This window comes from Vicugna pacos, unplaced genomic scaffold (genome assembly GCF_048564905.1).
Source record: "Vicugna pacos unplaced genomic scaffold, VicPac4 scaffold_20, whole genome shotgun sequence".
In the NCBI taxonomy this organism is placed as follows: Eukaryota; Metazoa; Chordata; class Mammalia; order Artiodactyla; family Camelidae; genus Vicugna; species Vicugna pacos.
Window position 1 is genome coordinate 16544610 of NW_027328741.1, and position 72089 is coordinate 16616698.

Consider the following 72089-nt stretch of genomic DNA (forward strand, 5'->3'; position numbering starts at 1 on the left):
AACATAAAATATAGATTTATTTGGAGAAGCTTCAATAAGAAAATTTGAAAAGAGCTTGCCATCATATTTTTTTTCCACTGGACCTGAGGAGACAAATGTAGCCCGTGATGGTGATTTAATGAGGCAATCAGCAGCGTGTCACACCTGACTGATGTGTCCTTTCAAGAGTCTGGCAGGCAACGTGACCACCAAATCTCAGACAAATTTTTCCCAAAGACCCTCTGACTAATCAGCCCCCAGAAAATTCTTTCAGTCAATTGTCTTTTCTTTTGTCCTTGAAACAGTGATTTTTGTTGTTGTTGTTCAGCCCCTCTGTTTTGAATTGAACAGCACGCAATGACCTCAAGATGTTATTTATGATACAGAGCTACAGGTACCTTTGAAAATGTCAAATGTGGAGTCTGGTGGCAAACAGTGATTTCTCCGTGAAGAGCTAGGTAAGAAAATAATAAATGCATTTTTTGCAAAGTGCCCATCTTAATAGCTACCAACCTATCCTAAACACCATGAAGTGTATGATTGTACTGTGTCAGAGTACAGTTACCCCCTCTCCTTAACCCTGACCTCCGTGGGTGTGGACTCGGCGCTGCACACACCAGGTACACACATCAGCTGACTCTCACTGCAATTCAAAGGGGGAATCAGACGATGCAGTCTCAAAGTTAACATGTGGCTTTTCTCATCATCTGTGTATATTGGAATGTTTTTACTCAAAGTTTTACCAAGTTAAAAGACATATGTGCAATTCAACATGTGATTCCTGCACTGCCTCTGAGGGTCCTCCCACATGGGAGAGAGGTCATGTAGACGGTGGTGACTGACAAGGTTCAGAAATGACCTGTGGTTCCTCTAAAGTCTTGCGGCTCAGAGGCCAGTCCATGAATCAGCGATCCGGCCATCATTTGGGAGCTTGTTACAAATGCAGACACTCAGGACCCAAAACTACTGATTCAGAATCTCCTTTTAGTAAGATCGTCAAGTGAATTGCATGAGCATGAAAGCGGGAGACACTAATTTAAAATGTTCCTTTGAAGTGTTTGAATATAGGAAACCAATGGCTGCTTGACTTACCAGCCACACAGCTTATGCTGATCCCTTAACCTTTCTAAGCCTCGGGTTTCATATCGGTTACTCTTGCAACATCATCTGTGCTGACACTGGAATGGAGTTGTAAGATCAAATCATGGCCCACAGGAAGGTGTCTGACCCCTGGAGATAAGGTCATCAAGTATGTCATCATTATTAATTTTTCTAGTAGGGAGCTCTCTTTCCATCAGTTGAGGAATATTGATTTTCCAATACCTTAAGTATTTCCAATACTTAAGTTAAACGTAGTTTTTCTATGAAAGTATAGTAAAGCTTTTTGTCTAATGCTCTTCCATATCTGCTCCATCTTTGCTGCCAGGCACGTGGAAGGATTTTACGTCACTGCCCCCGACGCCTTCTGTTGGGCAAAGTCATGTGACCAGTCTGGCCAGTGGCACTGGGCTACAGTGTCACTTTCAGGTAAGAACATTTATTTATCGATGTAAGACTGTGCAAGTGTCGCTTCTCTCTTCAGTGTGATTCTTTTAAATGGTGGATGTTTGATCAATCTGAGTCCCCGAGTGAGGAGGATGTGGGGGGGTCCCCTGTTGGCATTTGGTGAACATGCATCATGAGTGAGAAATAAACGTGTCTGGCTTTAAGCCCCTGAGATTTTGGAGTAGGTTGTTAATACACCATGAAGAGTCGATTTGACGACAGAAGCATCTACTCTGCAGTGCTCACCTTCAAGACTGCAGGCTGGTTTTAGACATCAGGATATCTTCACAAAATAAATACTCTAGAAAAACAAAAAAGATGTTGTGAAAATGTTTACAAATACTCAATCTGATTCATTTGAACAACCACTTACTCTCTGATTCAGCCTTGCCACATCAATCTACCCTATAGAGCTGACCTAAATCTATCTTCCTTACGACTCCTGAGACTGAGATTTCTGTAGTTCCTCTTTCTGACTGTATAGTCTAGCTCAGAATTGCATACACAGCTCATGAGTTCTTCCATATTTCAAGGAAAACATTGATAATTGATGGCAGTAAGTTTTCTTGAAGAAACAAGACGCATGCTCTTACAAGCATTTTTAACTCAGAAATTTTGCAAGCCTGTAAATAACCCATCAGAGTAAACCAGAAAGATGTAATAAATTTGCAATCATTGGTCCAAATTCTTCAGCTTAATGTCCTAAGTAAACACCCCTAAAATCTGGTCTCGCTCCTTTAATTTTAATTTGTTTCATAGAAGTCCTCAAAAAAAAAAAAAAAAAAAAACCGTTTCTCAAACCAGAACACCTTCCATACTATTCTCCAGCAAGTAAAATACATTAACATGAGGTCTGATTGAGAATGTCTGTCAAGAGTTTACTAAGTAGATTACAGTGCAGGTTTCAAAAACTACCCAGCCCTCGTCCTGAGATACTTGTGGTCCCAGGTATGAAAATACTAGGTGGTTCATCCAGCCTTATTAATGAGAAGTATAAGAAAAGTTAAGAATGGGCAAACCAGCTAGGTTTCTCAGAGATCACAACACTCAGAGAACCTAAAATACCAGGCCAGCATGACTCTGAGGGTGTGAGATTGTGGCTCTGCAGTTGTAACAGTCAAGGGCTAAGAGAAACAGAAATGTTATTAACAACCACGGCAGTAGTGACTATTACACGTTGAGTTCTTACTCTGCGGCAAGTACTGTGAGAAAGCCTTTTCTTGCATTTACTTTTCCCACATCCTTATGAGATAGGTTTTATGATGATTCCTACTTTACGGATGGGGAAACTGAAACTCAGAGAGTTTGTTAAACTTGCCCAAGGTCACGTAGCAAATAGATATTGAAAACTGGACTTTCTGTCTCTAGGACTTACATGCCTAGCACCTTTCTCCAGATTGCTCTAGGCAGAGAGAAAGTTGCAGTCAACCTCTGGAGTAACGGGGGGAAAATCAATAACTGAGGAAGAGTTACACCTCAGCTGTGGTTGCAATTCAGTTTCAAGTGTACACTTGACCTTGAATAGGATCTCTAAAGTGCTTTTCCAGCCGAGATCCGGTGACAGTCACACATTTCACCTTACACTGACACTCTACTGAACAGCAACTGAGTAACTCACTTTCTATATCTGCAATCATTTTATGTGTTTCAAATATTTGCCATTGGCTGAATCTCTGCACACATATGTTTTCTAAAATAAAGAATCCTTTTCTCATGGAAGCAGTAACTTGCTATCCATCTTTGTTATTTGTGATTTTTATGTATTGATTTTTCTCAACAGCCAATCTTCAGGAAAACTGGAGTTCTCATTTTTCTCAGTTGGCTCTAATTATTAAATCTTACAAAAATATTTCTAAGTAGTTCATCAATTATTCAATATTTAGTTCCAATTAGTAAAAAAGTTTTCCACGGTCCAATTTTCAATATTTATACATCTTGGAAGTTGAGAAACTAAAGATGGCACTGAAGGAGTTTGAAAGTGACACTAAGATTAGAACTAAGGAATTCTGAAGGCATTTGGAGTATATTTTATGTTTGTGAGCAGAAAGAATGTTTATTAACATAATTTTACTTGGTATATTTCGTGATATGCCACGATAAATTCAGAAAGTAACTAGTGTATTGAGAAAACATTACTTTGGTTATTAAAGGCTACAATTTACATCTACCAGTTGATACAACTTTGAGTTTTTCCTGTAATTTTTTTGGAGGTGTCAGTTATTCATCTCTAGAACTGCCCTGACAAGTGCATGAAATTTTATACAATGAGATTAGTTACATGAAAGCCCTTAGACGCTAAATTATTATTAAAAAAATGTTTTGCTCTTATTGTGAATGCTGATTTTCCTTTGAATATCTGTTGTTAACTCTACAGGGACTAAAAAATATGTGTAGCCCAGAGTAGTTGTCTTATTAATTAAAAAATAACCAGATTAAGGCCTGTTCACTACTTGCCTATTTTGCCTTTATGAACACAGTATGCGATGCATATACTTTGTCTGTCTCTGCACTTGACTGCAGTCTGTAAGATCTGGTAAGACCCAAAGAGGAAATAGAAAATGTGTGTGCGTATGTGTGTAAGATTAGGTATAAAAAGAGATGATAAGATTACTAACTTTTGACAACCTCAATGTAAATCTTTTCAATGTTACCTAGTGAATATTTATTCAAAGGGAGCTTATTATTACAATTGAATGTATAAAATATAATTATTCATTATATTTTTCTATGATAAATTGTTAGTAAACTGTTGTGAAGTAGCCGAATACAATGAACTTTATAACGTTATGAGTATTCCTTTGATTTTTTTTTAGTATGTGACAATTTTAAGGACTGTAATATTTTGGTGAGAAATGACTATATGCTTTACTATTAGGGTAGCAGTACTTTGAAGTCTCATAATTAGATTCAATTGACTCTTCAGCATCCAAACCATGGGATAAGTTCCAAAACAGAGAAGTATTGTCACTAATTTCATTCACAGAAGCAACTTGAATAGTTTTATTTTCTTTGTGTCCATAGTAAACAAGCTTCTAACCTCAGAGCTATTTCAGAATGTAATTACTTAAAATGCATTTCCATTAATATGGGTTTCATTACTGAGAGTATATGGGGATGACTAGATAAGAGACGGATTTTTTTCAGGTAATTCAGAGTTATAATTAACAATATGCAAAATTAGGATCACCTAATTTTGAAAAAAATGACAGTTTCTTAGCAAAATTTTTCTGCTTTATAAAATGTACTCAGTGTGATTCCCAAACCAAACCACACCCTCTTTGTAATAACATTTAAATTTTTAATTACAAAATTAATTTTCCAGACTAGCAGGCTGAAATCAGATACTACAAAATTTATGTTGCCTTTTTCCCCTGGGTTAGTTATCTAAATAACTCAGCTGTTTGCCATCTTTAGAGATAGGTAGACTGACGGCAAAGCAGAGCCAGAAGGTGATCTCTAAAGGTCCTCTTCTGAAATGGCTTGCTGTATGTTCTCAGGATGTATCATTGTTTTTGAATAATTTAAGTCATACTTTAGTATTTAAAAGTCATTTAAAATCGTTCATTGAATTATAACAAAGTTACAGAAGAGTAAATGAACCATAAGTGAGCAGTTCAATCAGTTGCCACAATGTCAAGTCCCCAGCGTAGCAAACTCACAGGTCAAGGACAGGATGCCGTGTGCCACGGTGCCGGTTTGTGCTCCCTCCCAATTCAAACTTATCTCATCTCCAAACTTCTCATATCTTAGAGTGGTTTTACTGTTTTGTTTTGTTTTTTCAGCTTTTTAATACTTACACAAAAGTGTGCTTTTTTAAAAGGCTTTTTTTTCGCTCATTATTTTCGTGAGATTACTGTGTGATTTACACGTAGCAATTCATTCTTTCTCATTGTTTTGCATCATCATGAAGAGTCTCTGCTTTATCCATCCATCTGATTTTTTGATCCACTTGCTAATCTTTTTATGTGTTTTAATCTTCTATTGGAATTCTATTTCATGTCCTCTGGTTGTGTGTACCTAGGAGTTGAATTGCACAAATATATTAAATCATATGAGATGCTGACAAGCAGCTTCCCAAAGGGATGGAACATAATTTACACTCCCAAGAGTGTCTAGTAATTCCTCCATTACTACAATATTGCCAATACGTGGTCTTAACAGCACCATCTTTTTCGTCTTCTCTTTAGTGGATGGTGTATGCTGGTGGCTTGCAATGGGTTTTGTTGGCATTTCCCAAATGACTAATGAAGCTGACAGTCTTTTCACACTCTTATTGGCTTTCTAGAATCTTCACCTATGAAGTTGCCTGTTTAAGATTCTTGCCCATTTTGCTATTAAATTGTCTCTATTTTCCTAGTTACTTGAAAAATTTCTTAATATATTCTAGATGTGTTTAATTTCAGGTCAAAGTGTTCTCAGCATCTTCTGTAACTTTGTGCCTTGATTTTTCACTTTCTTCATGGTGTCTGTAGTGAAATGAACTTCTTAATTTTAAAATAGTTCAACACAACAATCTTTTCCTTAAGCTTTAGTTGTGCTTTTCATATTTTGCTTATGAAATATTTCCCCATTCCAAGGTAATGCAAGAATCATCTGTATTATCTAGACGTTTCATCCATGTGATATTGATGGTTTTAAGATGGGGTCAGATTTATTTCCATATGTACGTCCAATTTACCTAGCACAAGTTTTTGAAATTCTCAACTTTCTTAACTCCTCTGCTCTGATGTCCTTGTCATAAATCAGGTGTCCATATCATCTGTGGGTCAGTTTATGAACTTCATTCTGTCATATATGAGTCCATTTTCATGACAAACATGGACCTGTATTTCTTGTTTTGTAATATTTTTGTTAGGGTTTGTTATCAATATTTCTGCTGGATCATAAAGTGAGTTGAGAAGTTTCACTCTTTTTCTAATAATATTCAGAAAAGTGTGGGTGTGTGTTTTATTTTTCCTACATTGTTTGCAAGAATTCAGCAATGAAGACAACTAGAACAAGAGTGTTCTTCATGGAAAAGCTTTAAATTTTAGATTCAATTATTTTTACTAAAAATAGAAAACTATATATATGTTCCATTTTTCTTCTTCAATTGTATTTTTCTAGGATATTTTCCTCTAGGATATTTTTATTTCCTTTACTATTTCTTATTTATTGCTATAAAATTATTCACTGGTATTAAAAAGTCTGTCAAAATTTATGAACCATGTAATGCCTATATTGTCTGCAGTAATATCTCCTTTTCATTCCTGATATTAATAATTATGTCTTCCCTCCAATTTTTTTTCTCACCAAATCAATCAAAGTTTATCAATTTTATTGGTCCTTTCAAAGAATGTCTTTCTTTCAATTAATTTATCATGTTTGATCAATTTAATTACTTTTCTCTATTATTTTTACCACTCCCTTTCTTTTCTTCTAATTATGCCTCTGAATGCAGTTAATTTTCCTCTAAGCTTTGATTAAGCTTCATCCTACCAGTTTTGATATGCTGTTTGCATATTATTATGCTGTTGAAAGTATTTTTTGATTTCCATGGTGATTTCTTTTTGACCCACTGGGTTTTCAGAAGTCTGTTGCTTTCTAGTTATTTGTGGATTCTGTATTTGAGAATTTGCATACTCACTAAAATGTATTCATAACCCCAAACTCAATACTCTGATTGATTTACTGGTCATCAGCAGACTTGCACAGATTGCTGAGAAATTTTAGACATGATGCCTATGTCCCATCCAAGGCAGAACCAGGGCGCATGCTGCCCTCTTGTTTCAGGTCTCATATGGAAATGACCAGAGGACAGATCGGGGAGGAAGTGAGGAAGCCCTGGTTCGGGGCCATTGGACCACATTTGAATCCCACCTCTGACACCTGTTAGTGGGGCAGCCCCTGGCAAGTCACTTAACATCTGAACATCCCTTGCAAATAAAGAAAAAAGAATCTACCAGGATAAGTATTTTTGGTATTTAAGAGTATAATTGATGTGAGGGATGGATAAATATGAATATATTCCCTAGAAGCGATGATACAGTATTTATTTATCCAGTGTTCATTTTAAAGAACATGACTCTTGAAAATAAGGAGAATTGATCTGTTTCTTTTTCTTAAATAAATTTCTAGCTTCATTGATTTGTCTCCCAGATTCTTTTAATTTTGTTGTCATTTTATGGCCCCTATGTTTCAATCTTGGTGAATGTCCCAAGCACACAGTTGCGTTGGTGGTGTGTTATGGGCTGAATTATGTCCCCTCACATCTTCACCCCTTCGTGGCTACCTGGTACCCCCTCTCTGGCACTTTACTAGGTGTTCTCAGTAGTGGAGCAACTGCTCAGCTGTTCAGCTGTTGGTCTTTAACTAGCCCACTCTTGCTGGAAGATGAATTCAAGTTAAATTTTTCTTATAATGACATCTAATCTGTCTATACTGTTATAGTTCTACATAATTTGACAAAACAGAACAAGAGAATTGTATTTACTCCCTCTGCATACACCTGAATGTAAATTTACACCGTGAAACTGACTGCTGGGCTATTATTAACTCCAGAACGCTGGGAGAGCTTTTTTTTCTTTTTTTTTGGATCAGCTTAACAGTCAGGGTTGACAAGGTGGGCTGCACCATGGAAATAAACCCCAAATGTAGTGACTTCAAACGAACAATTTTTTTTTTGCCTTCTCAATTATTCACACTTCATGGGTATCTAGTTAGTGGGGGAACTCTGCTGCTGCTTGATTTCATCAAAGACACAGACAGATCTGGAACATTTCTAATCACAGGGAAGAACTGAAAAAGACCTGACAGGTGACGTTCTGGATGTAGCACGCCTTTGCTTGCATGCTGCTGACCAAGTGGCATATTTGGACCTTACTTCAAGGAGGCAGGGACAGTAAACCTCATTATGTGATGAAGAGAGGAAGCAGAACATCTGTGAACAGCACTAATGGCTGGTAAACCAGTTTTCCTGTGACCAATGGCCACCATTTCCTAGGAACTGAAAGACGAAGGGTGGAGAATCTGTTACGTCCTTAATTGTTTTCATAGTCTCTGATGGAATTGTATTCATTTTTTATTGCTGACAAAACAAAGTCCCACCAACTTGATTGCTGAAGACAAAGCAGATTGGCTATTTTCCAGGTCTCTAGGGGAAAATTCACAAGTTTAACCAAGCTAAAATCAAGGTGTCAGCAGGCTGTGTTTCTCTCTGGGAGAACTAAGGGGGAACCCATGTCTTGCTCACTTGAGTTGTTGGCAGAAGTTAAGTTCTCTGTGGCTGTAACACTGAAGCCTCTGGTTTTGCACTGGCTAAAAAGTGAGGGCCACTGTCAGCTGCTAAAGGCTGTCACAGTCCTTGGTTCATGGCCCTTTCTTCATCTCCAAGGCCCGCAAAGGGAAATGGTAGTAGAGATCCCCCATCTCTCTCCCCCTCTCTCATTCTCATGTTATATATATATACACACATACATATAATTTATACGTACACTTTAATTTACAAGTACTGAAATAGAATTTTTTTTCGAAATGCTATTTGTGCTTGATTAATCTCAGTTAGCTGAGTGAGGGCTATCTGGTCCTATGTACAGAGAAATACAACCACAGTCAAGCACTTCATTCTTTTCCTTTGATACTGATGAATCCTGATCCTTTAAAAATAAACTTAACATTTTATAAAGCATGAAATAGAATAGTCTACGTTAGTAAATGAAAGAAAGGGTTTCAATAATGTGCTTTTCCCCCCATGATTCAAGGAGTCTGGCTGAATAATCAACTCAAATATTGAGGAATGGATTCTGTGTAGGGTGGAAATTGTGGCTAGAGTTCTCAGGCATCATGTGGCTTCCAGACAGGTCTCACCCACATTAGTCCATAACATTTCCACAACTGCTCTGTGATGCAGGCAGGGCAGGAATAATTAACCCAGTTTTGCAAGTGAGGAAGTTGAGACTTGGAAGTGGACACACCCACGGTTTTAGAGCTAGCTGTGGCAAAGTAAGAAATCCCTTAATTCAGGTCTCTGTTGTTTTGCTTAAATCTTTTTAGAAGACATTTTCCTGGACATTAAAGGATAACAAATAGGCTGATATTTTCACTCCAAATTCTGTGGCCTTTGTTTCAGAGAATTGTCAGCTGTACAGAAATAGCAGAAGATGGTTCCTCACCTCACATGAAGGGTTAGGGTTAGAGTTAAGGTGATGCATTGGCTGATTGGCACATGGTCAGTTCCAATGCAGAAGATCTCAGAACCCACTGCAGAAAGCTGTGTTCTGCTTTGTGACTTACTAGCTGTACAATTGCGGGTAAACAATCACCACTCTGGAAAATACATGTTATTGATATCTTACCTGATTTATTGTTTCACGACTATCAAAATGTCTATGTGGAAGTGAGTTTCTATAAGCTGAGATAAGATGTAGCGAGAAGCCCTTGCACATGGCATTGCTGAAGCTGATCAGCATTCTCTTTCTATTAAAACAATTAAATCCTTCATCTGAAGATAAATCATCTCGTGGACCATATGACATCACCCTGGTGGATAATCTGCCAATGTTCTGCTAGTTCCAGACGTTTCACACGTCTTCCTCTGATAGAAGGGAACGGTGGGTTATGAGACAGTACCTTCCATGGGTCATTGGTGCACGGCACCATCTCTGAAAGCCTTGTCACCAGGAAGAGGACAAATGCCTGCCCTCCCTCCATGAGTGCAATGGATCCGTGTAAACCCAGCCACGCCACTCCTCACGGCGTGTGTGCATCAGACTCCTCGCACTTAGTTTACGCTTTTAGTGTTCGTTACCTACTGTTAGTCTAACCCCTGTTTTGTGGGTTTTGAAGCTTCATCTCACATGTCATCCATCAGACATCATGAAATCACCATCAGGTATACTGTGTCCAAACTCCAGAAATGGTAACCGTTTTCTTCTTCTCATTTTAATTCATCTCATTTTATTTCATTTCAGAGTAACAGTAAAATTTACAACTCATTCTGATCGAGATCAAGTCACTGCTTGAAACTAATATATTCATGTCCAACTATCATTTTTAAAAAGTTATCCGTGACTGGGACATTGTGCTGTGCACCAGAAATTGACATGTAACTGACTGTACTTCAGTTTAAAATAACTGAATAAAAAACACAAATGTAGTTGGATAAATAAATAAATAAACAAATATTTCTTGGGTCTAATAAAATGCATCAATTTATTTTTAAAAAATTATCCTTTAAGATGAAATTTTGTCTCTTATCCCTGAATTTTCCCAATTTCTGTTCTCTCCTTTTCTAAGAATTCTACTTCCCTCTCTTTTTTAAAGCAAAGTCTTCTGAGATATTTAACAGATAGTTCAAGTACCATAAGAATCCACAAAATTGTTCTCATGATAACAAATGACATTAGAGCATCTAATGTAATATTAATTATTATTTAAATATTGTATTAAATATTTATATTATTTAAATATATTCAAATGCATACGCTGAGTGTTTGCTTAGACATGAAGTCTCCTCTCAAGGAAATCATTTTTTAACTGTAAGAAACATATGTGTAAAATCAAATTCTAGTTTAGCATGTTGAGTATCAATAAGGATTTGTAGAAAACACTGAAAGCACAGAGCAGGTGTAATTAACCCATGCTAGTAAGTAAGAAAATGATTCACAGAAGAGGTGATATTTAGGTTGATTCTCAAAGGATTATTTTAGTGAGATGCAGACCTGAGTAGAGAGTAGGGTGAAAACATGTTGCAGGCAAAAATAATTGTATGATTTATTGTTATCTATTGCTGCATCACAGAGCACAACCTGTTAGGTGGTTTGAAACAGCACACATTTGTTATCTTACAGCATCCCCGTGGCAGGAGTCTGGGCATGCCTAGCTGAGTCCGTCTACCCAGGGTCTCATGTCGCTGCAGTCAAGGTGTTGTCCTGGTCTGCATTCTCATCTGGAGGCACGACTGGGGAAGAACTGGTTTCCAAGCTCATTCAGTGTGTTGGCAGAATTAATATTCTTGTGGCTGGTTGGCTGATGTCCTGATTTGTCACTGGATGGAGCCAGGGGTCTGAAAGCTTCCTTAAGCTCCCTTCTCCATGGGCATTTCAAACGTGGATGTTCGCCTCTACAAAGCCATAAAGGTAGCCACTCACTTTTAAGGGCTTTCATCTGATTAAGCCAGGCCCACCTGAGACAGTCTCCCTTTTTATTAACTCAGAATCAACTTATATGAGACTTTAACTACATCTGCAAAATCCCTTAACCTTTACTATATAATGTAACTTGATCACAGGAGTGATAGCCCCACTTTTGCCAAATGTTATTGATTAGAAACAAATGACAGTTTCCAACCACAATCCAGGGACAGGAGTTATACAAAAGCATGCCCACCAGAGTTTGGGAATTATTGGCAGTACCCTGGGGTCTGACTGCCATAATGAGCAAAGATCAGTGCTCAGAAATGATATAATATTTCACACCTGCAATTACTACATGCAGTAGAGAGAGAATGTAAGAGGTGGAGGAGGGTGAAGATCACAGCCTATGAACTTTGAGTGTCTTGTGAAAGAGTTTGGATTTGGTGCTTCATGGGATAAGAAACCATTGCAGAATATTCACAGAGTAGAGCTTGGGTACAACCAGCCTGGAAGCACTGAGCAAGGCAGAGGACAGACCAATTTGGAAGGAGGGAGACCACTTAGAACATCCTCACAATTAACCAGCCGAAGGAGGATATACAGAAAAAGAGAAACCAGATATACAAATCTATTTAAGAAAAATGATTACCAGGGGCTTTGAAGATGGGAAAGAGGGAAGGGTACGAGGTGACTAATTTTTGTCTGAGCTGGTTATAATCTCTGGAACAGGGGCCTCCCAACCTGAGTTTGAACATTGACAAATTGTCCTATCATTGTGTCAAAAAGTACTTAATACAAATCACTCTGTTGAGAATTTCACATAAATTCAAATATTTACTAGATGCATCATCCAACTCAAGGAATGTATCAGACACAGAATGTAAAAGACTGGATGCGTAAGGCTGTGTGCAGTATCATATCTGATGGACTGTAATGGCGAGATGTCTAGAGTTTATGCTAGCTGTAATTTGGTTTTAAAAGGATAGTAAGTAAAGGCTAGATTCAGATATGAAAATTGGGGGTAATACGGGGATTTTTGAGTGAAGGTTAAAGAACTTGCACTTTGTTTTATAGGCAGTGGAGAAATCGATGGTTTTGAAACTCAAGGGGGACACTACTGAAACAGTGCTTTCTGAAAATTAATTTGCAAATTGATGAGCAAGTTTTAGGTTTGATGGACAATGTCTGGAGACAGGAGAATATTTTAAAGAAAATATTATAATCTAGGGTTGAAGACATATGGATTCGGGCCAGTGGGATTGGAAAATGATTGTCGAGAACCTTCACCCAAACTGCACGAAGTTTGTGGTTGCAGGAAATTGCCACAATGGGTCCTTCTTACTTGGTATCTTCACTTTCTAACCAGCATTTTAAGTGCATCCCCATCATACAGATCAGAACCACCATCAGTACACGTTCCACTTGTCATATGCTTTGGGCTTTACCCTTGTGGTCAAAGAATAACAGTTGATTCCTGTTGTTTCTTAGAAATGCGTACCCTTCTTCACCCAAAGGCTACAGCATCCTGCGTTAGTGGATAATATTTATTTTACTAATAGTACTAAAATTGCTATTGAATGTACATTACCTGTAGATAATATTATGAACACTCAATAAGAGTTATCCCTTTGAATAAACCATTTGGTTATAAACCCAATGACTGGAGAAGAACCTGAGGTGAAATAACTTGCTAAACTCATAACTCTGGTTAGTAGCAGAGTCTGGATTCTAGCCTGCAACATGCGCAGATGTCTACTGCAGAGACACGGTCTTGACCGCTATGGGACTCTCCTTAATTTGACACTGTAAGCAAAACACTCATGCAATGGAAACATTTAATGGGTTCCATTACTTTAATTGGTTCTCTGTATCCTTCCTGTGGGATTCTCATCCCACTAACTCTTTCTGCAGATGAATTATATGGCCTTTCCACCTTAAGTTATTTCCCCCAAGTGGGGAAAAATTAACTATTAATAAAGATGATTTAATATATTTTTTTGCATAGTAAATTGGAAAGGGGAGGAAGGAATCTGTCATCTGAGAAGAAATCTATTCAAAAATATATTTCTGTGTTGACAAGTTTGAAACATAATAATAATCTAATTTTGATTATTATAGTTGTCATGGGCCAAACTCGCATACAGCCCATTCAGTGAAATGCTCCCTGTGTTATAATCTAAAGTCGCTAAGAAGTCACGTATTCAATGATAAATTTCTCCATTGTCTACGTAGCCATGATAGCCTTCCTTTTCCACTTAGAGCATTTTCTCTAAGAGCATGTGAGGACATCAAACCACATCATAAGCAGGCAGCCTCAAAGGTATAGACAGGATGAATCACTTTTAGTTACTCATTCATTCAATCATTTGTCCTTTCCATGAGGATATCTTGAGCGACGGATGTGATGACTATATTGGCAGTGCGGAAGTGAAGACAAGCTAGCCAATTGCTTTTGTCTTCCTCGGGGCTGACTTTGAATTACCTTACTGATTTAGAAGAGGAGGACAGAGAAGGAGGTGACTCCAATCCCTGGAGAGTTTCTTCCCTCATTTGATAAAGGGAGCTGTCAAGAGAGATGGCCGATATCGGGGCTGTGGCAGGAAATCATTTCCTTGTGAGGACTCACCTGGTGCAAAAACTCATTAGGGAGTCTGGGCAGAGGATGAGAAGAAAGTGTGGAAACTCCCTGAAAGGCAGGAAGATGCTGAGTAGATTGATAATTGTCCACTGATTTTCTGTTTGTTCAGTGAAGAATGTTCCCTTACCCCAGTTATCAAGCTAGAACAGACTTAAAACAATATAATACTTGTTATAAAAAAAAAAACAAAGGAAAAGATTTAGACAATGGGAGAATTAAGGTGAAAGAGATGTCTGTTGCCCACATTAACTCAATGACCAAAAAGAGTGAATTAATGTAATTAGCCAAGGTATTTTGACAAGACTGTCAAATGGCTTAATTAAAATGAACTTTTTCTTATGTTTGTAACACTCAAAATGCCTTGTTGAGGTAAATCGAGTTACACTCCTCTCCTCTTCACTTGACAGGTAAGGAACATGAGTTTATTACCATATTTTTTGTGGATGGATAGTAACACTTAACTTTCCTAACAGTTGCTGGTCCATTTAACCTATTTCTTGTTTCAAGAAGGAGATATTTTTATCACTAGTCTCAATAACCCTTATTGGTTTATATCATACATAACCTGGAAAAAATGGAGATTCAAAAACACAAAGAGATTGGCAAATTAACTTTTCAGCTAGAACTAGTCAGTGGGGCATTTTCTGACTTTAGAAGGGTTTGTTTTCCAGCAAGTGTGAAAAGTGCCCTATGCCTTCCTTAAACCACCACGGAACATCTCAGTCCACTCTTGGGAAAAACAAGACTGCCCTAGAATGTAAAGAATTTTAACAGGCTTCTTAGTCACCATCATCTGTGTGAATATTATGAAAAATCCACTGAAATTCATTCACTTATTAAAACTTTTTTTAACTTAAGTATAATTAGTTACAGTGTGTCAATTTCTGGTGCACAGCACAATGCCCCAGTCATGCAAATATATATACATATAGTCATGTTCATATTCTTTTTCATTAAAGGTTATTACAAGATATTGAATATGGTTCCATGCTAGACAGAAGAAATTTGTTTTTATCTATTTTTATATATAATGGTTAACTTTTGCAAATCTCAAACTTCCTAATTTATCCCTTCCCATCCCTAATTCAAAAAGACATATGCACCCCATTGCTCACAGAAACACAAGAACAATAGCCAAGACGTGGAGGCAACCTAAATGTCCATCAACATACGACTGGGTAAGGAAGTCATGGTATATTTATACAATGGAATACTACTCAATGATTAATAAAAATAATAATAATAATAATAATAATAATAATAATAATAATAATGCCATTTGCAGCAATATGGGTGGATCTGGAGGTCATCATTCTAAGTGAAGTCAACCAGAAAGAGGAAGAAAAATACCATATATCACTCATATGTGGAATCTAAATCAAAAAAAGAAAAGAAAAAAGAGGCCACTAATGAACTCATCTACAAAACTACAAAAATGTAGCTACTTATACTGTTTATTACTAAATGAGGCATGTGTAATTAGCCATTCTCTGCATTATTACCTTAAAACCATTCAGTGCGTCCTGTTTCCCCGTGATTCTCCAACAGATCCTGGAGGTCTGGGGACCATAACCTATAATCTGGAAAACATGAATTCTGAATCTGTACTACAAAGGATTTCTGTAAGGAAAAATTGAGACAATTACACAAAATATGTAAACATAGGGCACTGCTTCATCCATCCTTCCATCAGCAGACAATTTATACTAGTCTCCCACCTAGGATTGTACCATCTGAGATTGTTTTAGTGTAGATGTCTGTCTGGGTACTTTGCACATCATTTTACCACCTGTCATTATTGGAAGATATGTTGACTTTTAAATTAATTTCATGTGGTCCAGACCCACAGTTTTGTAGGAGCAATGCTCCTTATCAAATGAAATTGAATATTAAAGGGGCTTTTGTGTACATTTTTAAGTGAGTTTATTGAATAGCATATTGAACTTTTTTTACGTATAATGCACAATCGATTTCTCACCAGTAAACTACATCTCAACACCGAAGCTCTTAGACAGCCCCAGATGTGGACTCTGCCTCAAAACATTAAGATCTGGCATCCTTTTATGCTTATAGTATTGGAAACTTCGTCATGATACACTGTAAACAGATGAAAGATGATCTACCAGTTTTGTGAAAAATACAAACAAAAGGGATAAATATATAAATAACAGAGCAGTCACCTTGGCTCTTCCCTTCAGTCTGGTTGGCAGGAACATGAAATGTTTACACATCTGGCCTTTAGATGCACCTAGAACATTTGTTTAAAATCTAAAGAACCAGTTTAGTCCTCCAGATAGTGAAAGCTATGTGTCTGCTGTATTTTTCTGTCTGGGGAAATTTTGCAAGTCAGTTTTTTCACAACCATCCCAGAGTGAGCACAGTGGGCTGAGTGCCCGAGCACCCCTGTTTCAGTGACTCTGACTCTGAGGAAAGAGGGGAACTCCATACATTTCTGGGCCATTTTTTCTAATACGTCGAGGCTGCCAACTCAGCATGGAGCTTGGTAGTGCAGTAAAGGGTACCATGTGTTTGAAACTGTATTTTTACCATCTCCAGTTTTTAAGATCTTTGTCTTTGGGAGCATTTCATAAGTAGGCACTAAGCAGTTTTTTGGGGTTTTTTTTTCCTTGCCTGCAATGGTTAGATAAAGAGGATTCTAACATTTTTTTAGATCTTAAAGCTGCCTCGATGACATTGCTCTGCATTTTAAGGAGATGCTTGGAAAAATAAAGCACTATAATTTTTAAAGATCCACTAACATTCACTTACCTTCTATAAATGTGCTGTGATAGTTCACGGAAACTGAAAGGTTTCAAAATGACTTCTGAGCATTTCTTGGAAGGGTTCAGAGTAACTTTCATGTTTGAATGAAACCTACTTTCTGAGACGCTGTCTACAGATTCTGGATGTAATTTTCTAAGGTGGAATACTTTGTCCCATTTTTTTGTCTCCATTCTTCCAGCAGTAATTTCGTCTGTGAAGGATGACACACGTCTGTGGACCCACACAATAGGAGATGATGACAATGGGAAACTACCCTCACGGCACAATGTATTGCTCTGCGTCTCCTAAACTCCAAGAATAAAAGACCTTTTTTTCCAGCACTGTATAATTTTCACACATCTTCCTCTTCACTAAATGCCTCATTAGCTTTATCTTAAGTGGGTTTTGTTTACCTAGAAATTTGTATGCTTCGTGAAATAAGATGATTTTTCAAAGTGACAGAAACGCAGCATTCCCACTGTGCTACTTAGAAATCTGTTGCTAAGAGTGTTCTGTTTGAAAATCAGAGCACAAATTGGGTCCTTCCTCTCAGTGCTGTTGGGTTAAAGTCTTCCTCAGACCTCTCTCCGTGTGACATCCCATTAGCTCACCCTGGTTTGGATTAGAGCCAAGCTCCCGTCTCCAACCCCATGATTGATTCTCTGCTTCCCGGTGCACAGCATGTGCCCCTGACCGGCTTCAAGTGTTTGTTTGACCTTCTGTGTCTGTTCCACGACAGCCCTCACTTTGGGAGTGTGCACTGTCTACTTTGTATGCTAGGTGTTAACCAGACGTACAATAGGAAGGCGAGAGGATGGTTCCAATCTTACGTAAAGCTTGTACGCCTGTGGTGACCGTTTTTCTAAACCCAAAATTGAGACAAATTGGTTGACAAATATGAATAAACTTGTGGGCACAGAGGGAGATAATATTTTAAGATAGAACAATCCTGGAAAAAAGCCCACAACACTGAGTTCAGACACAAACAAACCCAAATGCAGACACACACACACACACACATCCTTGGTTCCAAGCACAGCCACCCCATCCTCCTCAGCAGAAATTACCACTGATCGATGGTAATTTTACAAGTTTACTCTGCATAGAGTTATCTATACACTGCGTGCAAATTCCTTTTCAGCCAATTTAATTTACTCACGTTTTTGAACGCATCTCAAAGACACAGTTAAATATTAGATACTTTCCTACAAATTCCATGAGCCCCAATATTTTAATCTTATGTTTATATATAGCATCTTATAAATTTTATAAATATTTTAATTTTATGCTTATATATAGCAATTTATGAATCTTGTAGTCAATAAAAATCTGAAGCCCTTCATTAGTAGGATTTCACACTTATTTTCTGATTTCCAAACACTCAGACTTTGTGTAGATTCCATAGTATTGCATTTTGTCCAATAAGACAGTAGACAAAATACTGTTTTGCACAGGTGATGTATAATCTCACAACACATTAAGTATTAAAAGAATAATTGCTGGCATCACCCTGACATATTTTCTGTAAGAACACACACATACACCCCACACATATACACATGTATATATATATTCTATTTAAAATTGTAGATCAATTTTTGAGTTTTTATACTGCTTTTAAGTAACAAATATTTCCAAGTAGCTTAAAAAGCAGTTGCCACAATCAAGACAAGGATTTCACAGTGTATTTGCCAATAAAAGCATTTCAAATAATTTATGTTCAGTTGTGCAGGGTTTTTAAGGGTCCACGCAGACAGCTGCGAGTTATCTTGGAGAATCTATAACGAAGGTAACTCTTATGAGACTTACTCCCTCCCATATGGAAAAAATATTACAGCCTTGACATTGATGCACGCAATATATTTCTAAGATGACATTTACACAATACCGTTCTTGCCAGTAAAAAGTAACACTCCAAAGAAGAAAGTGTTTCTATAGTATGGTACAATATGCCACAAGAGGTCTAATGTTCCAATTTCTACACTTTTTCTACTCATTCTCTGAACAAGTCAGTATTAACCTGATGGAAATATTTTTTAAATAATCCAGTATGTGTAGCACTAAAATATTCATTTAATCTAAGGAAATTTAAAAGGTGATCAAATGTGATTTGTGTGAAAAATACAGTGCAATGTTTATTACCTTCATGTTTCATTTCACCTTTACGTCTCTGAGCTGTTTGCAACTATGTGCACAATGCTGTGACTCTGACCTCCCAGAAGCACTCTTGGCACCTTCCGCCCTTGCCAGCCCCCGATGCTGAACTAGATGGGTGGCATCTCCAGGCTCTTTTGCTGTCTGGCTTCTGAGGTGTGTTTGGACAATGGGTGACATGGGGTGGAGCTCAGAGGCAGTAGAATGAGGTGGGAAGTGGATCCCAGCTCCCTGCCTACTGGGAGGTGCACCTTTATAGGAGGTTGCTGGGTAGTTCCCTGCTGGAACTGGAACCTCTCCAGTCCCCATAACTGCTGTCTTCCTGGGTCCTGCAGCCAAGGGTAGAGGCAGCTCCCTGCTGTGCAAGCTTTGAGAACACCCATCCCTTACCAGTGTCCCATAGCCTGTCTATGGATCTGTAAAGAGTCCCTTCATTCAATCTGTCTGTTTTTTTAATTAAGTATGGTCAGTTACAATATGTCAATTGCTGGTATGCAGCATAATAGTTCAGTCATACATATCAATACACATATTCTTTTTCATATCAGTTACTACAAGATGTCAAATATAGTTCCCTGTGCTATACAGTAAAAATATGTTGTTTATCTAGTTTATATATAATAGTTAGTATCTGCAAATCTCGACCTCCCAATTTATCCCTTTCTACCCCCTTTGCCCTGGTAACCATAAGTTTATTTTCTATGTCTTTGAGTCTGTTTCTGTTTTATAAATAAGTTCATTTATCTTTTATTTAGATTCCACATATGACTGATAGCATATGGTATTTTTCTTTCTCTTTCTGGCTTACTTAACTTAGAATGACAATCTCCAGGTCCATCCACGTTGCTGCAAATGGCATTATTTTATCATCTTTTATGGCTGAGTAGTATTCCATTGTATAAATATATTACAACTTCTTTACCTAGTCACCTGTCAATGAACATTTAGACTGTTTCCATGCCTTGGCTATTGTATATAGTGCTGCTATGAACATTGGGGTGTTCATATTAAAATTAGAGTTCCCTCCAGATATATGGCCAGGTGTGAGACTGCTGGATCATAGGGTAAGTCTGTTTTTAGTCTTTTGAGGAATCTCCATACTGTCTTCCATAATGGCTGCACCAAACTACATTCCCACCAGCGGTGTAGGAGGGTTCCCTTTTCTCTACACACTTTCCAGCATTTATTGTATGTGGACTTTTTAATGATGACCATTCTGACTGGTGAGGAGTGAGATATTTATACAAAGGAATATTACTCAGCCATAAAATATTAAAAAAATGCATTTGTGGCAACATGGATGGACCTGCAGATCATCATTCTAAGTGAAGTCAGCCAGAAAGAGAAAGAAAAATACCATATGATATCACTTATATGTGGAATCTGAAAAAAAGGGGGGGGAAAGGACACAAATGAACTCATCAAAACAGAAACTGACTCATAGACAAAGTCAACAATGTTTTGATTACTGGGGAAAAAGGGGTGAGTAGGGATAAATTTTGGTGTTTGAGACGTGCAAATGTTAACCACTATATATTAAAATAGATAAAAATCAGATTTCTTCTGTGTAGCACAGGGAACTCTATTCAATATCTTGTAATAACCTTTAATGAAAAAGGATATATGCATGTATATGCATGACTGGGACGTTGTGCTGTACACCATAAATTGACACACTGTAACTGACTGCACTTGAATAAAAAAACTGCATTCACTTTTGAACCACAGAGTTCTTTAGTGTCTTTCATCCTCACGTGTCCACTTTAAAGTGCACCAAACTCCAGAGATTCAGAAAAAAAGAATCTTTATTTCCTTTATGCAAAGTTTCAAATTATATCTTCTCTTCAAACAGAGCCAGAGCTTTCCATAAATGTTTCTAAGTGAGACCAATCTCAGGGTCAGCAAATCAGTATAGTTTAAATCTTCTGGGACAGAAATGGAGAAAAGTTGTTGTCTTCATGGACGTTAACAGGTATATTTTTAGGTTTTTTTTTTAAATATGGCAAGAGTGTATCTATGAAAATACTCTAAATTTATTTTTCTTAGTCCTGTCTGTTGAATTTGGCTTCCTACAAGTTTGATCATTCTTTTCCCTACTTTCTCTTCTCCAAGTTAACTATTTACTGTTTCATTATAATACTAATCAAATCCATTTAAGGCACTGAGTTTCCCTCCAAATCATCCAAAACTCTTCTTAAATCATCCAAAAACCTGATGATCATTCCCTTTATTCCTCTGGGCCACATTCAAGAGACATATTTTCCTAAGAGCAAATTATTATTTGATTCTTTGAAAGTTGGGCTTACTCTATGACTTACTGCTTGGTAAGTTCCTGCTGCAAATATTTAAATTAAATCATCATGGACTGTGGACCCAGCAATAAAGTATACTGTTTAATAATAATTTCCCATTTTAAAACCTGTTATAAAATACATTTATTCCATTTATTTTTGTAATGTTGAGAGGGAGACAAAATGATTGTCCCCGTCTTACATCCATACAAAAATTGAAAGGTTATGAGTGGATTAAACCAAGGCCATCTGATTGCTGAGTGGTAGACAGGGAATCTAAGACTCAGGGCTTCCTTCTCAGAGTCTTCTGGTCTCTGTCTGGTACCAGCCTCTGGTTGGTACCACTGCATCACTTCAAGGTGGTAACTGGGAACAGTATGGTCCGGTCTGTTTAATGCCTGGTGATAACTTTAGTGAACATATAAAGATGTGAAGTAAATAGTACATGGTAGACACAGATGAAATCTAGTGAGGGACATTCAGACATCTGACCCCAAAGTAGAGTTAATCTGAGTTGTTGGCAGCTTTTAGGAGAGACTGTATTTTAGAAATAGTCAGCTACTGAATTTGAACTCTATCTTGCCCCTAATACAATATTTTATTGATGGGGAAACACAGAGCAAAATGTTCATCTAAAGCAATGGGATAAGTGGTCCTAGGATCAGAGACAGGACCCTGGGGTGCTAACTACAAGAGCTCGCAAGGTAGCCCACAGCTAAGTGGTTGACTTAAATGAACTATAGTAGCAGACCTAGAATAAATCCAGTTTATCCTGATTGTCTGAGTCTGTTTAGAGTGTCAACTCGGTGATTATCTCAGATTAAAAACAGTATTGCACTGTAAAGAGAACACAGGTTGGAATGCACACAGACAGGGTCCAAAACCCTGCTCAGTCCCTTTTCATCTGGAGACCTGGAGCAACTTAATGTCACCAAGACTCAGATTTCTTAATGTTGGCGCAGATACAATAACTTTGTATGCAGGCCAGATACCTACCATACATAAGCTCGTTCCTATTTACCATGGGAGTATTTCATGTTAGTTTCTTTCACGTAGAAAGACCATTGTGAAGACAAAACCTCCATCCTGGCTTTGCTGTGAAAAGGCCATTTAGCCTTAAATGAGTCACTGCCTCTCTCTGGGTGTCATCGTTAAAATGAAGTGGCAAACCGACACCACAGGGAATCCCATCTCACACCTGGCAAAAGTGTTCTCCTCGAAAGACAGCAAACAGCAGGTCTTGGTAAGGATGTGGAGAAAAAGGAATCCTCCTGCACTGCTGGTGGGAATGCAAATTGGGGCAGCCACTATGGACAGCAGTATGGAGGTTTCTCAAAACATTAAACACAGAACTACCATATGATCCAACAATTTCACTTTTGGATATTTACCTGAAGGAAACAAAAACACTAACTTGAAAAGATACATACACCCCAATGTTCATAGCAGCATTATTCATGATAGCCAAGATAAGGAAGCAAACTAAATGTCCATCAACAGATGAATGGATAAAGAAGACTTGGTGTATGTATGATAGAATCTTATTTCACCATCAAAAAAGGAATTTTTCCATTTGTGACAACATGGCTGGATCTAGACGGTGTTACACTAAGTGAAATAAGTCAGAGAGGGAACGACATATATCATATGATCCCACTTGTATGTGGAATAGGAAAACAAAACAAAAAAACTGAAAACAGACTTGGGGTACAGACCACAAACTGGTGGTTACCAGAGGAAAGGGGGTTGAGATGGGGGTAAAATTAGTGAAGGAGACCAGACCTCTAGTTACAAAATAAATAAACCACAATGGCATAACATACAGCATAAGGAATATAGTCCATAACATGGTAACAGCTCTGTGCGGGGACAGATGGTTACTGAACGTATCATTTCACAATGTTTGCAAATGTCAAACCACTATGTAATACACCTGAAACTCATATAATATTGTGTGGCAACTATATTTCAATTAAAAAGAGAGAAAAAATGAAATAAAATTACCTTTTAAGACTTTAGATTTAAACAGAAAAATCAAAACAAAACGAAATGGCCTCTTTTTCCAACTAGGCAACTACTCTTCTTTAATGATTTGCTTCTAAGTTGCTAGAATTTAGTTCCATAATCTTTTAGTCTCTTTACACAAACATTTTCAAACACTTGTTCTCAGTGTATCCATAAATAAATGCTCCATAAAATCAGCTATATTCCTAGCTACTAGCTCTCTACGGACTTTTACATCTAAATAGCATAATCTCTTATATCAGCTCAGCTGCGAACTAACCAGACTATTTACAGCCTAAACTATAAGGAAAGATCATTTGGTGTGAGAATAATTTACAGAAGAGTAAGATCCTCTGTGTTCATCAGAGTAGGTGCTGCCTATCTGTTCTTAACAGATTCTGCCACATGGTTTAATTGACTTTAGCTCAAAACACCCAAATGGGGAGACTTTAACAAAAGATACAGCTGCTGTATCATCTAGTAAGTGCAAAGTCAATAGCAATTTAAGGGAAATAGCTGGTAATCGGAATAAATTATAACTGGGATTATTTTTTGCAAAGTTTGCCCAAGTTATCATTCAGGGGTGGAATATACCTGTATTTTTAAGACTTTTATTTTAAAGTTGGAATAAACTCCAAGCACAGGAAATGCTTGTTTGCTAAGAACAGAAATAAGTCATGTTTTGTCCATCACAAGCACACTGGGCTATGTGATCCACAAATCTCACATTCAGGCAAGGTCAAAGCACACATTCTCACATCACCTTCGGAAACTTTGTAGCAGGGCTGGGTGTAAATTCACCTTTAGGTTATGAGCAGGTAATTTGTCATTCCTCTTAGAAAACAGAAAATGGTTTTTGGAGGTTGGTTCTGTGCTGTGATAAATTTTTAACCTTTACTGGGACCTCACCAAGCACAGAGCCGTGTGTGAGTAAACGTCCCCATAGTTGGGGGCGCACAGCTGTCATTGTTGGGCACCAGATGATTATCCCCACAGCTGTTTCCACATTTTAAGAAGGAAGCATGGAAACTGAAGACAGTTTGTAATGAAAGAAAGAACAGAAGAAAAGAAGTGGGGAGGGCAAGAAGGAGTTATAAATTAGAGCCTAAAATGACAGATCAAGAGATTAAAATCATCTGGGTTTGCGTGCCCCCCAAACTCATGTATTGACATTCTAACCCTAGTACCTTAAGAATGTAACTGTATTTGAAGAAAGGTCTTTAAATAGTAACCAAATTAAAATGAGGTCATTAGGGTGGGCCCAAATCCAATGTAATATGTCTTTATAAAAAGATTAGGACAGAAACACAGGGAGGGAAGACCATACGAAGACACACGGAGAATTCGGCATCTACAAGCCAAGGAGGGAACTTTCAGAAGAAACCAACCCTGCTAACACTTTGACCTCAGACCTTTAGCCTCCAGAACTGCGAGAAAATACATTTTTGTTGTTTAAGCCACACACCCAGTCTCTGATACATTTTCGTGGTAGCTGGACCAAACTGAAACACCGAGCAATGGAAGGGATACTGTGTGTCAATTTAATACTTGTGTTTGACTAACAGAAGTTTCACTTAATGGATTACTTTCATCAGCTGTCTTAGATGTACATAATTAGATGACATGAAAGGGGCAAAGAATTGGACTTTCTAGTCATTTTGTTAAGTTGAATACATTGTAATAAATTAGACTGAAATATTCATCATAACTTTTTGTTCATGAAAGTGTTGATATCAACTCATAGACAAAAAAAAAATACTGCCATTCAAAGATCAATCAAGTGATATCGCCGAATAGATACATGGACAATGTCTTCAGTCCTGATTGTGAAAATCACCTTTGAATACACAACAGCCTGACTTGAGTGAGGGCTTTATCTTAAGTCTCAGTATGGATAATGGGATCTTCTCAGGCCCTACTCAAATGTCACCTAAAAAACCTGAAGGTCTTCTACACTTGCCCATTTCTTAAATATGTAATGGAAAATAACAGAACCATTAAAGTGAGGGGAAATTTACACAACAGTGAATCAAGCCTCTTAGGAGATTGAATTCTTGATGTTGTAAATATCAAGATTTAAGTGAAAAAGGCTTTAAATTCAAGAGGATTTGTTGGCTTATTCAACCAAAAATTCTAAGGAAGGAGTTTAAGTGTGCTTTGATCCTGAGGGTCCCTAGATTGCCAGATTTCTGTCTTTAGTTTACAATAATTCTCTCAGCACGGTTATCCTTCGTATGCCAAATATATCCTCTAGTGTCTTTCTACATCATAATAAAATAGGTGCCTCTGTTACAAGCTTTATGTTCAGAGAATATATTCTCATAACATTCAGACAACTGATCCAAGTGTGGCCATCAACCAGCATCATGAGGAGATGGTTCTTCTAAGTGAAGTCAGCAGAAGGAGAAAGAAAAATGCCATCTGATGTCACCCATATGTGGAATCTAAACAAAGAAAAAAGAGGACACTGATGAACTCATCTAAAAAGCAGAAACAGACACATAGTCAACAATCTAATGGTTACAGGGGGTAAGGGAGTGGGAATGGATAAATGGGGAGTTTGAGATTTGCAAAGGTTAACCACTATATATAAAAATCGATAAACAAGAAGTTTCTTCTGTAGAGCACAGGGAACTATATTCAATATCTTGTAGTAACCTCTACTGAAAAAGAATATGAAAATGCATGAATATATGTATATATATGCATGACTGGGACATTGTGCTGTACACCAGAAATTGGCACATTGTAACTGATTGTATTTCAATTAAAAAAAAAGCATCAGCATAATTCCCTACGTGACTGTGAAAAGTTCAAATTCTAGGTAATTTGTCCGGTAATTAGAAAAGGTAACTTACCAATTTATCAGTCTCTGAATAAGAATTTCTGGGATCGGGGCTCCAAAATCTGTCTTAAATCCTTCAAATGATGTTGATAAACACTACATTTTGAGAAGCTCTGTTCTAGAGCAATTGTTTCAAACCTGGTTTTATATAAGCTATCACCTGGGGGAGGTTTTAAAATAATACCATGGCCTAAGTTGCATCTCAGAGATGCTAATTTTGTTGATCTGAGGAAGGGACAGGACCATGCAGACTTTGCTCTGAATGCAGGTTTCATTTACACATTTAGTTAAATAACACGAGTCCCCAACTACTAAAATTTCTGGTGCCACGACTTATTAACTGCCTGTCATTGCATAGAAAGTAAACTCCACTGCCACTTCTTCAGCCCACAGATCCCTATGAAAATAACAAATGCGCATTAGGATCAGTGACCGGTCACATCACTCTACAGCAGCTCTGTGGTTACTGCACATCTGTTACTCAGGTCACAGACGTAGACTGCAAAGTGGTCTCTCAGTGATAACCCCACATAGTGTCATAAAGACGGATAATCAATGCAGGAGATTGGCCAACAAAGATAAGAGGGCAGCAAAGAAAGGAAAAGTGAAAATGCTGAAAGTGAGCTATAGATCAAGTGTAAATGAATAGTAAGAGAATTAGCTGATCGTGGGAATGTTGAGTCCCGCTATTGCTCCAGATTCTATTCAATCTTTCTTTTTTAATTGAAGTACCATCAGTTACAATGTGTCAGTTTCTGGTGTACAGCATCATGCCCAGTCAGGTATATACATACATAGATTCATTTTCATATTCTTTTCCATTAAAGGTTATCACAAGCTATTGAATGTAGTTCCCTGTGCTCTACAGAAGAAATTTGTTGTTTTATCAGTTTTTATATGCAGTGGCTAAGATTTGCAAATCTCTAACTACCAAATTTATCCCTTCCCATCCCCTTTTCCATAAACTCTAGACATGAAGTCAGAGGAACTTACCGAAGGCAAAGTTATAACATAAATGAGGAAAATGTGGGGAAAAAAAACCGGATGAAGGTGTCCCTGAGGAAGTGTCAGTGGCAAAAAAATTCACATTAAATAAACTCCTGGAGGTATCTCACAATGTGGAAAGTCCAAAGGCTAAAATGTTGGAAGCTGATCTAAACTCGGAGAAGGGTATGAAAATTTGCCAGAGCGCAGAAAACTGCACGTTCCCTAACATGTTTTAGAACAAGAAGGCAAGCACTGTTCCAATTACTTCTGATAAATTTTCCACAAAGAAAGAAAACATTATTCTCAATATTTATGACACTTAAAATTGCAGTGTCATAAACATTAGTTTCACTTAAAAAATGTACCCAACATTAAATAAACAGTAAGAGAGTTTTATAATATTTTGACAAAAAATGGTTAAAGGTCAGGGAGCCAGTGTAATTTTTCCAATGATTGTTAAGACCGCTTTGCACTGAGGGAGCTGAGCGGGCATTTCTGCAGGTCTGTGCTACCATGTGAACTGGGGACTGCCTGCACCCAGAACTCCCTGGCAGTGGGTGGGGGTCCTCCAAAGTAGGGCGGAGGACCACCGATCCGAGCAGCAGCTCTCACAATGAGCTTCTTGAACGTTAGCATCGATATCAGTACCTTATCATTTACTAGAAATGTAATGTCATGGGTTCCAGCCCACTAGGGGTGGGGCCCAGGAATTTGTGTTTTATTTAACAAGCTCTCCAGGTAATCATCATTCAAATGCATGCTAAAGATGAAGGATCACTGATGCAGAGAATAGAGTGCTTCCCTTACCCAGAGGTCAGCATGAGGGGCAGCCTTTTCCAGGCATCCTGTGTGGTCCAGTCCTTAACTGAGACACTCAGCACTCACTATTGTCACTGAGAAGGTGGCCCTGGGAGGAGTCCAATAATATCTACTCTAACTCTTTTCTTATAAGCTTCTCAAAAAAAAAAAAAGAAAAGCTTTAAAATTAAAAGGGAAGAAAATCTAAGAAAGGCATGGTTTTTAAGTAGGCATGCAAGTTATTGAAATTTGATAACTGTGTTTCATAAAAAATGTTTCCTGATTCCACTGAACTGAAAGTGTAACGGAGGTACTGCTTAAAGGAACTGATCCACAGACAATATACTGACCTAGGAAGCTTCCTTTCCAGGATCCTTGTGTCAGGCAGCATCTAACGTAGCAGGGAGAGAGGAGCTCTGAAGAGCTGTGCAAGGTGAGAGACGTTTATAGGTCAAATTGTGCATGAACAATGAAGTTAGCTGGGGCCTTGGTGATGGGTTAAAACAGGGTTACCCTATGGAGAAGGGCCTTCATGGCACGAGGTCCTGGGTTCAATCCCCAGCACCTCCATTAAAAAATAAATAAATAAACCTAATTACCTCCCCCACCCCCCCAAAACAACAACAACAACAAAATTTTTTAAGTGCACCAGGAAACTTTTGGGAGTGAAGAATGTTTATTATCCTGACTGTGGTGGTGGACTCACAGGTGTATACCCATATGCCAAGATTTATCAAATAGTACTCTTCATAACCAGTTTGTTGTAGTCAGTTTTACCTCAGTTGAAGTTTTATGAACTAGAGAAAAAGAGAGAGAGAAAGAAATAACTTTGTCCCATAAATTGACACATATTAAGATGATGTTAACTCTCAATTTTCTGTTATTTTTGCTGTATTTTCTCCATCAGCAACTGAATTGACAACTTACGCCTAATTTTTATGAAGATTATTTACCATACACCCATAAGTTTTGTAATTTTTTTCCCATAATTTGCTAGTAAACTGAAGTATAAAATAGTACTAATATCAAAAATAATTTCCAAATTCTTTAGTAACAAATGCACTTGGTTTATTTCTTGGATCTCCTGATTTCAAAAGAATAATTAGCAAATTAAACATAGGATTCTGAAGTAAATGTTAAACATTTTAACATACATCAGCCTTCATAGTTTCACAAAATCATATTTTAAAAATTATAGTTGGATATTTAGATGAAGATAAATTAAATAAGATGGTATTAAAATGATCCACAAAAAGTCAAAATATGAACCAAAGTATACTAGTATATTTAATATTTTCCCTTAAAAATTACCCAATAGACATGTAACATTTTATTCCATTCCTTTCAAGCAAACGAATGACTGGTTTTCAAAAACTAACACGAAAAGCCATCATATGTGATCATTTGCAAAACAAGGAAAAGAAAAGTAAAGAAGGAAAGGAAGAAATTAACCCGGACTGAGCGGACATCAACTGCCAGGAACCATGTGAAGTTCTTTATATACGATGTTTCATTTAATCAAGAGTCAATCCAGAGCTTAGTCAGCAGTTTAAAATTTAATACCAAAGCTTCAGTCTGGAATATTTGTCATATTCAAGATCCAATGACAAAAGAGTAAATATTGTTTTTTTTTTTTTTTTACCATAACACAGTGCTTAATATAGTGCCAGATTTATTGTGGATGCTTAATATGTTTTCTCTTGATGAATGCATGTATTGTCCACTTACCCTAATTTTTAATTCCCACTAAGAATATTACAGCAAGAGACAGATAATATGTGTCTACAGAATATTCCATTTAAGAGATGAGAGAACCCTAACTGGTTGGCTGTCTGGTCACAAAAGCAAAGACCAGCTCACCCTCACCCCCCAAAAAACGAAAAGTACTGTGAAAAGAGTCCATTAGAAAGCCCAGTGGCAGCGGCTGCATCCCCATGCCCAGGGAAGGTAATTGTAGGACTTCCCCCTAACAGGGAACACCTGTGACTGAAGATAGCTCTGTGGACGTGTCTCTCGAGCTCCCCCACGCACACAGAAGCGTTCCGGAATCCTGAGGGTGGGGAGGTTCCACCAAAGGTCGGCAGCACGTGGGTTCTAACGGAATCCCTTAGCTCGCCACACCTAAGTGTTTTCCTAAGTCTGGCTGCTAGGGAAAGCTAGGGGGGTGTGTTGGAAAGCCCAGTGTAAGCGGCTGCTTCCCCATGTCCATGGAAGGAAATTATCGGACTTCCACTAACAGGGAACACCTGTGACTGAAGATAGCTGCATGGAGGAGTTTCTCGGGCTCCCCTATGCACAGATAAGGGTTCCGGAATCCTGAGCGTGGGGAGGTTCCACCAACGGTCGGCAGCACGAGGGTTCTAACGGAATCCCTTAGCACGTCTCCCCTGAGAGTTTTCCTATGTCAGGCTGTCAGGGAAAGCTAGGGGGTTGCTGGAAAGCCCAGTGACAGCGGCTGCCTCCCCATGTTCAGGGAAGGAAATTATCGGTCTTCCCCCTAACAGGGAACAACTGTGACTCAAGATAGCTGCATGGTGCAGTCTCTCGTGCTCCCCCAAACACACAGAAGGGTTCCGGAATACTGAGCGTGGGGAGGTTCCACTAAAGGTCGGTAGCGCGTGGTTTCTAATGGAATAATTTAGCTCATCTCCCCTGAGTGTTTTCCTGAGTCTGGATTCCAGGGAAAGCTAGGGTGTTGTGCTGGAAAGCCCAGTGGCAGCGACAGTGTCCCCAAGGTCAGGGAAGTTATTTATCAGAATTTCCCCTGAGAGAGAACCCCTGTGAATGAAGATAGCTGCGTGGAGTAGTCTCACGTGCTCCCCCACGCACAGCGAATGGTTCCGGAATCCTGAGCGTGGGGATGTTCTACCAACGGTTGGCAGCATGTGGGTTCTAACGGGAACCCTTAGCTCATCTTCTGAGTATTTTCCTGATTCTGGCTGCCAGGGAAAGCTAGGGGTTGTGCTGGAAAGCCCAGAGGCAGCGAATGCATCCCCAAGGTAAGGGAAGGTATTTATCAGAATTTCCCCTAACAGGGAACACCTGTGACTGAAGATAGCTGCGTGGAGTTGTCTCTCGAGCTCCCCCACGCACAGAGAATGGTTCCAGAACCCTGAGAGTGGGGAGGTTCCAACAACGGTCGGCAGCGTGTGGGTTCTATCCGAATCCCTTAGCTCATTCCCCTGAGGGTTTTCCTATGTTTTGTTGCCAGAGAATGCTAGGGGTTTGCTGGAAAGACCAGTGACAGCAGCTACCTCTCCATGTTCAGGGAAGGAAATTATCGGTCATCCTCCTAACTGGGAACACCTGTGACTGAAGATAGCTCTGTGAATGTGTCTCTCGTGCTCCCCCACGCACACAGAAGCATACCGGAATCCTGAGCGTGGGGAGGTTCCACCAAATTCGGCAGCGCGTGTGTCCTAATGGCATCCCTTAGCTCGTCTCCCCTGAGTGATTTCCTGAGTCTGGCTGCCAGGGAAAGCTAGGGGGTTCTGCTGGAAATCCCAGTGGCAGTGTCTGCATCCCCATGGTCAGTGAAGTTAATTATTGGAAGTCCCCCTATCAGGGAACACCTGTGTCTCAAGATAGCTGCATGGAGTTATCTGTCAATCTCCCCCACGCACAGAGAATGTTTCCGGAATCCTGAGCGTTGGGAGGTTCCACCAACGTTCGGCAGCGCTTGGGTTCTAACGGAATCCCTAAGCTCATTACTCCTGAGTGTTTTCCTAGTCTGGCTGCCACGGAATTCTAGGGGGTTCTGCTGGAAATCCCAGTGGCAGCGGCTGCATCCCCATGGTCAGGGAATTTAATTATCGGAAGACCCCCTAACAGGGAACACCTGTGACTGAAGATAGCTGCGTTTAGTTGTCTCTCGAGCTCCCCCACTCACAGAGAATGGTTCTGAAATCCTGAGCACGGGGAGGTACCATCAAGGGTCGGCAGCACGTGGGTTCTAACGGAATCGTTAAGCTCATATCCCCTAAGTGTTTTCCTAAGTCTGGCTGCCAGGGAAAGTTAGGGTTTGTGCTGGAAAGCCCAGTGGCATTGACTACATCCCCATGCTTAATGATGGTAATGATAGGACTTCCCCCTAACAGGGAACACCTGTGAATGAAGATAGCTGCGTGGAGCGGTCTCTCATGCTAAACCACACACAGAGAATTGTTTCGGAATCCTAAGCGTGGGGAGGTTCCAATAACGGTCTGAAGCATGTGGGTTCTAATGGAATCCCTCAGCTCGCCTCCCCTGATTGTTTTCCAACGTCTGGCTGCCAAGGAAATCTAAGGGTTTGTGCTTGAATCCCAAGTGGCAGCGGCTGCCTCCCCATGCTCAGGGAAGTTATTTATCAGACTTTCCACTTACAGGCAACACCTATGCCTGAAAATAGCTGCGTGGGCGTTCTCTCGTGCTCCCCCACGCACCCAGAATGGTTCCAGAATCCTGAGAATGGGGAGATTACACCAAAGGTCGGCAGCGCGTGGGTTCTAAAGGAAATCGTTAGGTCGTCTCCTCTGAGTGTTTTCATGAGTCTGGCTGCCAGGGAAAGCTAGTGGGATGTGCTGGAAAGCCCAGTGGATCGGCTGCATCCCCATGCACAGGGAAGGTAATTATAGGACTTCCCTATAAAAGGGAACACCTGTTACTGAAGATAGCTTCGAGGAGTGGTCTCTCCTGCTCCCCCATGCACAGAGAATGGTTCCGGAATCCTGAGCTTGGGGAGGATCCAACAATGGTCAGCAGAATGTGGGTTCTAATGGGAACCCTTTGCTCGTCTCCCCTGAGTGTTTTCCTGATTCTGGCTGCCAGGGAAAGCTAGTGGGTTGTGCTGGAAAACCCAGTGGCAGTGGCTGCATCCCCATGCTCAGGGAAGTTAATTATAAGATTTCCCCCTATCAGGGAACATCTGTGACTGAAGTAGCTGCGTGGAGTTGTCTTTCGAGCTCCCCAATGCACAGAGAATGGTTCCTGAATCCTCAGCCTGGGGAGGTTACAACAAAGGTCGGCAGCTCGTAGGTTCAAATGGAATCCCTTAGCTCGTCTCGCCTGAGTGTTTTCCAGATTCTGGCTGCCAGGGAAAGCTAGGAGGTAGTGCTGGAAAGCCCAGTGGCAGCAGCTGCCTCCCCAAAATCAGGGAAGTTATTTATGAGACTTTTCCCTAGCAGGGAAAACCTATCACTGAAAATAGATGCGTGGGAGTGTCTCTCGAACTCCCACACGCACACAGAACTGTTCCGGAATCCTTAGCGTGGGGAGGCTCCACCAACTGTCGTCAGCACGTGGGTTCTAATGGAATCCCTTATCTCGTCTCCCCTGAGTGTTTTCCTGATTCTGGCTGCCAGGGAATGCTAGGGGGTTGTGCTGGTAAGCCCAGTAACAGCAGCTGCCTCCCCATGCTCAGGGAAGGTAATTATTGTACTTCCCCCAAACAAAAACACCTGTGACTGAAGATAGCTGCATGGAGTTGTCTCTCGAGCTCCCAAACTCACAGAGAATGCTTCTGGAATCCTAAGCATGGGGAGGTTCCATCAACGGTCTGCAGCGCGTGGGTTCTAATGGAATCCCTTAGCTCATCTCCCCTGAGAGTTTTCCATCTGCCTGCCAACGCAAGCTAAGGGACTGTCCTGGAAACCCAAGAGGCTGCGGCTGCGTCCCCAAGGTAAGGGAAGTTATTTATCAGAATTTCCCCCATCAGGGTACACCTGTGACTGAAAATAGCTGCGTGGAGTTGTCTCTCGAAATTCCCCCCACACACAGAAGTGTTCCGGAATCCTGAGAGTGGGGAGGATCCACAAACCGTTGGCAGCACGTGGCTTCTAATGGAATCCCTTAGCTGAAATCCCCTGAGTGTTTTCCTCAGTCTGGCTGACAGGGAAATCTAGGGGTTTGGGCTGAAAATCCCAGTGGCAGCAGATGCTTCCCCAAGGTCAGGGAAGGTATTTATCAGACTTTCCCCTAACAGGGGACACATGTGAATGAAAATAGCTGCGTGGTGTTTTCTCTTGAGCTCCCCCACGCACTGAGAATGATTCCGGAATCCTGAGCGTGGGGAGGTTCCACCAGCGGTCGGCAGTGCGTGGGTTCTAACCGAATCCCTTAGCACATCTCCCCTGAGTGTTTTCTTAAGTCTGGCTGCCAGGGAAAGCTAGGAGGTTGTGCTGGAAACCCCAGTGGCAGCGGCTGCATCCCCATTCAAATGAAGCTAATTATAGGACTTCCCGCTAAAAAGGATCACCTGTGACTGAAAATAGCTTTGTGGAACTGTCTCATGTGCTTCCCCACGCACAGAGAATTGTTCCAGAATCCTAAGCGTGGGGAGGTTCCACCAAATGTCGGCAGCGATTGGGTTCAAACGGAATCCTTAGCTCGTCTCCCCTGAGTGTTTTCCTAAGTCTGGCTGCCAGGGAATGCTAGGGGGTTGTGCTGAAAAGCCCATTGGCAGCGGCTGCATCCCCATGCATAGGAAAGTTAATTATAGGACTTCCCCCTAACAGGGAATACCTGTGACTGAAGATAGGTTCGTGGAGCCGTCTCTCGTGCTCCACCACGAACAGAGAATGGTTCTGGAATCCTAAGCGTGGGGAGGTTCCACCAACAGTCGGCAGCACGTGGGTACTAATGGAATCCCTTAGCTCGTTTCCCCTGAGTGTTTTCCAACATCTGGTGGCCAAGGAAAGCGAGGGGGTTGTGCGGGAAAGCCCAGTGGCAGCAGCTGAACCCCCATGCTCAGGGAAGGTAATTATAGGACTTCCCCCTAACAGGGAATACCTGTGAATTAAGATAGCTGCGTGGTGCGGTCTCTCGTGCTCCCCCACAGACACAGAACGTTTCCAGAATCCTGAGCATTGGGAGGATCCACCAAAGGTCGGCAGCGCGTGGGTTCTAATGGAATTCCTTTGCTCGTCTCCCCTAAGTGTTTTCCTGATTCTGGCTGCCAGGGAAAGCTTGGGGTTTGTGCTGGAAAGCCCAGTGGCAGCGGGTGCCACCCCAAGTTCAGGGAAATAATTTATCAGTGTTTCCCGTAACTGGGAAAACCTGTGACTGAAGATAGCTGTGTGGACTGATCTATCGAGCTCCCCCACGCACACAGAAGTGTTCCGGAATCCTGAGCGTGGGGAGGTTCCACCAAAGGTCAGTAGCACGTTGGTTATTACGGAATCCCTTAACTCGTCACCCTGTGTATTTTTCTAAGTCTGGCTGCCAGAGAAATCTTGGGGTTTGTGCTGGAAGGCCCAGTGGCAGCGTCTGCATCCCCATGCTCTGGGAAGGTAATTATAGGAATTACCCCTAACAGGGAACACCTGTGACTGAATACAGATGTGTGGAGCGGTCTCTAATGTGACCACATGTACAGAGAATGGTTCCTGAATATTAAGCGTGGGGAGGTTCCAACAACTGTCGGCAGCGCATGGGTTCTAACGGAATCACTTATATCGACGCCCCTGAGTGTTTTCTTGAGTCTGGCTGCCAGGGAAAGATAGGGGGTTGTGCAGGAAATCCCAGTGGAAGCGGCAGCTTCCCCAAGGTTAGGGAAGGTATTTATCAGAATATCCCATAACAGGGAACATCTGTGACTGAAGATAAATACGTGGATGTGTCTCTCGAGCTTCCCCACACACACAGAAGGGTTCCTGAATCCTTAGCGTGGGGAGGATCAACCAACGGTTGTCAGCGCGTGGGTACTAATGGAATCCCTTAGCTCGTGTCCCCTGAGTGTTTTCCTATATCTGACTGCCAAGGAAAGCTTGAGGTTTGTGCTGGAAATCTCAGTAGCAGTGGCTGCATCCCCATGCTCACGGAAGGCAATTATAGGGAATGAAGGTGTGTAACGCGAGGCTTGTTGTGGATGGTGGATCTTAGGTAACCGGGCAGAGATCTGTGGGTGGATCTGTGTGATAGAGGGGCTGCTGCCCTCTGTGGAGCTTGGCTTAAGTCTTTGGTCCTGGAATCTGTGTAAGTTGGAGATACTGTTGCTGACCAAAGACCTGAGATCACGGGTCAGTTTCCAGAACCTAAAAGGGCAGACAGTGGAAGATCTGCCTGTAATCACCTGACTGGTGAGGCTCCGAGGTACTTTCAGACTTGCCCAGCCCTGGTGAAGTCGACTTTATGGGAGACACGAAGAGAAGCTGGCCGAAAAGCTGGCTGCACGGATTGAGGAGAGATGCGAACACATGGATGAGAGATGTTCTGCTACAATGGAGAATACTGGCGTGGAGACAGCTGTAGAGGATACCAGGCTCAAAAGACATTCATGAGACATATTGAACCTCGCTGATACTGGCAGAAACATACGGAGTGCCAATGTGGACTTGAGGAAGTTTCTCAATTCTCTTCTCCAAGAACGGGTCCAAGGTCCCTGACGTCTGCAAGAGAAGAGATGGCAGAGATGATCAAAACGCTCCTGTTCTTGGAAGAGGTCGTGAGAATCCACACGTCCCAAGGGGCCTTCCCAAGCCATTCAGACCAAAATTCACCAAGCCAGGTAAGCCTTTTCCCAGGTTTGGGCCTAGTTAGCAAGCACTTGCCCTTCCCTCCCTGTCGGAGCCAGCCGACAATCGATCAGGTCCAGAAACCTGTGCTGCAGGACTGAGAAAAGGAAAGACGTAACAAAGAGACAGCAAGACAAGAAAAGTTGGGGTTGAGAGGGTCTCACTCTAGCCCGCAAGACGCTAGGTCAAGAGTGAACGACGAGTTTATTTCTTGCAGTCAATTTATATGATTTTAACCGATTAGCTCATACATTCCTGCCTGGAGGCAAAGGTATTGTTTTAAGGCGTGTACTAAAACCATTAACTTGTATATTGTTACAGACATCATTATTGTTTACAGTTCTTGTAAAACTAAGATTAAGAGTTCCTGGAACCAAGATGATAAGCTAAGACATTGTTCCTCTAGGCTAACATCGTGACTCGTGTATATTTAGCTCAGGTGATTGTTCTCTAAATAGATTACTGATTTGTGTGCCAACTGTATCTCTCCCTCTGAAGGTCCTTTGTGACTTAGTAGCTCAAGGGTATTTCCTCAGGCATAGGCGCACCTAGTGCATTCTTTAGTAAAAGGTGTGGCGGGACAGAGATTGTTCTGACTCAATTGACCTTTGAGCCGGGCGCCCCGCACTGTGGGAGTTTAAGCCCAACCTTTGTGTTTAGGCCCAACCTTTGTGCTCGGCAGCCTCAATCTCAGAGCCTGGCGCCCTGCACTTTGGGGTTTTACGCCCAAGTTTTGTGCTCGGCAGCCCTCCGTCACGAGCGGCTCACCGCACCTCCCCTCCACTCAGGCATCCATTTGGAAGGATCAGTACCTGAGCTGCAATGAAGCCATTACGAGAAGAGCAAGCCCATCCTAGAATCAGAGTTCCTCCAGCTTCACACTCTGTGAACAACAGTGAACTCCTTAAAGGTCAAATATTCTCGGCTGAAATAGATAGGAATTGAATACTTAGCTCACACCTAGAAACGATGGCCTTCCGCTAGATTCAGCAAATGTGGTGTTTAAGTCTACCCTGGGGTGAAGGGAGTGTGGTAAGTGAGGGGAATCTTTGACTGAACTTGAATCTGTATTAGGCCTCCGTTTTTCAAGACAGTATAGGTAAATAGTACAAGTCAGAAAGTGAACTGTACAGTAAAAGTCGCCAATGACATTAAAGACACAGCTTATGTGGACCGTCTTTCACTTGAGTCAAGCCCCCGGGGGCACTATATCATGGGGGTGCAGACTTGGTTGCGTTAAATGGCTTTACCCAACATGATTGGATGATTAAGCGTCTCATCACTGATAGAAGAACACCTGGTTCTCAATACACTAGCATAACTGCAGCAGGGTTCTCCTAGCTATAATGCGTCTAGGTGCCTTTGGATTCAAACCTAAATGTATATATTTGGGTTGTTTCCTCATGTATTTTCCTAGAGAGGGATGTTACCCCTTGAAATGCCAACATTGGCCAGTAGGTGTCATTGGGAGTAAAGGGCACCACATGCACAAGTGTATCCAAGGTTGGGGGTTATTTCATGGTTCCTGTTGGTTTCGGAGGCTTCAACCATAAAGAGCAGACATGACCCCTTTAATAGTTTGGACTGCTAGTTTGCATTCTATCGGTCTAGTTTTTCCGTAGAGCTGACAAAATGTTACCAAAATTGACAAGTCTTGCTTCTAGGTCGATTTAGTGTGTTTCAAAAAATAACTTCATTTTCGTATAACTCCCAAAACATGTAAATGAATTCTGCTAAACTTCTTAAAGACTGCAAATGAGATATCAACACAATGTCAAAACAGGGGTCTTTGGACAATCCCTCCCACCACGGCTGTATAGAAACAAAGAGCTAAGCAAATATCACATTTCTGTGAAATGTATCTGGATAGTGTTGATTCATCGATGCCCAGTTGGCAGAGAAGAAGTGCAACCTGCACTAACTCGCTCCCATGTACAGAGCAATGGAAACATCCACTCACACAGCCCTTGGCGCAGGACAATTGCCGAAGAGAGGTCTGTTAATTCCAAAGACAGGATGAGGCCTCAGGACACCTGGAAGCAGGAGAAGGCAAAGCAGGGAATGGAAGACAGTGCAGGGTCTGACCCCTGGTGATGAAGCAACAAGGGTGAAACTCTGTTTAAATTGGACGCACACTCTCAAGCCGACAGGAGACATGGGATTGAAGGTGATGTGCTGAGATTTACAAGAGTGCACAGCAGATGCTTGGCTGACAGAACTCAAAGAAACCAGCGCAAAATATCCCCACAGGTGATTCTGAGACCAAGATCCGAGCTGCCAAATTTGAGGTAGCAGAGGCAGCGGTCAGTGAGGGATAGGGCTACGGATGATGGCACACGCTGAGTCTCAGGGATCTGGAGTGCGTCGTGGGATGTGGTGGGTCTAATCAAGAGAGCAAACCGAACTATGTACCAATGATAAAGCAACCACACTGGCCACGCGGTTGTGATTACCGATATGTCCCATGGACACACCCAGTGCATCTGCAGGACCAGGGACCAATTGGGCATTTTGCCAATAGAACATGTGTGGGGCTGAATCAGAGCTATCGTGCATCTGGTCTGAGGGATCCAGGGGGCCTTGGGTTTGAAATCAGAATGAAAAGACTTAGGATCTGCTACATTCATAACCAGGGCTGGGACTATGGTTTGGTTTGAGGAACAGGATGTGCAACAGCTCTGTGGTTGCCTTCGTGCACTCGTGCCACAAGGATGAGAGGACAAGGAAGAGTGGTCCAAGTCCACAGCATGAGAAGAGGAAGCATTCCCTTCAGCAATATCTCCCAAAAGCGGATGCTACATTTTGGATGGCACCGGCACGGTACGGCACCGAGGACACCAAGGTAGGTCTGCGGGATCATTCCAGCAGGCCCTGATGTGTGACATCCATAGATATGCTTCCACTGGTGTTTCAATAGACAGAGAAGCTCTGGGAAGAACTGCTTTCATTGGGATATTCACGTGGCACTACAAAGCACAAGCGCACACTCAGTTTGCTGTTTTGGAAACACTCCAAAATGACATAGAGCAGAATGCGGAGCTGAGAACCTTTAGAAGCCTCATTTCCACAAGAGGAAGTGTCCTGCGCACTTTCAGAACTGTGAGATAAGCGTAATCAAAATGAAGTTATGCTAATTGAAATAGTATGGGTGGTTCATCACAACAAATGCAACACCAGCAATTGGAGATATACCAGACAACACACACAGGAACAGAATATGGCATCAATCTCTAGGAGAAATTGTCCTCACAGAAATCCCATGGAATTGCGTAGAGCCAAGAGTCTAAAATTTTCACTTAACAAAGCCCTAGAAGTCTACACTGGATACCTGATATTACCTGACCAGTAGAGTTGAAGAAGTAAAGTAAAAGAGACAGGAAGTACAATTTTCAGTTCCAAAGATATTGAAGGCCCAAAGATAAGCTTTCAAACAACTAGACTGCAAAAGGCTATCCAGACCAAGTGTTGAAAATGGAGGTCAGGAAAACACTGAAGAACAACAGTGTCTCAGAATCACACAAAGCAGAATACCAGAAAAGGGGAAGAGAAAGTCTAAAGACGAGCCAAAACAGATCAGAAAACTAAATGGATGTGATAATATCAGGGCTAAAATTCAGTCCTTAGCAGACTAGATAATGCAGAGGGACACGTGAATGACTGTGAAGACAGGGGAACAGAAATCCCTCGGTCAGAAGCGAACATAGGAAAGCAAGTGCAAACCAATGAAAACATTGCTGTTGAATCCTGGGTTAAGACAGGGCATGAAAGACTAGAATTCATAAGAGTCCCAGATGGAAAAGCAAGAGATAAAGGAACAAAAAATGTCTGAAAATTTAACTGTAGAAAAATCAGACTGAAACTTGCTAAAAGCCAAGAAAGAATCATCTATGCGAATTCAGGAATTACACAGCATCCAAAGGAGGTGGAACCCAAATAGACCTACCAGCAGCTGTATGATTCAAATCAACAAAGTTCACGAATATCCCAGTGATTTACAATGCACCTGGAGGAAACACATAGCCACAAGGGAACCTCCAGAGGGGTTACATCTGATATCTCGGCAGCAATATTGCAGGACAGGGAGGAGTGCCAGGACACAGACCATATCCTGAATGGCCAAATGCTGCAACCTAGGGTAGCCTATGCCACAAGAACACCATTTCTAATAACGGCAGAGCTAGAGAATTCCACAGACCGGCAAATCTTAAAAGAATTCAGCATTTGAAATCTTCTTCTAAAAGAAAGCTTGAGAATACTCCCCTGAATACAAAAGCAGCAAGATGAAATGGAAAGAAGAAACCATTATTGGAAATGCAAGAAGAGCATGAGTGGCAAAGTAGAAACAAGAAGAAGGCAAGGTGGTCATCAAAACCCTAAAAATGGGAGAGGGAAGCAGGAAATCATAGGTGATTGGAAGCACTCTCTTAACTGAATCAGTTTATTTGACTCTCTGTTTGAAGCGAAAGGAAAGATGCATAGACTCACGTGTTTGCAAAACTAGCGAGAAGCAGACCAACAAAGAATCAAACCAACCAACAAGCACCAAAAGGGTACGGATGGCTGAAATTTACCAAGGGAACCATGAATATTCAAAAGAAAATACCCAAGGTGATGTCAAGGATCATTCAGCACCCATCGACTTAGTATCGCGGCTTGCATGTACTCAGCGCACTTGTATTCGGAAATCAGAGGCGTGCATTCATATTTGTAAATATTGATTCATAAGAGCATACCGTGACCTAACCCAAATGCGATTTGGAATCAAATGGTTTCCTAGTCCGTGATGTAAAATTGTATGTCTTCTAACAGGATGAAGGAATGCCATATTCTACGCTACGTAGGGAAGAAATGAAAGAAGACTATAACAAAGGCAAGTAGCTCTGCCAAAGGGTACTAAGGGCAAAAGAGACAGACAGTAAACTGCACATTGGGGTTGGTTTCATTTCTTGGAATTTCAGCCCCCATGAAACAAATGGATCCATGTCCTGAGAGTGCGGTGGTTCAGCAGAAATCAGGCGACGCATATGTATTCCGTTTGTACGGATATTATAGGAACATAAGTCTCCTTTAGTGGGTCTCTGTGTACTGTGAACTGTTAGAAAGTTTAAAGACGTGTGAAACCATCAACTGAAAAGGGACCCACTTCCCTCCAGTGGTTCTGCGCATACAGATCTGAACAAAAGGAAAGAGGGAAGAAGAAAGGCCCATGGCACGCTAGTGGGTAGAATCACATTTACCTTAGGAACCTCTCTTCAGATGAAGCACCTTCCCCAACACTGACAAGATGCAGCAGCTATTGGGGATGGCAGTTAGCGGTTGGATTCCAGGTGGAATGTTGGTGTGTACCGCGAGGCTTGTTGTGGCTGTTGGATCCTAGGTAACCGGGCAGAGTTCTGTGGGTGGATCTGTGTGATGGAGGGGCTGCCGCCCTCTGTGGAGCTTGGCTTAGGTGTTTGGCCCGGGAAGCTGTGTAAGTTCGAGATACTGCTGCTGCCCAATGACCTGAGTTCACAGGTCAGTTTCCAGAACCTGAAAGGGCAGACAGTGGAAGATCTGCCTGTCATCAGCTTACTGGTGAGGCTCCGAGGTCCTTTCAGAATTGCCCAGCCCTGGTGAAGTCGACTTTATGGGAGACACGAAGAGAAGCTGGCCGAAAAGCTGGCTGCACGGATTGAGGAGAGATGCGAACACATGGATGAGAGATGTTCTGCTACAATGGAGAATACTGGCGTGGAGACAGCTGTAGAGGATACCAGGCTCAAAAGACATTCATGAGACATTTTGAACATCGCTGATACTGGCAGAAACATACGTAGTGCCAATGTGGACTTGAGGAAGTTCTCAATTCTCTTCTTCAAGAACGGGTCCAAGGTCCCTGACGTCTGCAAGAGAAGAGATGGCAGAGATGATCAAAACGCTCCTGTTCTTGGAAGAGGTCGTGAGAATCCACACGTCCCAAGGGGCCTTCCCAAGCCATTCAGACCAAAATTCACCAAGCCCAGGTAAGCTTTTTCCCAGGTTTGGGCCTAGCTAGCAAGCACTTGCCCTTGCCTCCCCTCCACTCAGGCATCCATTTGGAAGGATCAGTACCTGAGCTGCAATGAAGCCAGTAAGAGAAGAGCAAGCCCCTCCTAGAATCAGAGTTCCTCCAGCTTCACACTCTGTGAACAACAGTGAACACCTTAAAGGTCAAATACTCTCGTATGAAATAGATAGGAATTGAATACTTAGCTCCCACAAAGAAACGATGGCCTTCCGCTAGATTCAGCAAATGCTGGGTTTATGTCTTCTCGGGGGTGAAGGGAGTGTGGTAAGTGAGGGGAATCTTTGACTGAACTTGAATCTGTATTAGGCCTCCGTTTTTCAAGACAGTCTAGGTAAATATTAGAAGTCAGATAGTGAACGGAACTGTAAAAGTCGCCAATGACATGAAAGACACAGCTTATGTGGACCGTCTTTCAATTGAGTCAAGCCCCCGGGGGCAATCTATCATGGGGGTGCAGACTTGGTTGCATTCAAGTGCTTTACCCAACATGATCGGATGATTAAGCGTTCTCATCACTGATAGAAGGACACCTGGTTCTCAGTAGACTAGCATAGCTGCAGCAGGGTTCTCATAGCTATAATGCCTCTAGGTTCTTTGGATTCAAAGCTAAATGTATATATTTAGTTCGTTTCCTCTTGTATTTTCCTTGAGAGGGATGTTACACCTTGAAATGCCAACATTGACCAGTAGGTGTCATCGGGATTAAAGGGCATCTCATGCACAAGTGAATCCAAGCTTGGGGGTTATTTCATGTTTCCATTAGTTATTTCATGGTTCCTGTTGGTTTCGGAGGCTTCAACAGTAAAGAGCTGACATGACCCCTTTAAAAGTTCGGACTGCTAGTTTGCATTCTATCTGTCTATGTTTTCCTTAGAGCTGACAAAATGTTACCGAAATTGACAAGTCTGGCTTCTAGGTCGATTTAGTATGTTTCAGAAACTAACTTCATTTTCGTATAACTCCCAAAACATTTCTATAAATTCTATTAAATTTTTAAAGACTGCAAATGAGATATCAACACAATGTCAAAACTGGAGTCTTCGGACAATCCCTCCCACCACGGCTGTATAGAAACAAAGAGATAAAAAAAAATCACATTTCTGTGAAATGTATCTGGAAAGTGTTGATTCATCGATGCCCAGTTGACAGAGAAGCAGTGCAAACTGCGCTCACTCGCTCCCATGAACACAGCAATGGAAACATCCACTCACCCAGCCCTTGGCACAGGACACTTGCCGAAGAGAGGTCTGTTACTTCCAAAAACAGGATGAGGCCTCAGAACACCTGGAAGCAGGAGAAGGAAAAGCAGGGAATGGATACCAGTGCATGGTCTGAGCCCTGTTGTTGGAGCAGTAAAGTGAAACTCTCTTTATCTTGGACGCACACTCTCAAGCGGACAGGAGACATGGGACTGAAGGTGATGCGCTGAGTGTTAGAAGAGTGCACAGCAGATGCTTGGCTGACAGATCTCAAAGAATCCAGTGCAAAATATCCCCACAATTGATTCTGAGACCAAGCTCCGAGCTGCCAATTTTGAGGTAGCAGAGGCAGCGTTCAGGGAGGGATAGGGCTACGGATGATGGCACACGCTGAGTCTCAGGGATCTGGAGTGCGTTGTGGGATGTGGTGGGTCCTATCAAGAGAGCAAACCGACCTGGGACCCCAATGAGCAAGCAACCACCCTGGCGCGCGCAGTTGAAATTATCGATATGTTCCATGGCCACACCCAGTGCATCTGTAGGACCAGAGACCAATTTGGCCTTTTGCCAATAGAGCATGTGTGGGGCTGAATCAGAGATATTGTGCATCGGGTCTGAGGGATCCAGGGGGCCTTGGGTTTGAATTCAGAATGAAAAGCCTTAGGATCTGCTACATTCATAACCTGGGCTGTGATTATGGTTTGGTTTGAGGCACAGGATGTGCAACCGCTTTGTGGTTGCCTTCGTGAACCCGTGCCAAAAGGATGAGAGGACAAGGAAGTGTGGTCCAAGACCACAGCGTGAGAAGAGGAAGGATATCCTTCAGTTTATCTCTCAAAAGCGGATGCTATATTTTGGATGGCACCGTCACGGTTCGGCAGCGAGGACACCAAGTTCGGGCTGCGGGATCATTCCAGCAGGCCCTGATGTGTGACATCCATAGATATGCTTCCACTGGTGTTTCTGTAGACAGAGAAGCTCTTGGAAGAACTGGTTTCAGTGGGACATTCCCGTGGCACTACAAAGCACAAGCGCACTAACACTCTGCTCTTCTGGAAACACTCCAAAATAACAGAGAGTAGAATGCAGAGCTGAGAACCATTAGAAGCTCCATTTCCACCAGAGGAAGTGTCCTGTGCTCTTTCAGATTTGTGAGAGAAGCGTAATCAAAATGAGGTTATACAAATCGAAAGAGTATGGGGTGTTCATCACAACAAATACAACACCAGCAATTGGAGATAAACCAGACAAAACACACAGGAATATGACATGGCATCAATGTGTAGGAAAATTTGTCCTCACAGAAATCCCATGCAATTGTGTAGAGCCAAGAGTCTAAATATTTCACTTAACAAAGCCCTAGAATTCTACATTAGATACCTTAAATTACCTGACCAGTAGAGATGAAGAAATACAGTAAAAGGAAAGGAAGTACCATTTACAGTTCCAAAGAGATTGAAGGCCCTAAATATAAGCTTTCAGACAACTAGACTGCAAAACGCTCTTCAGAGCAAGTATTGAAAATGGAGGTGAGGGAAACACTGAAGAACAACAGTGTCTCAGAATCACAAAAGTCAGAATACCAGAAAAGGGGAAGAGAAAGCCTAAAGACGAGCCAAATAATCTCAGAAAACTCAGTGGATGAGAAAATATCAGGGCTAACATTCCGTCCTAAGCAGACTAGATATTGCAGAGGGACGCGTGAATGACATTGAAGACAGGGGAACACAAATCCCTCGGTCAGAAGCACACATAGGAAAGCAAGTGCAAACCAATGAAAACATTGCTGTTGAATCCTGGTTGAAGACAAGGCATGAAAGACTAAAATTCGAAAGAGTCCCAGATGGAAAAGCAAGAGATAAAGAAACAAACAATGTTTGAAAAGTGATGTGTAGAAAAATCAGACTGAAACTTGCTGAAAGCCAAATTAGAATCATCTAGGCGAATTCAGGAAGTACACAGCGTCCAAAAGAGGTGGAATCCCAATAGACTTAGCAGCAGCTGTATGATCCAAATCAACAAAGTTCATGAGCATCCCAGTGATTTAAAATGCGCCTGGAGGAAAGCAACATAGTCACAAGAGAACCTCCAGAGGGGTTTCAGCTGCTATCTCAGCAGCAATATTGCAGGACAGGGAGGAGTGCCAGGACATAGTCCATAGCTTGAATGGCAAAATGCTGCCATCAAGGGTAGCCTATGCCAGATGACCACCATTTCTAATAACAGCAGAGCTAGAGAATGCCACAGACCTGCAAATCTTAAAAGAATTCAGCAGTTCGAATCTTATCCTAAATGAAAGGTTCAGAAATCTCCCCTGAATGGATAAACAGCAAGATGAAATGGAAAGAAGAAAACCCTTATTGAAAATGCAAGTATAGCTTGAGTGGAAAAGAAGAAACAAGAAGAAGGCAAGGAGGACATCAAAACTCTAAAGATGGGAGAGGGAAGCAGGAAATCATAGGGGATTGGAAGCATTATATTAAGGGATTCAGCTTATATGACTCTCTGTTGGAAGCAAACGGAGAGATGCATGGCCTGACGTGTTTGCAAAACAAACGAGAAGCAGGCCAAGAAAGAATCAAACAAACAAACAACACAAAAAGGGTAGGGTAACATGAATATTCAAAAGAAATTACTCAAGGTGATGTCAAGGATCATTCAGTACGCATCGACCCAGTATCGCGGCTTGAATGTACTCAGCACACCTGTATTCGGAAATCAGAGGCGTGCATTTATATTCGTAATTATTGATACATATGAGCATATCGTGACCTAACCCAAATGCCGATTTGGAATGCACTGTATTCCTAGTCCGTGATATAGACTTGCAAGTCTTCTAACAGGATGAATGAATGCCATATTCTACACTACGTCGAGAAGAAATGGCACAAGCCTATAACAAGGAAAAGTAGCTCCGCAAAATTGTACTAAGGTCAAAAGAGACAGGCAGTAAAGTGCACATTGGGGATTGTATCAGTCCTAGGAATTTCAGCCCCCTTGAAACAAATGGATAGATGTCCTGTGAATGCGGGTGTTTCAGCAGAAATCAACCGACGGCTATGTATTGCGGGTGTGCCCATATTACAGGAACAATAGTTTTCCTTAGTGGGTCTCTGTGTACTGTGAACTGTTAGAAAGTTTAAAGACGTGTGAAACATTCAACTGAAAATGGACACACTTCCCTCCGTTGCTACAGTGCATACAGATCTGAACAAAAGGAAAGAGGGAAGAACAAAGGCCCATGGGACGCTAGTGGGTAGAATCACATTTACCTTAGGAACCTCTCGTCGGATGCAGCCCCTCCCCCAACACTGACAAGATGCAGCAGCCATTGGGGATGGCAGTTAGCGGTTGGATTCCAGGTGGAATGTTGGTGTGTACCGCGAGGCTTGTTGTGGCTGGTGGATCCTAGGTAACCGGGCAGAGTTCTGTGGGTGGATCAGTGCGATGGAGGGGCTGCCGCCCTCTGTGGAGCTTGGCTTAGGTCTTTGGTCCGGGAAGCTGTGTCAGTTCGAGATACTGCTGCTGCCAAAGACCTGAGTTCACGGGTCAGTTTCCAGAAACTGAAAGGGCAGACAGTGGAAGATCTGCCTGTCTTCAGCTTACTGGAGAGGTTCCGAGGTCCTTTCGGACTTGCCCAGTCCTGTTGAAGTCGACTTTATGGGAGAGACGTAGAGAAGCTGGCCGAAAACATGGCTGCACGGATTGAGGAGAGATGCGAACACATTGATGAGAGATGTTCTGCTACAATAGAGAATACTGGCCTGGAGACAGCTGTAGAGGATAGCAGGCTCGAAAGGCATTCATGAGACATATTGAACCTCGCTGATACTAGCAGAAACATACGGAGGGCCACCGTGGACTGGAGGAAGTTCCTCAATTCTCTGCTCCAAGAACGGGTCCAAGAACCCTGACGTCTAAAGAGAAGCGATGGCAGAGATGATAAAAACGCTCATGTTCTTGAAAGAGGTCAGATAATCCACACGACCCAAGGGGCAATTCCAAGCCATTCAGATCAAAGTGCACCAAGCCCAGGTAAGTCTTTTCCCAGGTTTGGGCCTAGATATCAAGCACTTGCTCTTCCCTCCCCTCCACTCAGGCATCCATTTTGAGGGATCAGTACCTGAGCTGCAATGAAGCCAGTAAGAGAAGAGCAAGCCCCTCCTAGAATCAGAGTTCCTCTACCTTCCATCCTCTGTGAACAACAGGGAACCCCATAAAGGTCAAATACTCTCGTATGAAATAGATAGGAATTGAATACTTAGCTCCCACAAAGAAACGATGGCCTTCCGCTAGATTCAGCAAATGCTGGGTTTATGTCTTCTCTGAGGTGAAGGGAGTGTGGTAAGTGAGGGGAATCTTTGAATGAACTTGAATCTATATTAGGCCTCCATTTTTCAAGACAGTCTAGGTAAATATTAGAAGTCAGATAGTGAACGGAACTGTAAAAGTCGCCAATGACATGAAAGACACAGCTTATGTGGACCGTCTTTCAATTGAGTCAAGCCCCCGGGGGCAATCTATCATGGGGGTGCAGACTTGGTTGCATTCAAGTGCTTTACCCAACATGATCGGATGATTAAGCGTTCTCATCACTGATAGAAGGACACCTGGTTCTCAGTAGCCTAGCATAGCTGCAGCAGGGTTCTCATAGCTATAATGCCTCTAGGTTCTTTGGATTCAAAGCTAAATGTATATATTTAGTTCGTTTCCTCTTGTATTTTCCTTGAGAGGGATGTTACACATTGAAATGCCAACATTGACCAGTAGGTGTCATCGGGAGTAAAGGGCACCACATGCACATGTGAATCCAAGCTTGGGGGTTATTTCATGTTTCCATTAGTTATTTCATGGTTCCTGTTGGTTTCGGAGGCTTCAACAGTAAAGGGTTGACATGACCCCTTTAACAGTTCGGACTGCTAGTTTGCATTCTATCTGTCTATGTTTTCCTTAGAGCTGACAAAATGTTACCGAAATTGACAAGTCTGGCTTCTAGGTCGATTTAGTATGTTTCAGAAACTAAATTCATTTTCGTATAACTCCCAAAACATTTATATAAATTCTATTAAATTTTTAAAGACTGCAAATGAGATATCAACACAATGTCAAAACTGGAGTTTTCGGACAATCCCTCCCACCACGGCTGTATAGAAACAAAGAGATAAAATAAATCACATTTCTGTGAAATGTATCTGGAAAGTGTTGATTCATCGATGCCCAGTTGACAGAGAAGCAGTGCAAACTGCGCTCACTCGCTCCCAAGAACACAGCAATGGAAACATCCACTCACCCAGCCCTTGGCACAGGACACTTGCCGAAGAGAGGTCTGTTACTTCCAAAGACAGGATGAGGCCTCAGAACACCTGGAAGCAGGAGAAGGAAAAGCAGGGAATGGATACCAGTGCATGGTCTGAGCCCTGTTGATGGAGCAGTAAAGGTGAAACTCTCTTTAACTTGGACGCACACTCTCAAGCGGACAGGAGACATGGGACTGAAGGTGATGCGCTGAGTGTTAGAAGAGTGCACAGCAGATGCTTGGCTGACAGATCTCAAAGAATCCAGTGCAAAATATCCCCACAATTGATTCTGAGACCAAGCTCCGAGCTGCCAAATTTGAGGTAGCAGAGGCAGCGTTCAGGGAGGGATAGGGCTACGGATGATGGCACACGCTGAGTCTCAGGGATCTGGAGTGCGTTGTGGGATGTGGTGGGTCCTATCAAGAGAGCAAACCGATCTGGGACCCCAATGAGCAAGCAACCACACTGGCGCGAGCAGTTGAAATTATCGATATGTCCCATGGCCACACCCAGTGCATCTGCAGGACCAGAGACCAATTTGGCATTTTGCCAATAGAGCATGTGTGGGGCTGAATCAGAAATATTGTGCATCGGGTCTGAGGGATCCAGGGGGCCTTGGGTTAGAATTCAGAATGAAAAGACTTAGGATCTGCTACATTCATAACCTGGGCTGTGATTATGGTTTGGTTTGAGGCACAGGATGTGCAACAGCTCTGTGGTTGCCTTCGTGAACCCGTGCCACAAGGATGAGAGGACAAGGAAGTGTGGTCCAAGACCACAGCGTGAGAAGAGGAAGGATTTCCTTCAGTTTATCTCTCAAAAGCGGATGCTACATTTTGGATGGCACCGGCACGGTTCGGCAGCGAGGACACCAAGTTCGGGCTGCGGGTTCATTCCAGCAGGCCCTGATGTGTGACATCCATAGATATGCTTCTACTGTTGTTCCTCTAGACAGAGAAGCTCTTGGAAGAACTGGTTTCAGTGGGACATTCCCGTGGCACTACAAAGCACAAGCGCACTCACACTCTGCTCTTCTGGAAACACTCCAAAATAACAGAGAGTAGAATGCAGAGCTGAGAATCTTTAGAAGCTCCATTTCCACCAGAGGAATTGTCCTGTGCTCTTTCAGATTTGTGAGAGAAGCGTAATCAAAATGAGGTTATCCTAATCGAAAGAGTATGGGGGGTTCATCACAACAAAGGCAACACCAGCAATTGGAGATAAAGCAGACAACACACACAGGAACAGGACATGGCATCAATGTCTAGGAAAATTTGTCCTCACAGAAATCCCATGCAATTGTGTAGAGACAAGAGTCTAAAGTTTTCACTTAACCAAGCCCTAGAAGTCTACATTTGATACCTGAAATTACCTGACCAGTAAAGATGAAGAAATACAGTAAAAGGAAAAGGAAGTACCATTTTCAGTTCCAAAGAGATTGAAGGCCCTAAAGATAAGCTTTCAGACAACTAGACTGCAATACGCTCTCCAGAGCAAGTATTGAAATTGGAGGTGAGGGAAACACTGAAGAACAACAGTGTCTCAGAATCACAAAAGGCAGAATACCAGAAAAGGGGAAGAGAAAGCCTAAAGACGAGGCAAATAATCTCAGAAAACTCAGTGGATGAGAAAATATCAGGGCTAACATTCCGTCCTAAGCAGACTAGATATTGCAGAGGGACGCGTGAATGACTTTGAAGACAGGGGAACACAAATCCCTCGGTCAGAAGCACACATAGTTAAGCAAGTGCAAAACAATGAAAACATTGCTGTTGAAACCTGGTTGAAGACAAGGCATGAAAGACTAAAATTCGAAAGAGTCCCAGATGGAAAAGCAAGAGATAAAGAAACAAACAATGTTTGAAAAGTGATGTGTAGAAAAATCAGACTGAAACTTGCTGAAAGCCAAATTAGAATCATCTAGGCGAATTCAGGAAGTACACAGCGTCCAAAAGAGGTGGAATCCCAATAGACTTAGCAGCAGCTGTATGATCCAAATCAACAAAGTTCATGAGCATCCCAGTGATTTAAAATGCGCCTGGAGGAAAGCAACATACTCACAAGAGAACCTCCAGAGGGGTTTCAGCTGCTATCTCAGCAGCAATATTGCAGGACAGGGAGGAGTGCCAGGACATACACCATAGCTTGAATGGCAAAATGCTGCCATCTAGGGTAGCCTATGCCACATGACCACCATTTCTAATAACAGCAGAGCTAGAGAATGCCACAGACCTGCAAATCTTAAAAGAATTCAGCAGTTCGAAATTTATCCTAAAAGAAATTTTGAGAAATTTCCCCTGAAGGTATAAGCTGCAAGATGAAATGGAAAGAAGAAAACCCTTATTGGAAATGCAAGTAGAGCATGAGTGGAAAAGAAGAAACAAGAAGAAGGTAAGGAGGACATCAAAACTCTAAAGATGGGAGAGGGAAGCAGGAAATCATAGGGGATTGGAAGCACTATCTTAAGGGAGTCAGCTTATATGACTCTCTGTTGGAAGCAAACGGAGAGATGCATGGCCTGACGTGTTTGCAAAACAAACGAGAAGCAGACCAAGAAAGAATCAAACAAACAAACAACACAAAAAGGGAAGGGTAACATGAATATTCAAAAGAAATTACTCAAGGTGATGTCAAGGATCATTCAGTACGCATCGACCCAGTATCGCGGCTTGAATGTACTCAGCACACCTGTATCCGGAAATCAGAGGCGTGCATTTATATTCGTAAATATTGATTCATATGAGCATATCGTGACCTAACCCAAATGCCGATTTGGAATCCACTGGATTCCTAGTCCGTGATATAGACTTGCAAGTCTTCCAACAGGATGAATGAATGCCATATTCTACACTACGTCGAGAAGAAATGGCACAAGCATATAACAAGGAAAAGTAGCTCCGCAAAAGTGTACTAAAATCAAAAGAGACAGGCAGTAAAGTGCACATTGGGGCTTGTATCAGTCCTAGGAATTTCAGCCCCCTTGAAACAAATGGATAGATGTACCGTGAATGCGGGTGTTTCAGCAGAAAACATCCGACGGCTATCTATTGCGGGTGTGCCCATATTACAGGAACAATAGTTTCCCTTACGGGGTCTCTGTGTACTGTGAAATGTTAGAAAGTTTAAAGACGTGTGAAACATTCAACTGAAAATGTACACACTTCCCTCCGTTGCTACAGTGCATACAGATCTGAACAAAAGGAAAGAGGGAAGAACAAAGGCCCATGGGACGCTAGTGGGTAGAATCACATTTACCTTAGGAACCTCTCGTCGGATGCAGCCCCTCCCCCAACACTGACAAGATGCAGCAGCCATTGGGGATGGCAGTTAGCGGTTGGATTCCAGGTGGAATGTTGGTGTGTACCGTGAGGCTTGTTGTGGCTGGTGGATCCTAGGTCACCGGGCAGAGTTCTGTGGGTGGATCAGTGCGATGGAGGGGCTGCCGCCCTCTGTGGAGCTTGGCTTAGGTCTTTGGTCCGGGAAGCTGTGTCAGTTCGAGATACTGCTGCTGCCCAAAGACCTGAGTTCACGGGTCAGTTTCCAGAACCTGAAAGGGCAGACAGTGGAAGATCTGCCTGTCTTCAGCTTAATGGAGAGGCTCCGAGGTCCTTTCAGACTTGCCCAGTCCTGTTGAAGTCGACTTTATGGGAGACACGAAGAGAAGCTGGCCGAAAATATGGCTGCACGGATTGAGGAGAGATGCGAACACATTGATGAGAGATGTTCTGCTACAATAGAGAATACTGGCCTGGAGACAGCTGTAGAGGATAGCAGGCTCGAAAGGCATTCATGAGACATATTGAACCTCGCTGATACTAGCAGAAACATACGGAGGGCCACCGTGGACTGGAGGAAGTTCCTCAATTCTCTGCTCCAAGAACGGGTCCAAGATCCCTGACGTCTAAAGAGAAGAGATGGCAGAGATGATAAAAACGCTCATGTTCTTGAAAGAGGTCAGATAATCCACACGACCCAAGGGGCAATTCCAAGCCATTCAGATCAAAGTGCACCAAGCCCAGGTAAGCCTTTTCCCAGGTTTGGGCCTAGCTAGCAAGCACTTGCTCTTCCCTCCCCTCCACTCAGGCATCCATTTTGAGGGATCAGTACCTGAGCTGCAATGAAGCCAGTAAGAGAAGAGCAAGCACCTCCTAGAATCAGAGTTCCTCTAGCTTCATCCTCTGTGAACAACAGGGAACCCCATAAAGGTCAAATACTCTCGTATGAAATAGATAGGAATTGAATACTTAGCTCCCACAAAGAAACGATGGCCTTCCGCTAGATTCAGCAAATGCTGGGTTTATGTCTTCTCTGGGGTGAAGGGAGTGTGGTAAGTGAGGGGAATCTTTGACTGAACTTGAATCTGTATTAGGCCTCCGTTTTTCAAGATAGTCTAGGTAAATATTAGAAGTCAGATAGTGAACTGAACTGTAAAAGTCGCCAATGACATGAAAGACACAGCCTATGTGGACCGTCTTTCAATTGAATCAAGCCCCCGGGGGCAATCTCTCATGGGGGTGCAGACTTGGTTGCATTCAAGTGCTTTACCCAACATGATCGGATGATTAAGCGTTCTCATCACTGATAGAAAAACACCTGGTTCTCAGTAGCCTAGCATAGCTGCAGCAGGGTTCTCATAGCTATAATGCCTCTAGGTTTTTTGGATTCAAAGCTAAATGTATATATTTAGTTCGTTTTCTCTTGTATTTTCCTTGAGAGGGATGTTACACCTTGAAATGCCAACATTGACCAGTAGGTGTCATCGGGAGTAAAGGGCACCACATGCACAAGTGAATCCAAGCTTGGGGGTTATTTCATGTTTCCATTAGTTTTTTCATGGTTCCTGTTGGTTACGGAGGCTTCAACAGTAAAGAGTTGACATGACAACTTTAAAAGTTCGGACTGCTAGTTTGCATTCTATCTGTCTATGTTTTCCTTAGAGCTGACAAAATGTTACCGAAATTGACAAGTCTGGCTTCTAGGTCGATTTAGTATGTTTCAGAAACTAACTTCATTTTCGTATAACTCCCAAAACATTTATATCAATTCTATTAAATTTTTAAAGACTGCAAATGAGATATCAACACAATGTCAAAACTGGAGTCTTCGGACAATCCCTCCCAACACGGCTGTATAGAAACAAAGAGATAAAAAAAAATCACATTTCTGTGAAATGTATCTGGAAAGTGTTGATTCATCGATGCCCAGTTGACAGAGAAGCAGTGCAACCTGCGCTCACTCGCTCCCATGAACACAGCAATGGAAACATCCACTCACCCAGCCCTTGGCACAGGACACTTGCCGAAGAGAGGTCTGTTACTTCCAAAGACAGGATGAGGCCTCAGAACACCTGGAAGCAGGAGAAGGAAAAGCAGGGAATGTATACCAGTGCATGGTCTGAGCCCTGTTGATGGAGCAGTAAAGGTGAAACTCTCTTTAACTTAGACGCACACTCTCAAGCGGACAGGAGACATGGGATTGAAGGGGATGCGCTGAGTGTTAGAAGAGTGCACAGCAGATGCTTGGCTGACAGAACTCAAAGAATCCAGTGCAAAATATCCCCACAGTTGATTCTGAGAACAAGATCCGAGCTGCCAAATTTGAGGTAGCAGAGGCAGCGTTCATGGAGGGATAGGGCTACGGATGTTGGCACACGCTGAGTCTCAGGGATCTGGAGTGCGTTGTGGGATGTGGCGGGTCCTATCAAGAGAGCAAACCGACCTGGGACCCCAATGAGCAAGCAACCACCCTGGGGCGTGCAGTTGAAATTATCGATATGTCCCATGGACACACGCAGTGCATCTGCAGGACCAGAGACCAATTTGGCATTTTGCCAATAGAGCATGTGTGGGGCTGAATCAGAGATATTGTGCATCGGGTCTGAGGGATCCAGGGGGCCTTGGGTTTGAATTCAGAATGAAAAGCCTTAGGATCTGCTACATTCATAACCTGGGCTGTGATTATGGTTTGGTTTGAGGCACAGGATGTGCAACAGCTCTGTGGTTGCCTTCGTGCACCCGTGCCACAAGGATGAGAGGACAAGGAAGTGTGGTCCAAGACCACAGTGTGAGAAGAAGAAGGATTTCCTTCAGTTTATCTCTCAAAAGCGGATGCTACATTTTGGATGGCACCGGCACGGTTCGGCAGCGAGGACAACTAGTTCGGGCTGCGGGATCATTCCAGCAGTCCCTGATGTGTGACATCCATAGATATGCTTCCACTGGTGTTTCTGTAGACAGAGAAGCTCTTGGAAGAACTGGTTTCTGTGGGACATTCCCGTGGCACTACAAAGCACAAGCGCACTCACACTCTGCTCTTCTGGAAACACTCCAAAATAACAGAGAGTAGAATACAGAGCTGAGAACCTTTAGAAGCTCCATTTCCACCAGAGGAAGTGTCCTGTGCTCTTTCAGATTTGTGAGAGAAGCGTAATCAAAATGAGGTTATCCTAATCGAAATATTATGGGGGGTTCATCACAACAAAGGCAACACCAGCAATTGGAGATAGACCAGACAACACACACAGGAACAGGACATGGCATCAATGTCTAGGAAAATTTGTCCTCACAGAAATCCCATGCAATTTTGTAGAGCCAAGAGTCTAAAGTTTTCACTTAAACAAGCCCTAGAAGTCTACATTAGATACCTGAAATTACCTGACCAGTAGAGATGAAGAAATACAGTAAAAGGAAAAGGAAGTACCAATTTCAGTTCCAAAGAGATTGAAGGCGCTAAAGATAAGCTTTCAGACAACTAGACTGCAAAACGCTCTCCAGAGCAAGTATTGAAAATGGAGGTGAGGGAAACACTAAAGAACAACCGTGTCTCAGAATCACAAAAGGCAGAATACCAGAAAAGGGGAAGAGAAAGCCTAAAGACGAGCCAAATAATATCAGAAAACTCAGTGGATGAGAAAATATCAGGGCTAACATTCCGTACTAAGCAGACTAGATATTGCAGAGGGACGCGTGAATGACTTTGAAGACAGGGGAACACAAATCCCTCGGTCAGAAGCACACATAGGAAAGCAAGTGCAAAACAATGAAAACATTGCTGTTGAATCCTGGGTGAAGACAAGGCATGAAAGACTAAAATTCGAAAGAGTCCCAGATGGAAAAGCAAGAGATAAAGAAACAAACAATGTTTGAAAAGTGATGTGTAGAAAAATCAGACTGAAACTTGCTGAAAGCCAAGATAGAATCATCTAGGCGAATTCAGGAAGTACACAGCATCCAAATGAGGTGGAATCCCAATAGACTTAGCAGCAGCTGTATGATCCAAATCAACAAAGTTCAAGAGCATCCCAGTGATTTAAAATGCGCCTGGAGGAAAGCAACATAGTCACAAGAGAACCTCCAGAGGGGTTTCAGCTGCTATCTCAGCAGCAATATTGCAGGACAGGGAGGAGTGCCAGGACATAGACCAAAGCTTGAATGGCAAAATGCTGTCATTTTGGGTAGCCTATGCCACATGACCACCATTTCTAATAACAGCAGAGCTAGAGAATGCCACAGACCTGCAAATCTTAAAAGAATTCAGCTGTTCGAAATTATCCTAAAAGAAAGGTTGAGAATTCTCCCCTGAAGGGATAAGCAGCAAGATGAAATGGAAAGAAGAAAACCCTTATTGGAAATGCAAGAAGAGCATGAGTGGAAAAGAAGAAACAAGAAGAAGGCAAGGAGGACATCAAAACCCTAAAGATGGGAGAGGGAAGCAGGAAATCATAGGGGATTGGAAGCACTATCTTAAGGGAGTCAGCTTATATGACTCTCTGTTGGAAGCAAACGGAGAGATGCATGGCCTGACGTGTTTGCAAAACAAACGAGAAGCAGACCAAGAAAGAATCAAACAAACAAACAACACAAAAAGGGTAGGGTAACATGAATATTCAAAAGAAATTACTCAAGGTGATGTCAAGGATCATTCAGTACGCATCGACCCAGTATCGCGGCTTGAATGTACTCAGCACACCTGTATCCGGAAATCAGAGGCGTGCATTTATATTCGTAAATATTGATTCATATGAGCATATCGTGACCTAACCCAAATGCCGATTTGGAATCCAATGGATTCCTAGTCCGTGATATAGACTTGCAAGTCATCCAACAGGATGAATGAATGCCATATTCTACACTACGTCGAGAAGAAATGGCACAAGCCTATAACAAGGAAAAGTAGCTCCACAAAAGTGTACTAAGATCAAAAGAGACAGGCAGTAAAGTGCACATTGGGGATTGTATCATTCCTAGGAATTTCAGCCCCCTTGAAACAAATGGATAGATGTCCCGTGAATGCGGGTGTTTCAGCAGAAATCAACCGACGGCTATGTATTGCGGGTGTGCCCATATTACAGGAACAATAGTTTCCCTTAGGGGGTCTCTGTGTACTGTGAACTGTTAGAAAGTTTAAAGACGTGTGAAACATTCAACTGAAAATGGACACACTTCCCTCCGTTGCTACAGTGCATACAGATCTGAACAAAAGGAAAGAGGGAAGAACAAAGGCCCATGGGACGCTAGTGGGTAGAATCACATTTACCTTAGGAACCTCTCGTCGGATGCAGCCCCTCCCCAACACTGACAAGATGCAGCAGCCATTGGGGATGGCAGTTAGCGGTTGGATTCCAGGTGGAATATTGGTGTGTACCGCGAGGCTTGTTGTGGCTGGTGGATCCTAGGTAACCGGGCAGAGTTCTGTGGGTGGATCAGTGCGATGGAGGGGCTGCCGCCCTCTGTGGAGCTTGGCTTAGGTCTTTGGTCCGGGAAGCTGTGTCAGTTCGAGATACTGCTGCTGCCCAAAGACCTGAGTTCACGGGTCAGTTTCCAGAACCTGAAAGGGCAGACAGTGGAAGATCTGCCTGTCTTCAGCTTACTGGAGAGGCTCCGAGGTCCTTTCAGACTTGCCCAGTCCTGTTGAAGTCGACTTTATGGGAGACACGAAGAGAAGCTGGCCGAAAACATGGCTGCACGGATTGAGGAGAGATGCGAACACATTGATGAGAGATGTTCTGCTACAATAGAGAATACTGGCCTGGAGACAGCTGTAGAGGATAGCAGGCTCGAAAGGCATTCATGAGACATATTGAACCTCGCTGATACTAGCAGATACATACGGAGGGCCACCGTGGACTGGAGGAAGTTCCTCAATTCTCTGCTCCAAGAACGGGTCCAAGATCCCTGACGTCTAAAGAGAAGAGATGGCAGAGATGATAAAAACGCTCATGTTCTTGAAAGAGGTCAGATAATCCACACGACCCAAGGGGCAATTCCAAGCCATTCAGATCAAAGTGCACCAAGCCCAGGTAAGCCTTTTCCCAGGTTTGGGCCTAGCTATCAAGCACTTGCCCTTCCCTCCCCTCCACTCAGGCATCCATTTTGAGGGATCAGTACCTGAGCTGCAATGAAGCCAGTAAGAGAAGAGCAAGCCACTCTTAGAATCAGAGTTCCTCTAGCTTCCATCCTCTGTGAACAACAGGGAACCCCATAAAGGTCAAATACTCTCGTATGAAATAGATAGGAATTGAATACTTAGCTCCCACAAAGAAACGATGGCCTTCCGCTAGATTCAGCAAATGCTGGGTTGATGTCTTCTCTGGGGTGAAGGGAGTGTGGTAAGTGAGGGAAATCTTTGACTGAACTTGAATCTGTATTAGGCCTCCGTTTTTCAAGACAGTCTAGGTAAATATTAGAAGTCAGATAGTGAACTGAACTGTAAAAGTCGCCAATGACATGAAAGACACAGCTTATGTGGACCGTCTTTCAATTGAGTCAAGCCCCCGGGGGCAATCTATCATGAGGGTGCAGACTTGGTTGCATTCATGTGCTTTACCCAACATGATCGGATGATTAAGCGTTCTCATCACTGATAGAAGAACACCTGGTTCTCAGTAGCCTAGCATAGCTGCAGCAGGGTTCTCATAGCTATAATGCCTCTAGGTTCTTTGGATTCAAAGCTAAATGTATATATTTAGTTCGTTTCCTCTTGTATTTTCCTTGAGAGGGATGTTACACCTTGAAATGCCAACATTGACCAGTAGGTGTCATCGGGAGTAAAGGGCACCACATGCACAAGGGAATCCAAGCTTGGGGGTTATTTCATGTTTCCATTAGTTATTTCATGGTTCCTGTTGGTTTCGGAGGCTTCAACAGTAAAGAGCTGACATGACCCCTTTAACAGTTCGGACTGCTAGTTTGCATTCTATCTGTCTATGTTTTCCTTAGAGCTGACAAAATGTTACCGAAATTGACAAGTCTGGCTTCTAGGTCGATTTAGTATGTTTCAGAAACTAACTTCATTTTCGTATAACTCCCAAAACATTTATATCAATTCTATTAAATTTTTAAAGACTGCAAATGAGATATCAACACAATGTCAAAACTGGAGTCTTCGGACAATCCCTCCCACCACGGCTGTATAGAAACAAAGAGATAAAAAAAAATCACATTTCTGTGAAATGTATCTGGAAAGTGTTGATTCATCGATGCCCAGTTGACAGAGAAGCAGTGCAAACTGCGCTCACTCGCTCCCATGAACACAGCAATGGAAACATCCACTCACCCAGCCCTTGGCACAGGACACTTGCCGAAGAGAGGTCTGTTACTTCCAAAGACAGGATGAGGCCTCAGAACACCTGGAAGCAGGAGAAGGAAAAGCAGGGAATGGATACCAGTGCATGGTCTGAGCCCTGTTGATGGAGCAGTAAAGGTGAAACTCTCTTTAACTTGGACGCACACTCTCAAGCGGACAGGAGACATGGGATTGAAGGTGATGCGCTGAGTGTTAGAAGAGTGCACAGCAGATGCTTGGCTGACAGAACTCAAAGAATCCAGTGCAAAATATCCCCACAGTTGATTCTGAGACCAAGATCCGAGCTGCCAAATTTGAGGTAGCAGAGGCAGCGTTCAGGGAGAGATAGGGCTACGGATGTTGGCACACGCTGAGTCTCAGGGATCTGGAGTGCGTTGTGGGATGTGGTGGGTCCTATCAAGAGAGCAAACCGACCTGGGACCCCAATGAGCAGGCAACCACCCTGGCGCGCGCAGTTGAAATTATCGAAATGTCTCATGGCCACACCCAGTGCATCTGCAGGACCAGAGACCAATTTGGCATTTTGCCAATAGAGCATGTGTGGGGCTGAATCAGAGATATTGTGCATCGGGTCTGAGGGATCCAGGGGGCCTTGGGTTTGTATTCAGAATGAAAAGCCTTAGGATCTGCTACATTCATAACCTGGGCTGTGATTATGGTTTGGTTTGAGGCACAGGATGTGCAACAGCTCTGTGGTTGCCTTCGTGCACCCGTGCCACAAGGATGAGAGGACAAGGAAGTGTGGTCCAAGACCACAGCGTGAGAAGAGGAAGGATTTCCTTCAGTTTATCTCTCAAAAGCGGATGCTACATTTTGGATGGCACCGGCACGGTTCGGCAGCGAGGACACCAAGTTCGGGCTGCGGGATCATTCCAGCAGGCCCTGATATGTGACATCCATAGATATGCTTCCACTGGTGTTTCTGTAGACAGAGAAGCTCTTGGAAGAACTGGTTTCAGTGGGACATTCCCGTGGCACTACAAAGCATAAGCGCCCTCACACTCTGCTCTTCTGGAAACACTCCAAAATAACATAGAGTAGAATGCAGAGCTGAGAACCATTAGAAGCTCCATTTCCACCAGAGGAAGTGTCCTGTGCTCTTTCAGATTTGTGAGATAAGCGTAATCAAAATGAGGTTATCCTAATCGAAATAGTATGGGGGGTTCATCACAACAAAGTCAACACCAGCAATTAGAGATAGACCAGACAACACACACAGGAACAGGACATGGCATCAATGTCTAGGAAAATTTGTCCTCACAGAAATCCCATGCAATTGTGTAGAGCCAAGAGTCTAAAGTTTTCACTTAACCAAGCCCCAGAAGTCTACATTAGATACCTGAAATTACCTGACCAGTAGAGATGAAGAAATACAGTAAAAGGAAAATGAAGTACCATTTTCAGTTCCAAAGAGATTGAAGGCCCTAAAGATAAGCTTTCAGACACCTAGACTGCAAAACGCTCTCCAGAGCAAGTATTGAAAATGGAGGTGAGGGAAACACTGAAGAACAACAGTGTCTCAGAATCACAAAAGGCAGAATACCAGAAAAGGGGAAGAGACAGCCTAAAGACGAGCCAAATAATCTCAGAAAACTCAGTGGATGAGAAAATATCAGGGCTAACATTCCGTCCTAAGCAGACGAGATATTGCAGAGGGACGCGTGAATATCTTTGCAGACAGGGGAACTGAAATCCCTCGGTCAGAAGCACACATAGGAAAGCAAGTGCAAACCAATGAAAACATTGCTGTTGAATCCTGGTTGAAGACAAGGCATGAAAGACTAAAATTCGAAAGAGTCCCAGATGGAAAAGCAAGAGATAATGAAACAAACAATGTTTGAAAAGTTATGTGTAGAAAAATCAGACTGAAACTTGCTGAAAGCCAAGATAGAATCATCTATGCGAATTCAGGAAGTACACAGCGTCCAAAAGAGGTGGAATCCCAATAGACTTAGCAGCAGCTGTATGATCCAAATCAACAAAGTTCATGAGCATCCCAGTGATTTAAAATGCGCCTGGAGGAAAGCAACATAGTCACAAGAGAACCTCCAGAGGGGTTTCAGCTGCTATCTCAGCAGCAATATTGCAGGACAGGGAGGAGTGCCAGGACATACACCATAGCTTGAATGGCAAAATGCTGCCATCTAGGGTAGCCTATGCCACATGACCACCATTTCTAATAACAGCAGAGCTAGAGAATGCCACAGACCTGCAAATCTTAAAAGAATTCAGCAGTTCGAAACTTATCCTAAAAGAAAGGTTGAGAATTCTCCCCTGAAGGGATAAGCAGCAAGATGAAATGGAAAGAAGAAAACCCTTATTGGAAATGCAAGAAGAGCATGAGTGGAAAAGAAGAAACAAGAAGAAGGCAAGGAGGACATCAAAACCCTAAAGATGGGAGAGGGAAGCAGGAAATCATAGGGGATTGGAAGCACTATCTTAAGGGAGTCAGCTTATATGACTCTCTGTTGGAAGCAAACGGAGAGATGCATGGCCTGACGTGTTTGCAAAACAAACGAGAAGCAGACCAAGAAAGAATCAAACAAACAAACAACACAAAAAGGGTAGGGTAACATGAATATTCAAAAGAAATTACTCAAGGTGATGTCAAGGATCATTCAGTACGCATCGACCCAGTATCGCGGCTTGAATGTACTCAGCACACCTGTATTCGGAAATCAGAGGCGTGCATTTATATTCGTAAATATTGATTCATATGAGCATATCGTGACCTAACCCAAATGCCGATTTGGAATGCAATGGATTCCTAGTCCGTGATATAGACTTGCAAGTCATCCAACAGGATGAATGAATGCCATATTCTACACTACGTCGAGAAGAAATGGCACAAGCCTATAACAAGGAAAAGTAGCTCCACAAAAGTGTACTAAGATCAAAAGAGACAGGCAGTAAAGTGCACATTGGGGATTGTATCATTCCTAGGAATTTCAGCCCCCTTGAAACAAATGGATAGATGTCCCGTGAATGCGGGTGTTTCAGCAGAAATCAACCGACGGCTATGTATTGCGGGTGTGCCCATATTACAGGAACAAGAGTTTCCCTTAGGGGGTCTCTGTGTACTGTGAACTGTTAGAAAGTTTAAAGACGTGTGAAACATTCAACTGAAAATGGACACACTTCCCTCCGTTGCTACAGTGCATACAGATCTGAACAAAAGGAAAGAGGGAAGAACAAAGGCCCATGGGACGCTAGTGGGTAGAATCACATTTACCTTAGGAACCTCTCGTCGGATGCAGCCCCTCCCCAACACTGACAAGATGCAGCAGCCATTGGGGATGGCAGTTAGCGGTTGGATTCCAGGTGGAATGTTGGTGTGTACCGCGAGGCTTGTTGTGGCTGGTGGATCCTAGGTAACCGGGCAGAGTTCTGTGGGTGGATCAGTGCGATGGAGGGGCTGCCGCCCTCTGTGGAGCTTGGCTTAGGTCTTTGGTCCGGGAAGCTGTGTCAGTTCGAGATACTGCTGCTGCCCAAAGTCCTGAGTTCACGGGTCAGTTTCCAGAACCTGAAAGGGCAGACAGTGGAAGATCTGCCTGTCTTCAGCTTACTGGAGAGGCTCCGAGGTCCTTTCAGACTTGCCCAGTCCTGTTGAAGTCGACTTTATGGGAGACACGAAGAGAAGCTGGCCGAAAACATGGCTGCACGGATTGAGGAGAGATGCGAACACATTGATGAGAGATGTTCTGCTACAATAGAGAATACTGGCCTGGAGACAGCTGTAGAGGATAGCAGGCTCGAAAGGCATTCATGAGACATATTGAACCTCGCTGATACTAGCAGAAACATACGGAGGGCCACCGTGGACTGGAGGAAGTTCCTCAATTCTCTGCTCCAAGAACGGGTCCAAGATCCCTGACGTCTAAAGAGAAGAGATGGCAGAGATGATAAAAACGCTCATGTTCTTGAAAGAGGTCAGATAATCCACACGACCCAAGGGGCAATTCCAAGCCATTCAGATCAAAGTGCACCAAGCCCAGGTAAGCCTTTTCCCAGGTTTGGGCCTAGCTATCAAGCACTTGCCCTTCCCTCCCCTCCACTCAGGCATCCATTTTGAGGGATCAGTACCTGAGCTGCAATGAAGCCAGTAAGAGAAGAGCAAGCCACTCTTAGAATCAGAGTTCCTCTAGCTTCCATCCTCTGTGAACAACAGGGAACCCCATAAAGGTCAAATACTCTCGTATGAAATAGATAGGAATTGAATACTTAGCTCCCACAAAGAAACGATGGCCTTCCGCTAGATTCAGCAAATGCTGGGTTGATGTCTTCTCTGGGGTGAAGGGAGTGTGGTAAGTGAGGGGAATCTTTGACTGAACTTGAATCTGTATTAGGCCTCCGTTTTTCAAGACAGTCTAGGTAAATATTAGAAGTCAGATAGTGAACTGAACTGTAAAAGTCGCCAATGACATGAAAGACACAGCTTATGTGGACCGTCTTTCAATTGAGTCAAGCCCCCGGGGGCAATCTATCATGGGGGTGCAGACTTGGTTGCATTCAAGTGCTTTACCCCACATGATCGGATGATTAAGCGTTCTCATCACTGATAGAAGAACACCTGGTTCTCAGTAGCCTAGCATAGCTGCAGCAGGGTTCTCATAGCTATAATGCCTCTAGGTTCTTTGGATTCAAAGCTAAATGTATATATTTAGTTCGTTTCCTCTTGTATTTTCCTTGAGAGGGATGTTACACCTTGAAATGCCAACATTGACCAGTAGGTGTCATCGGGAGTAAAGGGCACCACATGCACAAGGGAATCCAAGCTTGGGGGTTATTTCATGTTTCCATTAGTTATTTCATGGTTCCTGTTGGTTTCGGAGGCTTCAACAGTAAAGAGCTGACATGAACCCTTTAACAGTTCGGACAGCTAGTTTGCATTCTATCTGTCTATGTTTTCCTTAGAGCTGACAAAATGTTACCGAAATTGACAAGTCTGGCTTCTAGGTCGATTTAGTATGTTTCAGAAACTAACTTCATTTTCGTATAACTCCCAAAACATTTATATCAATTCTATTAAATTTTTAAAGACTGCAAATGAGATATCAACACAATGCCAAAACTGGTGTCTTCGGACAATCCCTCCCACCACGGCTGTATAGAAACAAAGAGATAAAAAAAAATCACATATCTGTGAAATGTATCTGGAAAGTGTTGATTCATCGATGCCCAGTTGACAGAGAAGCAGTGCAACCTGCGCTCACTCGCTCCCATGAACACAGCAATGGAAACATCCACTCACCCAGCCCTTGGCACAGGACACTTGCCGAAGAGAGGTCTGTTACTTCCAAAGACAGGATGAGGCCTCAGAACACCTGGAAGCAGGAGAAGGAAAAGCAGGGAATGGATACCAGTGCATGGTCTGAGCCCTGTTGATGGAGCAGTAAAGGTGAAACTCTCTTTAACTTGGACGCACACTCTCAAGCGGACAGGAGACATGGGATTGAAGGTGATGCGCTGAGTGTTAGAAGAGTGCACAGCAGATGCTTGGCTGACAGAACTCAAAGAATCCAGTGCAAAATATCCCCACAGTTGATTCTGAGACCAAGATCCGAGCTGCCAAATTTGAGGTAGCAGAGGCAGCGTTCAGGGAGAGATAGGGCTACGGATGTTGGCACACGCTGAGTCTCAGGGATCTGGAGTGCGTTGTGGGATGTGGTGGGTCCTATCAAGAGAGCAAACCGACCTGGGACCCCAATGAGCAGGCAACCACCCTGGCGCGCGCAGTTGAAATTATCGAAATGTCTCATGGCCACACCCAGTGCATCTGCAGGACCAGAGACCAATTTGGCATTTTGCCAATAGAGCATGTGTGGGGCTGAATCAGAGATATTGTGCATCGGGTTTGAGGGATCCAGGGGGCCTTGGGTTTGTATTCAGAATGAAAAGCCTTAGGATCTGCTACATTCATAACCTGGGCTGTGATTATGGTTTGGTTTGAGGCACAGGATGTGCAACAGCTCTGTGGTTGCCTTCGTGCACCCGTGCCACAAGGATGAGAGGACAAGGAAGTGTGGTCCAAGACCACAGCGTGAGAAGAGGAAGGATTTCCTTCAGTTTATCTCTCAAAAGCGGATGCTACATTTTGGATGGCACCGTCACGGTTCGGCAGCGAGGACACCAAGTTCGGGCTGCGGGATCATTCCAGCAGGCCCTGATGTGTCACATTCATAGATATGTTTCCACTGGTGTTTCTGTAGACAGAGAAGCTCTTGGAAGAACTGGTTTCAGTGGGACATTCCCGTGGCACTACAATGCACAAGCGCACTCACACTCTGCTCTTCTGGAAACACTCCAAAATAACATAGAGTAGAATGCAGAGCTGAGAACCATTAGAAGCTCCATTTCCACCAGAGGAAGTGTCCTGTGCTCTTTCAGATTTGTGAGATAAGCGTAATCAAAATGAGGTTATCCTAATCGAAATAGTATGGGGGGTTCATCACAACAAAGTCAACACCAGCAATTAGAGATAGACCAGACAACACACACAGGAACAGGACATGGCATCAATGTCTAGGAAAATTTGTCCTCACAGAAATCCCATGCAATTGTGTAGAGCCAAGAGTCTAAAGTTTTCACTTAACCAAGCCCTAGAAGTCTACATTAGATACCTGAAATTACCTGACCAGTAGAGATGAAGAAATACAGTAAAAGGAAAAGGAAGTACCATTTTCAGTTCCAAAGAGATTGAAGGCCCTAAAGATAAGCTTTCAGACAACTAGACTGCAAAACTCTCTCCAGAGCAAGTATTGAAAATGGAGGTGAGGGACACACTGAAGATCAACAGTGTCTCAGAATCACAAAAGGCAGAATACCAGAAAAGGGGAACAGAAAGCCTAAAGACGAGCCAAATAATCTCAGAAAACTCAGTGGATGAGAAAATATCAGGGCTAACATTCCGTCCTAAGCAGACGAGATATTGCAGAGGGACGAGTGAATGACATTGAAGACAGGGGAACAGAAATCCCTCGGTCAGAAGCACACATAGGAAAGCAAGTGCAAACCAATGAAAACATTGCTGTTGAATCCTGGTTGAAGACAAGGCATGAAAGACTAAAATTCGAAAGAGTCCCAGATGGAAAAGCAAGAGATAAAGAAACAAACAATGTTTGAAAAGTTATGTGTAGAAAAATCAGACTGAAACTTGCTGAAAGCCAAGATAGAATCATCTAGGCGAATTCAGGAAGTACACAGCGTCCAAAAGAGGTGGAATCCCAATAGACTTAGCAGCAGCTGTATGATCCAAATCAACAAAGTTCATGAGCATCCCAGTGATTTAAAATGCGCCTGGAGGAAAGCAACATAGTCACAAGAGAACCTCCAGAGGGGTTTCAGCTGCTATCTCAGCAGCAATATTGCAGGACAGGGAGGAGTGCCAGGACATAGACCATAGCTTGAATGGCAAAATGCTGCCATCTAGGGTAGCCTATGCCACATGACCACCATTTCTAATAACAGCAGAGCTAGAGAATGCCACAGACCTGCAAATCTTAAAAGAATTCAGCAGTTCGAAACTTATCCTAAAAGAAAGGTTGAGAATTCTCCCCTGAAGGGATAAGCAGCAAGATGAAATGGAAAGAAGAAAACCCTTATTGGAAATGCAAGAAGAGCATGAGTGGAAAAGAAGAAACAAGAAGAAGGCAAGGAGGACATCAAAACCCTAAAGATGGGAGAGGGAAGCAGGAAATCATAGGGATTGGAAGCACTATCTTAAGGGAGTCAGCTTATATGACTCTCTGTTGGAAGCAAACGGAGAGATGCATGGCCTGACGTGTTTGCAAAACAAACGAGAAGCAGACCAAGAAAGAATCAAACAAACAAACAACACAAAAAGGGTAGGGTAACATGAATATTCAAAAGAAATTACTCAAGGTGATGTCAAGGATCATTCAGTACGCATCGACCCAGTATCGCGGTTTGAATGTACTCAGCACACCTGTATTCGGAAATCAGAGGCATGCATTTATATTCGAAAATATTGATTCATATGAGCATATCGTGACCTAACCCAAATGCCGATTTGGAATGCAATGGATTCCTAGTCCGTGATAGAGACTTGCAAGTCTTCCAACAGGATGAATGAATGCCATATTCTACACTACGTCGAGAAGAAATGGCACAAGCCCATAACAAGGAAAAGTAGCTCCGCAAAAGTGTACTAAGATCAAAAGAGACAGGCAGTAAAGTGCACATTGGGGATTGTATCATTCCTAGGAATTTCAGCCCACTTGAAACAAATGGATAGATGTCCCGTGAATGCGGGTGTTTCAGCAGAAATCAACCGACGGCTATGTATTGCGGGTGTGCCCATATTACAGGAACAATAGTTTCCCTTAGTGGGTCTCTGTGTACTGTGAACTGTTAGAAAGTTTAAAGACGTGTGAAACATTCAACTGAAAATGGACACACTTCCCTCCGTTGCTACAGTGCATACAGATCTGAACAAAAGGAAAGAGGGAAGAACAAAGGCCCATGGGACGCTAGTGGGTAGAATCACATTTACCTTAGGAACCTCTCGTCGGATGCAGCCCCTCCCCCAACACTGACAAGATGCAGCAGCCATTGGGGATGGCAGTTAGCGGTTGGATTCCAGGTGGAATGTTGGTGTGTACCGCGAGGCTTGTTGTGGCTGGTGGATCCTAGGTAACCGGGCAGAGTTCTGTGGGTGGATCAGTGCGATGGAGGGGCTGCCGCCCTCTGTGGAGCTTGGCTTAGGTCTTTGGTCCGGGAAGCTGTGTCAGTTCGAGATACTGCTGCTGCCCAAAGACCTGAGTTCACGGGTCAGTTTCCAGAACCTGAAAGGGCAGACAGTGGAAGATCTGCCTGTCTTCAGCTTACTGGATAGGCTCCGAGGCCCTTTCAGACTTGCCCAGTCCTGTTGAAGTCGACATTATGGGAGACACAAAGAGAAGCTGGCCGAAAATATGGCTGCACGGATTGAGGAGAGATGCGAACACATTGATGAGAGATGTTCTGCTACAATAGAGAATACTGGCCTGGAGACAGCTGTAGAGGATAGCAGGCTCGAAAGGCATTCATGAGACATATTGAACCTCGCTGATACTAGCAGAAACATACGGAGGGCCACCGTGGACTGGAGGAAGTTCCTCAATTCTCTGCTCCAAGAACGGGTCCAAGATCCCTGACGACTAAAGAGAAGAGATGGCAGAGATGATAAAAACGCTCATGTTCTTGAAAGAGGTCAGATAATCCACACGACCCAAGGGGCAATTTCAAGCCATTCAGATCAAAGTGCACCAAGCCCAGGTAAGCCTTTTCCCAGGTTTGGGCCTAGCTATCAAGCACTTGCTCTTCCCTCCCCACCACTCAGGCATCCATTTTGAGGGATCAGTACCTGAGCTGCAATGAAGCCAGTAAGAGAAGAGCAAGCCCCTCCTAGAATCAGAGTTCCTTTAGCTTCATCCTCTGTGAACAACAGGGAACCCCATAAAGATCAAATACTCTCGTATGAAATAGATAGGAATTGAATACATACCTCCCACAAAGAAACGATGGCCTTCCACTAGATTCAGCAAATGCTGGGTTTATGTCTTCTCTGGGGTGAAGGGAGTGTGGTAAGTGAAAGGAATCTTTGACTGAACTTGAATCTGTATTAGGCCTCCGTTTTTCAAGACAGTCTAGGTAAATATTAGAAGTCAGATAGTGAACGGAACTGTAAAAGTCGTCAGTGACATGAAAGACACAGCTTATGTGGACCGTCTTTCAATTGAGTCAAGCCCCCGGGGGCAATCTATCATGGGGGTGCAGACTTGGTTGCATTCAAGTGCTTTACCCAACATGATCGGATGATTAAGTGTTCTCATCACTGATAGAAGAACACCTGGTTCTCAGTAGCCTAGCATAGCTGCAGCAGGGTTCTCATAGCTATAATGCCTCTAGGTTCTTTGGATTCAAAGCTCAATGTATATATTTAGTTCGTTTCCTCTTGTATTTTCCTTGAGAGGGATGTTACACCTTGAAATGCCAACATTGACCAGTAGGTGTCATCGGGAGTAAAGGGCACCACATGCACAAGGGAATCCAAGCTTGGGGGTTATTTCATTTTTCCATTAGTTATTTCATGGTTCCTGTTGGTTTCGGAGGCTTCAACAGTAAAGAGCTGACATGACCCCTTTAACAGTTCGGACTGCTAGTTTGCATTCTTTCTGTCTATATTTTCCTTAGAGCTAACAAAATGTTACCGAAATTGACAAGTCTGGCTTCTAGGTCGATTTAGTATGTTTCAGAAACTAACTTCATTTTCGTATAACTCCCAAAACATTTATATAAATTCTATTAAATTTTTAAAGACTGCAAATGAGATATCAACACAATGTCAAAACTGGATTCTTCGGACAATCCCTCCCACCACGGCTGTATAGAAACAAAGAGATAAAAAAAAATCACATTTCTGTGAAATGTATCTGGAAAGTGTTGATTCATCGATGCCCAGTTGACAGAGAAGCAGTGCAACCTGCGCTCACTCGCTCCCATGAACACAGCAATGGAAACATCCACTCACCCAGCCCTTGGCACAGGACACTTGTCGAAGAGAGGTCTGTTATTTCCAAAGACAGGATGAGGCCTCAGAACACCTGGAAGCAGGAGAAGGAAAAGCAGGGAATGTATACCTGTGCATGGTCTGAGCCCTGTTGATGGAGCAGTAAAGGTGAAACTCTCTTTAACTTGGACGCACACTCTCAAGCGGACAGGAGACATGGGACTGAAGGTGATGCGCTGAGTGTTAGAAGAGTGCACAGCAGATGCTTGGCTGACAGAACTCAAAGAATCCAGTGCAAAGTATCCCCACAGTTGATTCTGAGACCAAGCTCCGAGCTGCCAAATTTGAGGTAGCAGAGGCAGCGTTCAGGGAGGGATAGGGCTACGGATGATGGCACACGCTGAGTCTCAGGGATCTGGTGTGCGTTGTGGGATGTGGTGGGTCCTATCAAGAGAGCAAACCGACCTGGGACCCCAATGAGCAAGCAACCACCCTGGCGCGCGCAGTTGAATTTATCGATATGTCCCATGGCCACACCCAGTGCATCTGCAGGACCAGAGACCAATTTGGCATTTTGCCAATAGAGCATGTGTGGGGCTGAATCAGAGATATTGTGCATCGGGTCTGAGGGATCCAGGGGGCCTTGGGTTTGAATTCAGAATGAAAAGCCTTAGGATCTGCTACATTCATAACCTGGGCTGTGATTATGGTTTGGTTTGAGGCACAGGATGTGCAACAGCTCTGTGGTTGCCTTCGTGCACCCGTGCCACAAGGATGAGAGGACAAGGAAGTGTGGTCCAAGACCACAGCGTGAGAAGAGGAAGGATTTCCTTCAGTTTATCTCTCAAAAGCGGATGCTACATTTTGGATGGCACCGGCACGGTTCGGCAGCGAGGACACCAAGTTCGGGCTGCGGGATCATTCCAGCAGGCCCTGATGTGTGACATCCATAGATATGCTTCCACTGGTGTTTCTGTAGACAGAGAAGCTCTTGGAAGAACTGGTTTCAGTGGGACATTCCCGTGGCACTACAAAGCACAAGCTCACTCACACTCTGCCCTTCTGGAAACACTCCAAAATAACATAGAGTAGAATGCAGAGCTGAGAACCTTTAGAAGCTCGATTTCCACCAGAGGAAGTGTCCTGTGCTCTTTCAGATTTGTGAGATAAGCGTAATCAAATGGAGGTTATCTTATTCGAAATAGTATGGGGGGTTCATCACAACAAAGGCAACACCAGCAATTGGAGATAGACCAGACAACACACACAGGAACAGGACATGGCATCAATGTCTAGGAAAATTTCTCCTCACAGAAATCCCATGCAATTGTGTAGAGCCAAGAGTCTAAAATTTTCACTTAACAAAGCCCTAGAATTCTACATTAGATACCTGAAATTACCTGACCAGTAGAGATGAAGAAATACAGTAAAAGGAAAAGGAAGTACCATTTTCAGTTCCAAAGAGATTGAAGGCCCTAAAGATAAGCTTTCAGACAACTAGACTGCAAAACGCTCTCCAGAGCAAGTTTTGAAAATGGAGGTGAGGAAAACACTGAAGAACAACAGTGTCTCAGAATCACAAAAGGCAGAATACCAGAAAAGGGGAAGAGAAAGCCTAAAGACGAGCCAAATAATCTCAGAAAACTCAGTGGATGAGAAAATATCAGGGCTAACATTCCGTCCTAAGCAGACGAGATATTGCAGAGGGACGCGTGAATGACTTTGAAGACAGGGGAACAGAAATCCCTCGGTCAGAAGCACACATAGGAAAGCAAGTGCAAACCAATGAAAACATTGCTGTTGAATCCTGGTTGAAGACAAGGCATGAAAGACTAAAATTCGAAAGAG